This window comes from Onychostruthus taczanowskii, unplaced genomic scaffold (assembly GCF_017590055.1).
Source record: "Onychostruthus taczanowskii isolate IOZ18803 unplaced genomic scaffold, ASM1759005v1 scaffold20, whole genome shotgun sequence".
NCBI lineage: Eukaryota > Metazoa > Chordata > Aves > Passeriformes > Passeridae > Onychostruthus > Onychostruthus taczanowskii.
Window position 1 is genome coordinate 8,778,100 of NW_024499240.1, and position 50,896 is coordinate 8,828,995.

The window sequence follows — 50,896 nt, forward strand, 5'->3', positions numbered from 1 at the left end:
CTGAAATTACTGTAGAGAGTCTTATCACTTTGATATTTTTTTCTTTCACTAGAGAATTTTGGTAGGTATGAATGTTGAGGTAACTTTTTGTCTGCCTCACAGTCTGCCTCACAATGAAGCATACTGACTGGTAGGAAGATCAGGAGTATCAGAACTTAGACTGTCAAGGATTATGTCTGAATTTTGTTTCTGATAACTTGAAACCATTATCTTATTAGCAGAAATCCCTTTATTTACATAGTTACATACTCAGTGAGCACGGCAGCATCTGCAAGCAATGTAATTTGGTGTCCGTGTGGAGTTTAAATAGGGATCTTGTTACATAGGAGCATATGATACCATCTCTGGAAATCTACTTATCAAGTTAAAAGATGGATTTCATGCTAAATACAACTTACAATTTCAAGTTAAAATTTATTGTTATATTTCCACAGGGGAACTTTAGATTTTTATGTAAGTATTCTAGAGATTTTACTATTGCTGTGAGTCATTGAAGTTTTCATTTCTTGAAAGTTTTCAGGGTAAACTGAAAACTGATTGTTTTATAATGCTGCCACTAATTATTTTTTGTTCTTTTGAAATGGATTGATAGTAGTAGGTTCAAATAGTCATTTTAATTTCAACAGATTCTTCACAGGAAGAAGGTTCAAACTTCAGTTTTCCTGTGCCAAATGTGAGTGGAGTTTCCCTCAGAGAATTTTGGGTTCTGTAAAAAGGCCTGTAGAGCAAGTCACAGTTGTGATCAGCTAAATACATTAATTAGACATGTCAATCAAATGGGGTTTTGTGCTAATAACAGTTCCAAATAGTCTATAGTATTGTTTTATGAGATCTTTAATGCGTTTTGCATTTGAAAAGTCAGTTCCTTGTTGGTTGGAGCTGTGGGTGACTTTAATTTAGCTGGCAGGTTACATCCCTGGAAGGACTAGCTCTGAACATGGATTAATATTTGTGCTTCTTTGAGCAGAAAAGCCATAGCAGAGGCTCATAATATTTAAAATTACAGGTAGTTTTCCTTTTGTTCTCAAACACTTAGCCTGTTAATGAAAAAATACTGTGTTTGCTGGATTATACTCAGCTCCTCTGGAGATACAGTATACTAATGGAAATCAGCATTTTCTGCTTCTGTAAATAGATTGGCAACAGCTGCAGATCCAAACAGGCGAGCTTCTGGTCATTTTTATTATTGCCATTGAGAAATGGTTTGAATGGCTGGGGAGTGTGCAGGCTGAGCTGGGATATGAGCAGGGAAAGGGAAAGAAAGAGTGTATTTACAAGCCAGCAATGGGAGAATAGAGGTGAAGAGCTTGATGTATCTTCATTTGGGAGTCCTTGAGCTGAGTTTCAAGCTCTTTTATGTGCAAGACGTACTACTCAGCTGGTTGAAAGTCATGAGTTCTTACATGAGATCTTGGGATACCATTTTGCTAACTTCTTTATTGTTGAATATGTGCTCTGTTGGAGAATATCCTCATGCTGTGCCATGAGAAGCTCCTAAATTTTTCAGTTCCTTCTTCTTTGGTCTTTTATCTTCTGCATGGGAGAGAAACATGGTGAGAATGCTCACTCCTGCAGCACTCCTCCTTCCTGCCCCATCGAGGCAGCTCTTGGATGAACAGCAGCTGCTGCTCTGCTCCTTCCTAGCAGATGAGGAACTGGTACCAGTGTAGCCTGCTAACTGGCCAGCTAAGATACCGGTGTTGTTTATGGACACAGGAAGTTGCCAGGAAAGAAAAAGCATTGAGTATCTTTCATCTGAGCATTTAATTGAAGTCTTGTGCCTGTGTTTACATGTGTGAGATTTTTTTCCCCCATGAAAGCTAGCAATCATCTTTTAAGAATCTTACTACAAGGTCTTGGGAAACATAGTGAGCTGTAGGAATTGGTTTTCTGAAATACAGGTATGCTTACTTTCTGTGCTTCTCAACGTACATATCATACAATGGATGCTAGATTCAGCTTGTGCTGAAAGATGTGAAATGGCTTTATGTTCCCTCTTTAATAACAGCACATTTCTTGGATCTTGATACCCAACCTATGTGGATAATATAAAGAGCCAAGGAAATAATGAAATACAGTGTAATAATGACAGGTGGGAGTAGAGAACATTTATCAACCGTTGCTTTAGAAACAGCACCATCAGCCTGTGAAATGGTTAAAGATCACCTAAAAGTGAAGTTCACTGTATACTGAAGCCTTGAAAACTGGAAAGTTTCTTAGCATCTTAGTTGTATGGTTTACCAGTGCTTTAATCTGTATTCTTTGTACTGGATTATGTCTTAGTGATATTAACTATTTTTCAAGGAGAAAGACAGAACCGTAGCAATTAGATTCTTAGTTTATTGTTTTTAATGCTGTTTGAAATGTATGTCTGTTTTTAAATTTCTAATGGATATCTTGTCTGTTGATAGTCTAAACACTTTGAGGTGCTCTGCTACTAGAAAAATGGATCATATTAATTTTTCATAGAAGAAAGTATTCACAATACTTTGTACTTTGTACAATACTTGTACTGTGAAAAAGTACAAAACATGTTTAAGAAGGAAACATGGACTTACTCTTTTTAAAAAGGATTCCTCTCACATTGTATTCAGCTACCATCTTGTGGGAATAATTATAGTTCATTCACTATGAATGACTATTTGTAACAACAATGAAGTCTAAATGATTAGGAGAGATGAGGAATATGGTATTTAGCAGCTCCTTGTAGGCTGTTAGGAGTTATAAATGAAGTACCAAGTTTAGAAAAATGAAACAGTTCTAAATTGTATAAAATCTAAGATAGGTGTCCCAGTGTGATTTTCAAGTAAATTGCTAAAATACTGAATAAGAAATTGGACTTTTTTTCAAGAAAAATCCCAGTATATTTCAAGAAGAAAAGGAGCTTAATTCTTCTTAGAAGGTGTAGAAACACTTAAAATACAAAGGTAGTATCTTTTGTGGAACAGTAGTAACTTTTATTTAGAATTGTTTGACATGTATAATTCGTTGTCTGTTAAGACAGGCAAAAAGGGTTTATTCCAAGAATCTTTGTGTAAAAGACTTTATACTAAATAAACCTTTTCTTTGTGTTTTTCAGTCAGCAGATAAGCAGCGAGCCCTGGAAGAAACCAAAGCCTACACAACGCAGTCGTTAGCGAGCGTAGCCTATCTGATCAACACTTTGGCCAACAATGTTCTCCAAATGCTGGATATCCAGGCATCCCAGCTCCGGCGCATGGAATCTTCAATCAACCACATTTCACAAGTGAGACTTTTTTCTTTTTGCCTTTGATATTTCATAGCAAGTAAAACTCTGAAGTGACATCTCGTGAGCGAGAAGAATTTAAAACAGAAGGATGCATTTCTTCCCATACTCACTCTGGGATTGGGTCTCATCATGTGATTCCATACCAGTGTTAGTATGAACATTTTACATACCAAAGCAGGTTAAATGCATTCTCAGCCAGATTATTGTTTGGAGAGGGGGTCATTCTGCATAAGTGAAAAGCACAGAAAAATGGCTAATGGTAAAATGAGAATATTATGTTAAATAAGAAATGGATGGTGGAAAACAGTACTCATCATCTTTTTACTTTTTTCTGGTGCTGTAATACAGGCATCTGATGACAGCAGCACAGATGACAAAAATAGTTTGCTTCCGGCTTTTCTTGATAAAATGTACTTTGCAGTGACATGAACAAAAGCCAGAATTAATGTTTCAATTCGTGTATGGCTGCAGAACTCGTGCCATTGTTTGCTGTTCTTCTGAGCAGCAGTAAACTAAGCTACTATAATCAGGAGCCCAGGTTCAATCACCACATTGATGAGAGAATTTGACAGACAGAATGGGCTGAGAATGAATGATATATAAAAATGGAGATTTCCCAGCCACTGATGGATTAAAGGAGAAATTAAAAGCAGTGATTTAACAGGTTCTGGTTTTTGTGTCTGTTCACTGAATATTTTGTATCTTAGTAGACCAATACATTTTGGCTGCTAGGGTTTCCTGATCTCCCTACAATAATATAAATTAAAATAAAGAATACTGTGTTATTTGGAAAAACATTTGAAAGTAGGGCTGTGTAAGGTAGGAAATAAGTGGATGGATTGGATCTATTTGAACCAGCAAAATAAATGAATAATTTTATGCTGGCTTAGTGGGCTGAATTGCCTCTGATTGGGTCGGAGGAATCCCAGGGCAAGTACAAAGAAAGAGGTGGGGAGGATTTCCTCTTTTAATAATGCTGTTAGATTGCTTTAGTTGTCTCATGGATCTGCATCAAAAATAAGATGGAAGTTTGATTGCTTTTGCTAGATGCTCCATCATTACGTGGACAAGTAAATTAATTTTTTTCCCCAGAAAATGTTATGAATTATCCTGTGTATGCCTGTGTGCTATATCTATATGCCCTGTGTGTGTATGTGCTTCCTCACAGGCTGGTGCCAGCTCACATGTGTTCCAGCTGTTTGACAGCCTGATGCAAAAGGCAGTATATTTGCATTTCATGGATGTGGAAAATTCATTTTGTCATACAGCTTCTGCAAAGTAGCTTTTGTGGAAAGAGTCATAGCTTTTTAAATTTTTTCCTCCTGAGAAGGTGACATTTATGCGGATTGAGAGCTAGGTCAGATTGTCTTTGACCTTTATACAATACTGCTAGTTATTTAAAATAGAGCACTAAATTAGCAGTATCCCATCACTTAATGAAGATGTATCTGCAAAATTTCATAGGTTGAGCTTGAACAACTAAAAAAAAATCTATGATTTATTTTTTAATACTGCTGTAAAATTGAAAATCTAGTTTGTTTGGGGGGATTTTTTGTGTGGCTTGTTTTGGGTTTTTTGAGCCTGCATCATCTGTATGTAGCATGCTCTCCAAATCCTTATGGAAGAAATAATATCAGAGGAGCTGACAGTATTTAAATTTTGGGTATTTCATACATGAAGTGTATTGATCCAAGTAACTTTATTAAGTTGAGTTAATGTGTTTGGAAATGGCTTCCTCCCATAATATCAGTGTTGTAGATTAGTGTGTTATCTGTCTTAATTTCCAGGGTTATTTTTCTTAAAAAATTATTTTATACCATTTCTCTATAAATAAATAATTTATTTTCAAGAAATTTGGTTATACTACTCATAAAATTATCCTAATCTGCAGAAGGTTTCTTTGGTGTTTATGTTGGGTGTAAAGTTTGGTGAACTTTTTCTAACAGTACTGAAAATGTGTTGTGGTGTGATACCGCACTGTCAAATTAGGATTTCAGCCAGACTGACTTGAAATGAAGTCAGTAACATAGAAGAGAAAACAGGTTGATAATTACAGATGGTAAATTAATTTTTGCATTAATGCTTTGGTCAATAGGTCTTGGTATTTAAATTTAGAAAACATTATGTGCAAATTTGATATCTGGATGGAATCCTGCTTTTAATTCTCATGTGGGATTCCACATATGCTCCAAAGAAGGGAGCAGAATCATTTGGTGCTTGGTGTGCAAATTTTTCCCAGAGTGCTTGTTATGTACAAGTAGCTCAGACTGGGAGAGGTGTGATGAACTTTGTAAGATAAAATGCTCTGGTTCTCTGTTCATTGGTAGAACGCCAGTTTAATCCCTTTCTGTGTTTCCTTCTAAATGCCAACCTAATCAAAGAGCTGAAAAGGAAGCTGATAATAATTTGTGCTTTTTCAAGTTGTGTATAGGTTGTGAATAAGGAAATTGTTACTATTGAAACTATTTTTATGCAAGTGATTAAATCCTATTGGTTTAAAAATTGGAATTACTTTGGTTTGGTCTGAAAGCTGATGAATCTATTCTTACTTGCCTTCTTGAACCTTGTCCAGAACTAGATGATACACAGTGTTTCATATTTGACTACGAATTTAAATCTTAAATACAGATCATATGTACAAATATTTATACTTGCTAAAAAAATTATCTTGCAGCTTTCAGGTTAACAGTCACTGTGAAATATTACTAACGTCCAAATTCTTTAAATTAATCTGGCAGATTTTCAGGTTTTATTATTTGTATGATGAGAAATGTGTTTTTAGTTTTAGCAAGGTCATTTTAAAAACTCTGCCGCTAATTATATGAACAAGCACGTTATCACAAAGATGAGTAGGAGTGATGAGTTTTCTCCAGTGGCACTGTGTTGGGGGGAGGTCTGCTACATCCTCCCCTGACAGAACTGACTGCCACGCTCTTGGCTGAGAGAGCAGGCATTGGATAGACTGCAGCCTTGCATTCCCTGCAGGCAGCAGCTGCTGCGAAGCTGGGCTGTAGCAACATCTGCGAGCTGCTCAGTCTCCGCAGGGAAGTTCACTTGGACTTTCCACTGAAAAGTCAGTCAGGGTTTGTGACCTTTCTCAGTCGTCTTATTCTTGCAAGGCACAAGAACAGCAAAACACTTTAAAAATGGTCATGCAAGGCCAGTTTTGCACAGGGCATGTTACCTGTTTATGGAACAAGTGGTTCTTCAGCATTTTTATAGTATTATGATCTCTTTTTCTTGGTGTATAAATTACATGCAACTTGAGACAATTAATGGCACATTTCCAACATGTCAATATTAGGCAGTTGCTAATTTTAAAGTAATAATCCAGTTTTCAAGGTAATTTGCAATTACTTTGAATTGCCTCAAATTAATAAGATTAATAAAAATAAAAGTCCAGCAATACTATATTTAAGCAACATTTTCTTCTAAGATTTTTGAAACAGAATTTTAAAAGTGTAGACTACCAGACTGACAGTTAATTTATAAATTTAAATTAGAATGGTTTGAGAAGAGGAAGAAATTAAGGCTTCTGGAGACTGTTATCTCTGAAATTTCACTCTAATTCAGACTTTCAGCATGCGTGTGGTTATGGTTTAACCTCAGCTGCCAACTAAGCACCATATGGCTGCTCATTCACTTCCCCCTACCAGGCTATGGGTAGAAAATCAGAAGGGTAAAAGTGAGAAAACTTGTGGGTTGAGATATGTACATCTCTTTAATGATGATGGCGATAATAATAATAATAATATAGAAAAATAATATTGAAGAGAGAAAGCAAACCCAAGAAGAAAGGCTGCAAATGAAAGCAGTTGCTCAGCAGCAGCAGCTGAGTGCTGCCCAGGCAGTCCCCAGGCAGCAGTGCCCAGCCAGGCTCCCCAGCCCGGGGCTGCTGACCGTGAGGCCGTGTGGAGCATCATCCCCTGGCTCAGCAGGGCCAGCTGTCCCAGCTGTGTCCCTTCCCACCTTCTTGTGCACCCCAGGCTACCCAGTGGTGGGTGGGATGGGGAGCACAAAAGGCCTTGACTCTGTGCAGACGCTGCTCAGCAGTAACTAAAACATCCTGGAGTTATCAGCTCCGTTTGCAGCACAGATCCAAAATACCGCCCCATACTGTGAAGAAAATTAATTCTGTCCCAGCCAAAACTAACTTAAGTTAGTTAAATGCTAACTTAATACTTTGAGAAATTTTGTTCACTGGTAGAAGAGACTATTTCTCAAAACTCATGAGTTCAGTGGCTTTTAAGTGAACTTGTAAGTAGTGTTAACTTTCCCAGAAATTATTTCATGGTTTTTTTTTTTTATTTTTAATATTTGCAGTGCTTGAGACTGGCTTTTTTGAATTCAGTGTGAAAACCTGATGTTTCAAAATGGCCAGAAAATTCCTAACAGAAAAAAATGTGGTGGTTCATACTTACTTTTCCCCTTAAGCTCTCCCTTGGCTATTGCAGGGGTCTTGGAAAGCATATGAAAAGATGATAGTAATGAGCCTAACCTCTAACAAAGTGCCACATAAAAGCTTTTGCCAAAGCTAATGGAGATATGTGAAACAAATTTTTAAAAACATAATAATGCTGTCAGGCGTCCAAAATTTTTTTTAGAAAGTAGGGTTTTAAGTTGTAGAAGGGCACAGTGTATCCCATCTGCTTTTCCTAACAGAGTTGTCAAGCCAGGTGTTTTGTTAGTCCAGCTCTAACCCCAAAAACTTCTCATTAGAACTTTCTAAACTGATGAATAAACATTTTGGTGCATTCTCCTGTCTTGATAAGGGATTTATATTAGTGCTGGAGGTAATAATTACCTGCGTGTTGAGGATAATGTTTTCATTTTCTTCAGTAGCAGGTTAATCTTTGTTACCTCCTCTACTAATGGAATACTGCAGTGTTCCTTTCTGCTATTTTATGGGTGTATTAGGATCTCATGACTTCCATAGTCTGCTAAACAAGAAAATGAAATGTTTGGAAAACTGCCAGCATAATGCTTTTCAATACCATTTTAGGTGTGTGGACCAGAATTAGGTGCAGTTTGTATACATTTAGTCATTCTGTAGCTATTCAAGTTAAAAGAGATGTTCTGAATCATAATGCAAGGGAAATCCCACCAGATGAGCTTCAGGTTTTAATTAGGTTTTATGCACTTCATTGTTTGTTACTGTAGTCATGACTCATGATCACCATAGAACTTAAGAAAGCTGGTTGTACCCATGGCTCCTATTGAAAACCCACTCTTCATTCACAGAAACAGCTTTGCACAGTGCCAGGATACCATTGCTACAGTAACACGAGCATTAAATATCTGTACTTGCATTATATTAGTAGATAATTACAGCAGAAAGTACTGAAAGAACATATTCAAATTTGCAAAGTTCTAGCACTTGAAATAGAAAGTGAGAAATCATCTTGCCAATCCTGCCCTAATAAATTTCTTTTTGATTTCTGGATTGAAATTAAGGCTCTGAGTGCAATATCCAAGGCATGAAAATGTTTTTGAAGCACCAGATTCAGACCCATAAAATTTTGATGTGCCAGTACATCCTGAAGTGCAGCTGCTATTGCAGCTGAATCTAACATTCTAGCAAATGGTGTCAGGGGCCTGTGAGTCAAAGAACACATAGAAAAGTCATGTCTCTGCAGTTCTCCAGTGACATATCTAGACCACAGATAAAGTCTGCGGTAGAGATTGAATTCTTCACTGGTGTATCAGTCATGACTGTCCCCCCAAGTTGTTGCCATCACATATCTTCAGCTTCTTAAGACAGAGAATGTGCCCTCTGAGTGGTGAGATGAGGAGTCTGTAGACCATCTTTCCAGAATGTGTGCTCCTATTCCCTGTGCTGCACAGGCACAGGTCTAGCACAGAGAAGGGATAAAAACCTGAGATGGAAGATGAAATCTTACATCTTACCCTGATGCAGAATGCTGTACTTTAGGTACTCTGGCCTGGAAAACATTGTTGTGCTCTGTTTGCACTTGTGCTTGTACCAAAAGTATAGCACTGTAAGATCTGTGAAGGTCTGACCTGCACTGCTGAATTGGGGGTTGGTGTATAGTCCTGGTCATCGTGGGGCGCTTCAGAAATGACCTTGGCAAAATTAATTGGAGAGTGGTTTAGTTGTTAAGTAGCTGCAGAAATACATGTGTTTCTGTAACACTGTGTGAACTGTGAATTTCTGCAGAATTCATATATTGGCCAAATCTGGGTGGGTTTTTTTGCGGGTGTCCCAGGGTGGTTTAACCACCCCTATTAATTAAATTCATTGCTCAACAAACTTGAGCTTTCTAAAGAGAGATTTGCCAATACATTTTGACCTTAAAATCTATTTTTCTGTATCTTTATTTTAAGAAATAACTACGCAACTTTAGTAGAAACCTTACAGTTCTAGGCAGGTGGAGCTAGAGTGGCAGAATGCACATGACAAAGCTGTAGTCAGTGCCTAATTTTAGCAAAGTTACAAAATCTTGAAAATATGTTGCTGGGAAATAGTATTGTAAGCTCACATATAATAATATAATCAATATAATAATTGATAGTACTGTAAGCTCACATATAATGCCCCAGGCATTTGGGGAAATACTTGCCTGGAAATAATGCAAAGAAACAACTTCTTGGAAATAGTTTGGGGGTTGGTTGGGGTTTCTAAATTTTTTTTTGTAATGTTAAAGGTTGTGATGGTTGTTCAAGGTAGCATAGGTTCCATTAGCTTGTTTTGGTATCATCAGTAGCACAAACAGCAGGGTAAAAGAGTGTAGCCAACCCCACTGCCCCAGTGCCTACCCACAGAAAAATAAAATAGACAAAAATGTGTGTTATGAAAATGAGTTCTCATTTGTAACTGTTCCCCAGTTACTACAAAGCCTGGTTCAAAACTGTGAAAAGTGTTTCTGGTGCCATTCATGATCACTGAAGTGGTAACAAGAAATCTCTCACTGTTTAGAAATCCTTATGGTGATGGTTCTGGCTGTTTTTACTTTTGTTTTTTTATCCTGTAGCTGAAACTTTTGTCCACAGTTTAGATAATTTCGTATAGTGAAAGCTGTTTTGAGAACAAGCAGTTATTTTTGTTTTAAATAAGGCAAAGAACTCCATGGCCCGTGATTTAAGATGTTATATTTTCTTGGAAGAGATAAATGGACTTTTTGGCAGCATTTTCTTACTCTTGTTACCTAAAAAGATTCACATACATGTTTTTAGGCAATGAATTTTCAGCAGGACTCTGTCTTACAGCAAAGATTCTCCTGTGGTGCTGATTTTAGTATACAAAGTTGGCCCTGGGTATCCAAAGGGAAGGCAATGGGCTTCACTTCTGGCTTTATTGTGGATAAATTAGTATGGAATGTATTCTAAAATTTAATCATTGCTTTGTGATGAGTGAGTTGTAGCAACCAAAATACTTTCTTGATTTGTCTAAGTGAAATTTTATTCTATCATAAGATTACCTGTCCTAATTTAGCAAACTTTTGCAGTGCAAGAAAACCTGCTCATGGCTTGTTTTTCACGTCTTAATTTTAAGGTTTGGGAAGGCATCCTTACACTTTATCTAGTTGAAGCCTATGTCAAAGACAAGCTTAGAGAGCAGTTGTAAAATAAAAAAGGATAAGTGAAGGCATCTTATAAAACAGTGTCAGTAAATTGATGCAAACTACTAAGAATGGAAAGGAGAAGGGATTTTTTGAAACTGAAAGAGTGAGGGTAACAGAAAACCCAAAGAACCCTCAGCTGTTAGTGTGGCTTTAGAGGTGGCAAATTCAGCAGTAAGTTGAAGAAAGAGGTTGTAATCAAGTATATGTAGTGATATGTTTAGTACAGTGTAGAGATCGTCAGAACATTCGAACTGATTTAATATTTTTTGATACTGACTCTGTATTCCAATGCATACCACTGTTAGTAAATACACTGCGTCTTTTGTAGACGGTGGACATTCACAAAGAGAAAGTTGCTAGAAGAGAAATTGGTATCTTGACTACAAACAAAAACACCTCAAGAACTCACAAAATCATTGCACCAGCTAACTTGGAGCGACCAGTTCGCTACATCAGGAAACCTATTGATTATACAATTCTAGATGATATTGGACATGGAGTGAAGGTAGGTGATATTGTTAAAACAGCCAAACTGCAAATTCATTGTCTTTGTATATTTTCAAAATAACCTGATGCTTTTCATGGTAATATACCAGTTTCTCCTTGCCTGGACAATGTGTCTAAAAACACGAGAGGAGTCCTGTCTGATTTCCAGTTGTCCCTTTCCCTTCTATTGTCCCAGTGTTTCTAAATGTTGCAAACTCACCGAATCTGATTGGGACTGTGAGTCTCGCCTTCAAAAATGGTTCTGAATATCAACTTGTGTGATGCTGCTCTTATTGCCAGGGATATACATGGGGGCTGAAGGGCTGATGACCATCACTTCTCTGCATGAATTAGCACCACAGAGTGTGATCCAGCTGTAATTGCCACTGGTTTACTTTGACCCTCATGTAAAGGAAGGGTTTGCATGAGAAATGTTATGGGCTCCCTTTTCTTCTTTCTGCCAGGGTCAGTTATACACAAACCCACTGATGTGCTTTGTTAAAGGGAGCTCTCTGCAACTTTTGTGCCATATGTGGTTTTGGGATGGGAGTGTTACTGCCAAGTTCAAAGCCAGCTGGTTTTCCCTTGCCAAGATAAGGAAAAAATAAGGAGAGATCAGAGACACAACTAGTTGAGACACAACTAGTGGCTGTAGATCAATGTATACAGCAGCAGTAATATAATGTGTGAGGTTAGGTATGTGTTTTTAAAAGCGTATCCTGAATATAAACACAGTCTTAGCAGGTGTGAGCTCATTGTTAACTTGTGCTGCCAGGAAAACAAGTACGGAAAGGAGAACACTGACAGTATTAAAGTTCCAGGAAATGAAAGGTAAATAGCACAAAGTGACGTCATTTTTACAAGACAAACTAACAAATCTGTAAACCTGCTAAGTAGCAGTAAGGTAAGATGCTTCTTCCAGTCAAAGTACACCAGAATTTCTTTTGCTTGACTTGTAACTGGATATCTCTGTTGTCCTATTTGATTTGTCTGCTTGGTTGGCCATTTGAATGGCAATAGGTTGTTTAACCTAACTTTTAAAATTCAAATTCTGAGCAGTTTGATTTAAGTATCTTTCTCCAATTTTACTTAAGGTCTTTTCAACATCCTGTTTGTTAACTGGAATGTCTCCTTCCTCCCATCTCTTACCCAAAGAATCAACCTCTGAACAGATTTTAAAATAGACAAATAAAAAAGCATACCAAACTTTAATAACTACAGTTTTGACCAGGAAATTATTATCAGTTGTGTGTTAAAATCTGCTACCAATTTTGAATTTATGCAGGTCAGCAGATCTCCTTGTGGATATGGATGGAGCATATGAACCTGTAGGATTGCTGTTGCTAATATTTTAATCATCACTTTTTGTTTTAGCGAGATAATTTTAAAACTCATTAAAGAGTAGTTTTTAATTGCTCTGCAGCACAGTTGTATTTAGCACTGGCTCTAAATCATTATAATTGGTATCCCACTTACCTCAATGTAGCAGTCATACTAAGATGCAATGAATTATGTTCTTCTAAAAGAACATAGTTCATCAAATGGATGATGATTCAAGTGTATTTTACATCCATTTGTTATGCTTGTGATAGACTTAAATTGTATTTACCATGTACTGTGTTTCTCTAGAAAATGAAGAAATATTGTGAAATACTTGTGAAACAATGGTCAGAGAACTTGAAGTCATGCTGTCCTTAAGATTGTAAATGTGTTCCAGTTAGGTTAATCCTGTGTTTAGGACAGAAGAAAGAAGTGCTTTCTTGCTGATGAGGGAAAAGGTGGCCAGTTGTGCTTATGAACCTCTTTTTGTTCTGCTTGAGTAACTCCAGATTAGTTTATTTGTTCTCTGGCTCTAGAACAGAGAGAAAAAAATGAAATACATAGAAGCTTTAAATTTTGTATATATAGCCCTTTATTGTTTGAGCTGTGATTCCTCTCCCTTCAAGTGAGCATTCAGAAACTGTTGCAGCATCAACAGCACTGAAGTTCCAGTTAGCATCAGGGTTCCTCAGTCTGCATTCTTTGTCCTTCTTCTGCTGAAGGGCTTCTGCTCCTGTACTTGGACCTGGAATTATGTATTTTCAGGCCAGGCAAAATGCTGATGCAGCAGACATTCATTGTAATCCCTGAGAAAGATGGCAAGCTGGACAGAATAATGCAGGAATAAAAGGGAGGCTTCTTGGCTGAGAAATTCAGTATGTCATGCTAAGAGAAGTGGTGCAGGCCCTTAAGCATCTTCTTCCTTCCATTCAGAAATTTGAAGCATAGTGGAGACAATGTTCAGGAAGGGTTGCTCTATAGTATAGTTTCTAAATAGCTGTGATAGAAGTCAAGTGCTTCTATATCATCCCAGCAGTTCTTCCTCATTTTCCCTCCCTGAAGCTACAATGCTGCAAAAGTCTAAAGAATCTTTTGTGTCAAAGAGACTTGCTTTCAATTTTTTTCCAAATGTTTCCCAAGTTACAAAGTCTTCCAACCTATTATTCCCTCCAAAGAGTTCTTTAGTCAAGAAAATGGGAAAAAAGTAAGTGTTCCCTTCAGAGAGGTGTGCATTAAGGCATTGTAGTTATCAGGCAGCGCTGCTGAGGTCTCTGCAGCTGAACCTCCCAGTGTAACTGACCTCTGGGGCCAGTACAGGGGGACCTGGTTTTCCAGTATAGCTGTACGAGGCAGAGACCATATTGGTAAATTGATCCACAGAACTTTAAACTTTTTGACAGGCGATTTCCTAGTAAATCAGATTGTTTCTTTTTAGTAGAGAAGGGTTTCTCTTAAATTGATGGAACAAATCAGTCACTCTGCATGCTCTACCATTTATCCAAATATTTAAATAATTATTTATTTGAATATTTAAATATTTACCTGAATATTTGCTGTTCAGTACTGGAAAAAGCAGAAAGTTTAACAAATATAATTACACATTTAGATGAATTGAACTAAAAACAGATCATTCAAAGGGAAAGACAAGTAATTTTGAAAGAAATTGCTGTGGAGAAAGATGTATGATATTGTGCCAGTAAGATGCAGAACTTAGTGTCAAAAAGCTAGCATTTAGGCTTTAAAGTAAGATTTTGCTGTTGATTAATGTCTTACTTCAGGAAATGTGGATATGTGATACAGTATCCATAAAGAGTGCTCTACTTCTTACAAGATGGAATTATTTGCTTTTGATCTTTGTTCAAGAGAGATCTCGTGGCATCAGGTTAACTAACAGCATTCTCTATCAAAGAACATGCATTAGCTTAATATGCTAGAAGCTTCCATTTCAGCTACTTGTAAATGTGCAAATGCATGTAAACAATTTCAGTGAGCTCAGGCTCATTGATAAAGCTCAAATAAAGCTTTGACAGCTCAAATAAATTAATCTCTGAAGTTAATCCATCTAGATCTCATTATACATTTTGAAAGAAGCTGCCTTTTTGTTAACACTGTAAGAACTTGAGTAAACAGTGTACAAGCATTTGAATGCTAATTTTAAAGTAATAATTTAAAGGCATTGTAGTCAATGTATATTAAAATTTTCAGCTTGAAGACCTTTTGTTCATGACATTCTGCTTTAACCACTCTTTCTATGATCTACTGATACATTATTTTGTTAATGCTGAATGCTTAACTTTTTTCTTTCTTTTTCCTTCCTCTTCATATCCTGAAGTTCCAACTAACCTTTCAATGCTTTTTTTCCTTACCTCTTTTATTTGCTCCATTTATGCATTAAGTGGTTGCTTAGATTTAAGGTAAGAAACCCCAGGGCTGGATTTCCATTCTTCTTCTGAGATTATTACACACGGGGAGATGATTGACATCAATGCTACAGATTGTTTAAAACAACACCCGCTCTCCCTTCTGTGTCACAGAACTTCTGTTGAGCAACTCATTGTGGATAAGGATTTTGTGATATAAATTGATGTGTACATGAATGGAAGTGAACACAGTTCATTTTAAAAGCTTTATGGTAAAATATTAGCTGCCCTCAGCACATCTAGCAGATCATTTATGAGGGAGGAATGTTGTGCTAGCCTTGAGTAGACAAAAATATACATGGACTAGATAGCAGCTGAATATGAGCCTCCCCCTGTGTAATATTCTTTTTATCCTATATACGGTGTAAGTTACGGTTTGATTTGGATTGATGTTTCAGTGTGAGATTGCTCAGATAATGGGCTCCAAAGGTGTGTAACAAATTCAAATCTGTATATTATTTTTTAAAGTTGCAGTATTCTTATTTTTTCAGAAACTGATAGCAGTGCTTAAATACTCAGAGGTACTCATCTATGGGAACTTACAGAAATTTCACAATTGTGTAAAATAATAACTGTTAAACAGCAAGATTATTTATTTAGTTGAATATTAAATGAATAGTTCATCAAGAACTCAGGCTGAAGTATGTAAAATTCTTTAAATGTTAGTAGTCTTAGTGGCTGCAGAAGCAGCAATAAAAAGCATCAAATTAATTAGACAAGCAGTTAAATTAAGTTACATGATATTATGGTGGAGTTCATAGTACATTAATTAATAGATAGGTTATAGCCTTTATTGAGTATGATGATATCCTCCTCCTGAAGTGCAGCTGGTTTGGGGAAAGAGGGACTGGAAGGTTTTTAGTAGCAGGTGCCACCATTGTAATGAAGGAACTGTGTTTTAGAACATCGAAGGCCAGTATATGGAATGAGTATATTAATTCAAGGAAGTTCCAAGCTGACGTGAAATATTTTACAGTATTTTCTATGCTTGGAAAAAGCTAAAAGAAAATCCTGCAAATTCCTGAGATCGCCTATAAAACCAAGTGTTTCTCTAATATCTCCATGATGTCCCTGTGAAATAGGACAGATGGTACTTTGAGTCAGGTATTTAAGTATATGTAGGTAGCATCTCTGATAACAATGGAAAACTTGTCATTTATGAGAGAATTCTCACATGTCATTTGAAATTTATTCTTACAAAGGTGTGTGAGGTGTACAGTATTTCAACTCACTCAGTGTTTACACGCTTTTAATTTGAGAATGGCAAAATATGTCTCCTCCCTGTTTTTTACAGTCTGTTTACATAACATGGGTACTTCTGATGCTGAATATGTCTTATTCTGGACACACTTAATATTGGGTGATGGTTTTCTCATTGTTCTTAAAAAAACAATTTGCAAACTCAATTTTCTTTGTTGATCTCTGCAGTTGCAGTTTATAAACAAGTAATAACTATACTAAGAAAAGTTTTTAAATTGTGTAATTATAAATTATATGTGAACTGACATACCTGTGCATTATCTGCAGTGGCAACAAGAGTTTTGTACAGCTTTTCAGAGTAAATATTTTTTTCTGTTTATAGGTTTGGAATGAAACAATTTTTTGCTATAACACCATTTCTTTATTTACTAGAGTGAACCCAGTCAGGAATTTGATTTGAGGAATCAAACATGTCAGTCAACTTCTCACTGGCAAAACGTGAGGGTTTAAAAGAGAAAACGAAAAAGGCAAAAAGCTGTGCATCATCTCTCAGTAGACCTGAGTTATTTTTGGTCTCACTGTAGTCCCTGTGCATCAGGCTGAAAGAAGAGTGAAAAGCAGTTAGTAACCCCAGTTCTGTGTGAATGGTTATTTTACTTCACTTAAAAGTGAATGGATATGAAGTGTTTAGCCTGTATTCCTTTTTTGTGGCTGCAAAAATCCCTTAGCCTTACCTAACAGCTATAATATTAAACTGACTGACTGTGGCATTGGATTTGTGTCTGAGTAACTTAAATTTTAAACAGATTTTGAAGAAAATTTCAGTTACAAGGCAGAGGAAAATCAATTGAAAATTACATTGTTTAAGTCTTTTTGTATTTACCAGACTTGGTTCTTCAATTATTTCGCATGGGTGGATGTGGTAAAAACAAGTAAGCTCACTTGCTTGAAGCTTCTACTTGTGGTCATTTGCCAAAACAGGGCTGAAATTTATACATTTCATTTCCAGATAAACTGGTTAATGAGCTGACAAGCAAATGGTTTTGATTAGACATGCACAGTAAGTATTTGAGTGGCTGAGCACAGGCTGAAAATAAACTTACTTTGAGGTAGCAGATGATGGGCCAAAAATCTGTTCATCATCTCTGTAGCATTAACAAGATGAAGCAAGGCATGGAAGGGAGTTTTCATTCAGCCTTGGGGCGTTTTTTCCCGTAATTGGATATAAAATGGCTCAAGAAGGTTGAGGAACAGCCTGAAGGTTCTGAATATAATCCGTGAAACATCACTGACGGGACACTTTTTCCTACTAGATTTTGGGCAAAAATTATTCTTTTGACATCCTGAAAGTTCTAGAAAATAGTGTGAATTTAAAGCACCACTTCGAAATTTGTGGCTGTGTCCAGCTTTAGAAGTAGCCCCTCCTGAGGTTTTATAATGTTGAACATCTGGTATTCAGGATTTTGGCGGGGGGGGGGAGAATCAACCAACCAAAAATAAGCCAACCCCCAAAAAGCCCACCTTGCTTGCTTTCTTGAGGTAAGTGCCTAATGTCTGTATAAATGCAGGACATTGATGCAAATAGTTTTGCAGTCTTGACCAGCTCCCATATCTCACCCAATATGTATTTCTGCACTTCCTGATTTTTTTTTTTTTGCTTGTGAAAATATTCCCCAGAATTAAACTGAATGAACAGCATAATTTATCTGTTTTAGCTGATTTATTTCAATACAAATTCTTTATACAGTGTAGTGCTAAAGAAATTCAATATGTTAAATGCTGATAAGTATGAAGGAAACTCAGTCATATATAGGACCATAAGATGGTGTTTTAATAATTGAAATCTATGAAAAACTAGTTGCCAAAAATAGAAATTGGCCATTTAAGTCTTAATTATTAAAAAAATTAAGGGGGTAGTGCTCTAGTCAGTGTCATATTGTTTCTTGAAGTCATCAGATGGTACCTTTCTAAAACTGTAGCTCGACAGTAGAAAATGTTGGATGAAGTACTATTGCACCCTTTTGAAACAGAATGGCCCATAGGGATCCATTTCTTTACAGATCTGCTTATTAGGTAGTTTCTGTAGTTCCTCAGCAAAACTTCCAATTCTTGCTCCAGTGCTGACAAAGTTACAGCTTTGGTAGAAGATATTTTTCTGTGGTGAGTGAGCTTGCTAATTCATCTATAAAAACTTCTGCAAGGTATCTAGTTAAAAAAAAGAAACTTAACCAAGATCTCTTGGTGTTCCATTACTTGTGTTGGTAATTTTGGGTTTTGTTGGTTTTTTTTTTTTTTTTTTTTTTTGCTGTGAAATAGGAAGAAAAAATCATTTGAAAAAATCCCTGTATGCATTAGGCACAGACCCTGTGCCCTATTGTCTGTTTACAGGGTTGTCTTCCTGCTTTTATATCAGTCAGCTGTATTTTTTTCCTGAGCTTTATGCCCATGTCATTACTGCCTCACTTATTTTTTTTTCTGTGCTAAGCACAATGGTTGGCTGGTTAACTGTGCAGTTGTGAGCAAAGGCACAGACAGATACTCCTTTATGTTTCTTGTTGCAGGCTCTCTTTTGCTATGCATTTTCTTAAAATGATTTCCAAGATTTAAACTAGAAATCAGACCCAGCCTGTGGGGCTGAAACAAACCACCATCAGACAGATGCATTCCTCTGCTTTCACCCTCTCATTAAATCAGCTGCATCTGGGTAGTTCCAGCTGTGCAGAACCCGGGGAAATGATGTCTGAAACAGTGCAACTTCTGGCAAATACCAGCTTACTCCAGAAAAACGATTTTTTAAACTTGACAGCAAATGCAAATGTGACCTTGAGTTCTCGTGATTGCTTCAGATTTTAGATGTTTGTAAGAGGGATGTGTGTGGGTGAGGATTTGTCTATGGAAACTGTATTTACAACCATATGTACAAAATAGAAAAGGCAATACAGTAAAGTTTGGAAGAGAGGAGGCATTACTGGCCTTCCTTCCCCCCCAGTAGAAATTGTTATAGAAGGAGACAGCTGTGTATATTGCTTTAATCTCAGTTGTAGTTGGTGCAGTTTTAGATTTTTTTAGCATCTTGCATGCTCTTATTTCCAAGGGCCTGTCCATTTTGATCAGAACTGTTGAAATAATTGTATCTTTTTAATTTCTCTTCTGTGATTATTTGGCAATAAGTCAAAGAGGAAGTTACTAGCACAGGGTTGTTTAACTTAGAGTAGCTATCTTAAAGCTATCAGTCCTGTCAGATTTGAAGACAACCTTGTAAATTCTGATTACTTGCTCTCTGAACAGTTCAATTTCAGTGTTGAAAAGTCATTTCCAAGACCCTGAAACTAAACCTACTGTCAGTAAATTTCCTCATCTTTCAGGTTGGGGTTTTTTAAGGATAGTTTCTTTTTACTAAGTTCCTGGGCTGTAAAGGGGTCATTTTTTGTTTGGCCACATTTTCTAAAGCTTTCTTCCCATGCTTTTCAGGGATCTGTGTATTTGCAGTGTTAATGAAAATATCAAGCAGTCATCGGAGCTCTGTGTTGGTGAGGCGAGTGTGAGCTCCACTTTTGGCTGTACCCAGTGTGATGTTCCAGCATCCTCCACCTCAGCCATCCTTTCTTTTCATGTAGCCATAGCTCTGGGGATGCCTAGAAGTTCATTTATGTTCTTGCACTCGTTGTATATAAAATAATAACATTATTTGTATTAAATATATGTAATTTTATATTAACTGTAAAGTGATAGCCAGTGATTGCATCATCTAATCAGAAACAGTAGTGTAGCCAGTTAAACCCCTAAATGGACTATTCAGGGCACACAGATTGATCTGTCATCTGAAGACGTCCAAAAGCAGAGGCTGAGTGAAATACAGCAAGTGACAATTCAGTGAGCATTTAATTAAGGTGGAGTTTGTTTGTTTATGGGTTGTTTTTTTTAAACTCTGATAAGTAGGTGGCTGAGACAGTCATGTTTAATGAAAGAGGAAATACAGGGGGTGCTGCAACTTTAAAAAAAAAATTCAGATTTTGCTATTTCTTAAATGTTCCGTGTATAGAATAAAATGTATTTCATTTTACACTTTCCCTTTTCCCTTTAAGTAGTTGTAGTTCAGTGCTTACCTCATCCCTCACTTGAATTAACTTTAGATTTCTTGTTGCTTAGAGTTGGCTTAAAGGACTTTATAATGCTATGCAACATAATTTTGTCTTAAATTGACATTACAGAGTACTCTTGCACAACTAAATCCAAACATCTCTTTTTGAATCTGACAAAATACCTCTTCCACTGCTTTGGTTTTCTTTTCCTCCCTGCAGACTGAAAATGTGATAGCACTGGGATTATTTAGAGACAGAGAATCAAGTTTCAGTGGATTAGAATACTGAACGTATTACTCTTTACTCTCTTGTCAATATTTATCAATTCACAAATCTCAACATTGCCAAGGTTTTAAGTGAGTTGTTAGAGTCAAATTTTGAAGGAGTAATCTACCTTCAATGATGTTTGCAAATACTCTTGAGTGCCTTGATCACTGTTTCATTTTTCTGTGGGAGATGGGGGCAGTAGCCAGGACTTACATTTTAGAAAGAAGAAATTCTGTAAGGTAGAGCATGACAGGAAGAACAGAGAGAGGGATGTAAGCACACCTGTTCAGGTTTGCTGAGTGTCTCTGTGCCTAAGCAATGGCTCAGGCAGTTGTAAATCTGAGCTGTTTTGTAAGCAGACCATGTACTGATTCCTGTAAGGATGTGTGCATTGGGGGAATTTTGCTTGGCTGGCAGACTACAGGAAGTAAAATGCACATTGGTAACAATTGTTTACAATTCCTAGATTAATCAATCAGTCAGGAATGCAAATGAGTTTTTGAAATAAAATTAGAGTAAATTATTTTATGTCAAATTTACTTCATTAGTATTTTAACTTGACAGAGGGGAAGTGGACAACCACAGTTATATCACATCACTGCTAAATCTTTTTCTCCCTGTCCATTTATTTATAAATTCTCAAGAGATGAAATTGCTGCAGATTTAACGGGGGGGGGGAAAAATACACTGTTGTCTGTTTCTCAAAATAGCTTTCTCTGTGTATTTATATGTACGTAACTAATATTTAAAGTAAATACCTTTAAAAGTTTTATAATCTGTGAAAACATTAAAACATTAATAGGTGATATTTATAGATCACTTTGACTTCTCCATATGTGTATAAATCACATTAGATTGTGGCCTATTAGATAAGCCATAGTATTTTTAAACAGTATTCAAAAATATTTGTGCAAATTTACCGTTCAGTAGTGCCATGTGAAATAACTGCCTATTTCTCAAAAGATGACTGGGAGGTTCAGCTAAGTTAGGTACAGTATCTGTATTCTCAGAGATTTAACATTTATGTGATAGCCTGAAGGCAAATTCACTTTTTTGTACAATTTCTAAAAACTATGTAATAAAGAGTCCTTTGAGCACAACTCTTGACTTCTAGCAGAGTGGAAATTGCATATAAAACGCATGGCCTCTCAATTTTTTTTGTTTGTTAAACCTTCCCCTACTTAGAGTTGATTGCTAAAGGCATCTCCGTGTCTCTCCCCTCGACCCTGAGCTCAGTGAAGGCCGTTTTTCTCCCCGTTCTTTCATGCAGGTCAGCACCCAGAATATGAAGATGGGTGGGCTGCCTCGCACTACACCACCCACCCAGAAGCCACCAAGTCCACCGATGTCAGGAAAAGGAACTATTGGGTAAGTGCAGTTACTGGGTGGGCAACAGAAGAGAAAAGAGGGCAGATTGTTCCTTCTTCTGTGGTGGGAGAGATTTAATGGTTTTATTTAACCATTCACAAAGGTCACGAGGTGTTATAACTGCATCCTCTTATACTGATGCTTCTTTGTATGTTAGTGTGATAGTGGGCATCATCAGCCTTTCCCAACAGGAACATTTTTATCAGTGCAGAACACTTAAAATTACATACTGTAGAGTAAAATGTCGTTAGCTGTGGTTTTCACAGATGGTGCTAAACAACTGAAAAATGAGTATGCGGCACTGTTCATTATTTGTGTTGTGCTTGATGAAAGTAATTTTGTGCGAAGTTTATGAACCTGATTTTGACCTTACGGAAATGTGTTATAAGTGAGATGAATGCTGTTTGCTGGTGTGTTTTAATGTATATACATACCGAACATGTTGCTTATTTTAATGCAAGATAATGGCTTACCTTTAAAACAAGAATGGGATGTGAAACTGAGTTTACTGATAGGAGGACTGAAGTATCCGAAGAACATCCTTAATTCTTTTTTCCCCCTCATCCTACAAAATAAGTACTGCAGAGTTGCAGATAAAGCCCATTTTTTAAGCTCACGTTGCTGATTAGTATGTAGCTGTGTTTCGTAGAGTGAGAAATCTGTGGTTTTGTGTGCGTTGCCCTAACGGGCCCGTGGCGTGTCTTGTGCCGTGCAGGCGGCACTCCCCGTACCGCACGCTGGAGCCGGTGCGGCCCCCGGTGGTGCCCAACGATTACGTGCCGAGCCCGACGCGCACCATGGCCCCGGCCCAGCAGAGCCCCGTCAGAACGGCCTCGGTGAACCAGCGCAACCGCACCTACAGGTACCGGCCCGGCCTGCCCGGGGCAGAAACTGCTCCCGGCCTCCCTCTGCCGGGAAGCTCCCTCATTCACCCTGGGGACTGGCAATCTCACTGGCGTGATGAGAATGAGCACTAGTAAAACCAGAATAGGGAATCACTTTAAGATTGTTCACTTAATCCCCTGTTCACCTCAGTTTTAGTGATCTCACTTAAGAGTCCTTAATGAATTACTAGGATTGTGAAGTCTTTCAAGGAGGTAGGTCATGATGCTACTTTACTAAAGGATTACCAAACTGGGGGAAGACTTCGTACACAGCTTGTCTCCTACATGTTGAAGGGCTACTTAGATGCTTATACTTGAACAGTCTTTGATGTTTATGGATTGAATAGGTGAAATTGTAGCATAGTGTTTTGGGGATACTGATAGCTTCAAACATAGAATAAAGCTAAACTGCATTACCAGGGGCTCTGCAGAGACTAGTTTTTTTTTCTAGGATAATTAGTTTCATGATATGATTAGATCTAAATACTTTCCTTGAAATCTTTACTTTTTAAACATAATAATTACTTGAGGATGCCTAAACAAGTGGGCTTAAAAAGATAAGAAAACTGAGTTTTATTATCTTACAACTTTCAGGCTTTAGTAGTTTCATATGAAAGCATACGAATCACAGTCTAAGTACTCCATGAGTTTTAAAGTTATAGGAAAAAGGTCTGTATTTGCTCTGTAGGGGCTTAACAACCCTGGAATGACGTGCTTTGAACAAGGTTCTGGAAGTGTTTAATTTTTGGCAAAGTTCACTCAGGCTAACTTACTGAAAAAAAACCTCTTGGGTTGTAGTCCAAGTGGAGAGTTCAGGAAAGCTCAGCTTTGTATAGGTTTATATTATCCTTCTTTTCTCTTGTTCCCTGTTACTTCTCTGATTTTGTAAGATGCTCTGTGAGGGTGTGAGGGATCTTATGTTCCAGCATGAGCAGCATCATATTCATACCCTGATACTTTGGATTCTTACAGCAGCAGTGGCAGTAGTGGAGGAAGCCACCCAAGTAGTCGGAGCAGCAGTCGAGAGAACAGTGGAAGTGGAAGTGTAGGTGTTCCCATTGCTGTTCCCACACCATCTCCTCCTAGTGTCTATCCAGGTAAATGGAAACTTCGTGTTCCTCTTTCTGCCTCATTTTAACCTTGAGCATTTGCAGTTTCCTAAACTCGAAGGGAAGCCCAGAGTCATTGCTATTGATAATATGAGTTTGAATCAAGTAGTATCTTCTCTGAGAGTGTCTGATGTGCTGTAATGTTCCTTTTGTGTATTAATTTGTTTATCAGAATTTTTTGCCTGGCTGCCTGCATGTGACAAGGTAGGACTGCACCTTTTTTAGCGGGCTGAGGGACACTTCTCCCTTGTCCTTTTAAGCAAATAAATGTTTTTTCATTGGCTGTTTCATAGAAGCATGTTTTTAGAAAATTAGATTGAATGAGAGGCAGGCACAGAGTAAATCTTGAGTACATCAGTGCAAGCCTGAATTGTCACAACGAGATACTTGCTCAGTGTAATGGCCCCAGACTTCCCAGAAGCAGGAAGTGTTATTAGTATTTCTTTTTCCTTTGCTCAGCCTTTTCAGTGAAGAAGAGCCTGTAGTTAGCTTGCAGCGAAGTACATGATGCTTCTGAAACAAAGAGCTGGACATTTTTTGGTTTTCTCTTTATATTTTTCTAATTTATACAAAGCTAAAGATGCTAGAGATTGGAGCATAAATAACAGTGCAAAGACATCTTTCAAAAGTAATACTTTTCACTGAAAAGTTTTGGGTTGTGTTCCCTTCAGACCTGGAAAGAAGTGGATTTGCTTGACCCCCATTTACCATATACACAGGAATGAGCCTTTCTTTAACAGCTCCATTGTTTTCTCATCTCGTGCATTCTGAAATACTGTGCAGCTAATAAATAGCTAACACTGAATAGTCAGAGGCTTTCTCTAATCCTTGCTAACATATCTCCTTATTAACTCCACCTCTTCCTCCTCTCTTCACTTAGCCCCTGCTGGCTCAGCTGGCACTTCTCCCCTTCCTGCTACCTCTGCTCCTGCCCCCACTCCTCCTGCTCCTCCTGCCCCTTCCTCCGCTGCCCCAGATGCTGCTGCTGCTGCTGCAGGAGCTCAGCCCCTTGCTGATGGCTTCACCTCTCCAACTCCCCCTGCTGTTTCTTCCACACCCTCTGCAGGTGAGTGTCTGCTCCAGCTGCTGGGCAGATGAACCCAGATGTGATCATGATCCAAAGCTTTGCAAAGTTAGTTCAGCAGCAGTGATTTATAATTAAAAAAAAAGGTTTAATTATAACTAGAAAATATCTGCTAATACCCAACTATAAGGTCATGGTTACAGTAGACAATTGAAGGTGTGCTGATTTTATTAACAGCAATAATTTTATTATTTTATTATTTTTACATTTATTTAATTCACTAAATCATAATTTTATTTCTGTTTGGATTCTGAGAACCTCATAATTATGTTTGGCAGGAACCAGCACTGATAGTTTTGGGTCTTATGATTCTCTTTCATAAATGCAATTTAAAAAAAGAAAAGTGCATCTAGCAAAGTGTAATTTATATAACTGGCTTCTTCAATGCTGTCAAATGACAAGTCTCCCTTTAATGAACTGATGAGAAGGGCAGGGTTTTTGTGTCCGGTATTAGGTAAAATACAAATTATTATGCAGACTACTATTAAAGCATTTTGTTTTCATATGTGGTACTTAGGGTGTATATTGCAACTTCCTTTTTTTAGTGCTAAACTTCTCATTTTGTCATGTGCTGAAGTTGCAGAGTGTAGTAGCACTTACCAACCATAACACTGTCCTGTATCACCTTTTGATGAGGAGATTGCAGTGTAAAGATCTCCTTCAGACAGCCAAATTCACGTGTAGCTACCTGCTTGCTTTGCTGCTTTACGTTATGGTGGGGGCTGCTTACAGGGGAGGGAGTTGGTTTGTGTGTTTATTAGTGGTCATCTCTTAGTGAAAATTGCACCAGGTTCCAGAAGCATTCTTGAAATTGCATGTAGCTTAAAGGGCTGTGGCTCATATAAAATTAGAAGATCTTTCCACTAGAATCATAACTATGACCGGAAGTTTCTAAAGTGTGTTGAATTTTGATCTGAGATGATCCTGATGTCTAAACTACTTTTATGAAGATGAGCTGTGGCATATGGAGCCTCAATCAGTTTTCCATTTTTGATGCACTGTCAGTATCTCAGTTCTTAAGCCATGTTGTTTCTATATTTTTAAAAGTCAAAATCAAGCAAAGATTAATATTTTAATGACTGTAAATTCACATTCACAATTTCTTAAGAGAAATTTCACATTAGTTACTATTTCTAAGATCTTTTGTTTCCCTGTTTTATTAGTGAGGTTGCTTGTATGGTTTGCCTGAAATAAAGTATTTTAGGAGTGACAGGTCACCACTTATGAAGTCACAGCTTTTGGTCCTTAAAAACCTCTTGGCCCTCTCCCCTCCCGTCTCTCCAATCACCACCAATTTCTGCAAGTGTATTAAGTAACAGAGAGAGCGACACACACACATTGAAAAGAGACATCAGGAAAAATGGGAAAGAATCCGTTCTATAAGGGCTTTTTCTTAGCTATTTCTTATCAGTAAAAAGTGCATTTTTTTATGGTGCACTACATTATTGGTACAAAACAGAGGGAATGTGACGCTGTAGTTCATGCATTTGCTCTTATGCTCAAAAAAAAAAAACTTGTATTTTTATTTACTGACCTAGTAAGAAGTTGTGCAAAGCAAGCACAGCATAATGAAGAACAGTATGGGTTTTTTAAAATTTGTGCATTCTTTTGTTCTGTTTCTCTGTTTACTTCTCTCCTCAACCACAGTGACTATCCCTTCTTCCCTTGTTTTCTTGCAAACTCTGAAATTTGCTTCTAGGACAAATGGTGGAAGCAGAATAGTTTGTGGCGTGTAATAATGCATATGGGAATAACAAATTCAGTTTACTGTTATGTGCAGTATAAAATCCAGATAATTTTATGTGAGCACAGAAGATACCTTGCTTCATTTATTTCTTGCTGGGATGCACAATCAATATCTTGAATACAGAAAGTAATGAAAATGCAGAGCAAGTTTTTGAGTTGTTTTAATTGACATCTCCCTCGAAGAGAGTCTTCTAGTTTGACTTCATTTATTCCATCCTTCAAGCTGTTTCTAACATTCATTTCTCCCCAGATGATTCTCTGAATATCTTCTAAGTGGCAGTAAGATAGGTAGTACTGTGTTTTTCAGTTACAGAGGGTTAACAGCTTTGAATCCTGGAAATGGCCTGCAGTTATTTTTTACATGTATGTTCCTTTGTTGCAGAACTGTAACGTTTTGGGAGTTTTTTGCAGCTTCAGAAATAACTAAATTCACAAGAAGTTATTGTAATACATTATTTAACATAAACAACCAGAGATTATTTTCTTTCATTTTGAGGATTTGTAGCTTAAACACCTTTGTATTTTCCCACTGGCTTTTGTAGGCAGTGCTGAGTGCAGGCAGTTGGTTGAGTTACGTTTTGCATTGCTCTTGAGACATTCGGTGTCCTGCCAGTCTGGCAGCTGAAGTGCTTGACTTTTAGGTTGCAGACTGTCTTAAAATAAAGCACCAGAAACCTTTCCAAACCTTTGAAATTAAATGCAGGTAGAGAGAAGGCAGGCATCATTCTTCTCTTTGCTAATGCATTTCTCTGTCTACCCTAGGTCACCCGGTTCAGTTCTACAGCATGAACAGGCCTGCAGCTCGGCACACGCCCCCAACCATCGGGGGCTCTTTGCCGTACCGGCGGCCGCCTTCCATCACATCGCAGACGAGCCTTCAGAACCAGATGAACGGGGGCCCCTTCTACAACCAGAACCCTGGTAAGAAAGTTTGGCTGCTCCACTGAACTCAGCGGTGATGAGCACAGTGACCTTCAGCTCTCTGAAATTTTATGTTCTGTCTCCATTGCAGATCTTGCACTTTCAGTACGTTGCTGGTAGCCGTGCCAAAGCTGCAGTGCAAGTGCACAGTGTTCAGCTTTTATTATGGCAAGCATCTTAAAAAATGCTGGCTTTGTTGCCAAATAATTTATGTTTGATGTCACAGTCCCTATCAGACAAGCTTTAGTCCTTGACTACACCATGTGCCAGGGACCTGCTTTGGTGTGGGATGGGTATTTTGCACCAGAATGCTGATTCTTCATTAATCAGTCTTTATCTTTTGTGCTTTTTCCTTCTGGGTAATGTACAGTTCAAGCAGTTGTACTCGTTACACTGGGATAGGCATTAGACACCTGGGAGACACCAGTGGTGTTTGGGTGCTGTGTCATCTGCTAAGCCCACCAGTGATGTTATTTTATGGGTGATCTGCCTTACAAAGCAAGAGGAGACCTTACCAGGGAGTGAGTGTCCTGTGTGACAGCATGACACAGTAGCCTTTAACTAAGGAGTCCTCCTTCCTGTGCTTCTGATGGGACCAGGGGGGTTTTATACCAGACAGGGGAGAGTTTCTCTTATAAAACAGCTGCAGAAAGATGCAGGAGAGACACTGAAGGTTTCTTGTCAGTAAATGTCCTATTACCAGCAAAATTGAGTGTTGACTTGCAAGTACAACACTATGTTGGTATTTTGTGGGGGTAGAATTTGCTTTTGGTTTTCTTTTGTTGTTTTTTTTGGTTGGTTGGTTGGTTTTTGGTTGGTTTGTTTGTTTTTGGTTTTTTTTTTTTTCAATTGAGCACTGATCTTGGAATTAGGTCAAATGCTGCAATCTGCATTTAAAGGGTTTGATCAGGTTTGACTGTTACTGTTTGTGAGCTACCCCTGCAGGGTGAGCTGAGCTTGAGATGGAAATGAATAGTCCTGCTGGGCACAGGGAAGTGGAGGAAGTTGTAAGGCTAAATTGTAGCCTAGTTGAAATAGGTCATATTTTCTAAGACCATTATGTGCATATTGAAGGCTGAAGGGGGGAATAAGCAAGCAAGAAAGAAAGGGTAATAGCAACAAAAGAAACCTTTCAGGATTACAATAAAGCAATTTTTGCAATAAAGACATTTTTCAGTATATCCAGAGAGATTTTGATGACTGCTGTGTGTTTTTTGCTTTAGCAAAGGGATAATTCTCTGCAAGTTGCCATTGCATTGTTAATAGGTAAACATAGAAGATGCCAAATAGACTTAAAATAAATTGCGTAACCACAGTTGTCTGTGTATCCAGAAAGAAGGTAATGATTATGGTGATTAGTCTTTGAACTGTAAATCACAAACAAAATACTTCAGTTATACTGGCATATCTGAGACAATATAAATAAGCAAGTTGTAGTAGGAGACTTTTATATATATATATATATATATATATATATATATATATATATATATATATATATATATATAAATGTATATACCAGCAGAATACAGAATTTATTAGCTTTGCAGTTACACTAAACCAAGGTTTGTTTGGAGTTCACCTTGAAAGGAGAGGATGTTCAAGCATGCATAATTGATGAAAGCCCTAAGAACAGAGGCACTGATGTGTCTGGAAGGAGCAGGTTCAGCAGTGGCAGGACAAAGGCCACGATTTTTTCTCAGCATTCCTGAAGAGATGTAGAAAACAAGAGGGGAAAGAGACCTTATAAGAGGCAGAAGAGGGGGCCAGCTATGGCTTTTCTGTTGATTGTAGGCTGTTTGGCAATAAGCCAGTACTGTTACTTATTAAAATGATGGCCTGGTCATGTTTGTTTATTCACTTGACAGGAGGATGAAAGGTACTTGCATTGCCCTGTTCTGTTAAAAGCTATTTCAAGATAATACAATTCTTTTGCTTTGTGGTGAGACCTTTTTAACAACTGAAAAGGAAATATTAAGAAATGCAGACTTTGAATGATCTCAGCATATGTCTGTCCCAAAGCCACTCTTGCCAGCCAAGCCACCTAACAAGTGCTGTAACATTGCAACTTTGGATATCATTATCTAAGCAATGTAGAGCTCAGCACAGGATAAAAAAACGTGTGGGAGACTCTGGGCAAGTATTGAGATGGTGGTTGCACCCCACCCCATCTGTACAGCTGAATTCTTACCAATCTGAAGCAGCCTAGTGGAAGGTGCTCTTGAGCCTTTCTGAATTAATTTACAGCAACTGTGTATTAAATCTGTCAGTGGTCAGTATGGAAGGAAGATGGGAGAGAACGTTTAGGATGATGTTTATACAGCAGAGGTAAAGTTCTTCTGATGCATTTAATTTTAAAAAAATAGTAATAAAATATTTATTTTTATTGCCTCTTAGAGGTCAAACCTAGAGTCATTATATAGCATATAGAGACAATATTGTGAAAGTCCCTGCCCAGTGCAAAGACTGAAGCACAAACTGACGGGTTAAGATACTCAAGGAATGATGTCAGCTAGCGTTAGCATCACCATTGTGATTAAACTACACAACCCAAACTGAACCTGGGAATTTTTTTGTATTTGCTTGGCATGCTTGTCTGGAGTGATTTATTTTTATCCATGGAAAGCCTTCCTATTTCTTTCAAAGAAATATATATAGCTCATGAACAAAGTGCACTGAAGAGACCAAGGAAACTGGAGCTACTCTCCTATGATAGGTATGGATTGTATGAATCCATATGATGTTGAATAGATGAATCATTTTGAAATTAAACACTTTTTTAGTGTATATAATTGAAAAAGCAGGGACAAGGATGCTGAATTGGTGACTATTACTGCTTCTCAGTAGGACTATAAATTTGAGTTCCCTTTTTCTGCTTTGAAAAAGTGCAAGACCAAATCTTTTCACAGCAATCATGGTTACACTTGAAGGAATAAATACTCTGAGGTCATGTCATTTGAGTCAAAGAAACTGTAATAAGAAATATATTTCCATTTTTTCTCAAGAGAAATCAATTAAATGGTGAGATAATGGAACTTACTTCATATGGAGGTACTTTTGCAACAAAAAGGATGGTTGCTGTTATAGTCTTTTCATTCATGGTGTGTGGTTCTGAAAGAAATGTGAATGTGAGTGACAGAAGAAATTCAAAGCACTTAAGATGTTACTGGAATGAGCAAACAGAAGAAATTTTGAGACACAAGTTGTAAATGCTGTAGAACTCTTTTCTCTTGCTATGATAATGTGAATTAATTCTGAAAAATGCTGCATCATACCTGTCAGTTTTCTTACTACCTCTGGAATTAGCCTGAAGTTTATTTTGTTCTGTCTGGTAGCTAAATAAATATACTGGTACATGAAGTATAGACTTTTTTCCCCTTAATCCCTTTGGACATGATTAAATGTTTTTTGTATGCCACATACTAACAAGAAATTTATTATTTGTGCTTCTCCTAAGGTGTGTCTGAAAAATCATCTTGCAACTTGCCTAAAGAATTTTGCAGCATTATTCAAAGTGATACTAAACTCTCATCAAACTAGTTAGCTGATGTTTTAACTAGATAACTGAAACTCACATTCCAGGCTTAAACCACAGTTCAACGTTACAGCATTTGCAATTGGCTGAAAGCATCTCCTTTAACTGGGAACTCACATATATTGTACAAAGGCAGCTCTTATTGTACAAAGAGAGCTCTTCTGGTACCAGTGAAAGGGCTGTTCAGAGATCAGTGCAGAGAAGTCAGGTGGGGAGGAAACCAGGCAGCACATCTGGAATAGGCTCTGTGGTTTGGCAGCAGCACAGACTGCTCTGTTTTGTCAATAAGATCAGAAGTGTTGCATCTTTCAGATCTGCGCAGTTCACAAAAGGCATATTTTTCTGTTTTCTCTGAAATAGCTGCCTCATTCAGTGGGGGTTTTGGCCTACATCTTGGAAAAAAAGAGGTATATCCATTTTCATTGCTAGGGATTCATGGATGCTGTTAGTCACCTCTATAAATATCAGTTAGATTTGAAAGGGGGAGGATTATAGGCAGAGAGTCCTCTTGATATATTTGTTAGTTAGATCTGTCCATAAAGTGCTATATTCTGTAGTAAGAAACTTCATCTTAAGGGAATCTCATAGTCAAATTAGAAAAATGCTTCAGCATGGATGCTTAATGTTATGAAAAAGAGCTGGGTTGGAAATTTTAAAAATAGATAAATATCCTTGAAAAGAGGATTAGGAATATGCTTAAACCACCTGAGCCATTTTTCTTTAAATGTCAGTCTTTTTTATCTCAGCTTCTTGGCAGCCTGCTGCACTGTCTGAGTGGTGATGTTGTCTACTTTCCTGTTTGCTGCTTTGTTGTGTTTCTAACTGGATGCCTCTCTTTTTAATTTCTGTGGCAGCATCCCTTGCTCCTCCTCCCCCCTCCATCCTACAGGTAACTCCACAGTTACCACTAATGGGATTTGTGGCCAGAGTTCAAGAAAACAGTAAGTTTTCTGCTTCCTTGTGCAATGTTTTATTACTGGATGTGGCTTTTGGATTGAGTTGATGAAAGATTTGTCTGTATATAGCCAGAATTCTGCATTCCCTACTGCCTCTGCAAGTTTGTCTGAAATTGTGAAGGGTGGGGAAAAGAAATAATCTTATTGGAGGTACCTGGTCATTCCTTCTCTGAATTTTCCTGTCTCTAGTGTATTTTCACAAGTTATAACTGTTGGTCCCACTTCCATTAATTGGGATAGAGTATTACTTGAAGCAGCTGCCATGGTTGTAGAGACATCTTCATGGCTGTACTGTTACTTATGCTCAGTTTCAGATACTCCTCCCCCCCCACCGCCTGTGGACGAGCAGGTGTTTGATGAGTCTCCACCTCCACCCCCACCTCCAGAGGATTATGAGGAGGAGGAAGCAGCAGTGGTGGAGTACAGCGATCCCTATGCTGAGGAGGACCCTCCTTGGGCACCGAGGACATACTTAGAAAAGGGTAGGTTTGGAGTAACAACTTTTTGTATGTGTTCCTGCCATCCTGCTTTCGCACATGGAGTCTGCCCAGACTCCTTCATACCAGTCTTCGGTATTACAGCGTTTCAGTCAGCAGCAGAAGAGGTCCTGGTGTGTGTTTATAGTGTCTCCATACTGCAGGGGGTGCGGTGTGTGCACGTGCCTTGAGAAACAACTTTCTGTTTGAGGAAATAATAATGTTTGAATGATAGTTCTGTTCTGCTTTCCTGTGGGGCTTCATGAGCTTGGGAACTAAAATAGTTTATGTAGGTGCATATACACACAGATCTGTTCCATCTCACATGGGATAGCAAAACTGTGAAGGAGAGTCTTTAAAGATAAGCTGGAGAAAGTCAGGCTTTTAGTCAGAAAATGTTTCCTGTGGAGAACAAAAGTATAAGAAGCCAAACATTGTCTCTGATGTAGAGACGCATGCAAAAACATAATTTTGATCTGTATTTTCAAAACTAGATGACCAAAACATCGAAAAGGTTGGTCTGTTTTTAGAAACACTTTTAAAAGTAGTAGAAAATAGAACTGCTTTCATCATATGAAGAATGATTAAATAGTAGTTTTAGGATACCAGAAAAAATGAGCTATTGTCATAGATGTGGATTCTGTTGTAGTTACATGAATGTCTCTACTTAGCCCATGCCTTGAGATTTGACCGCTTTGTTGGAATTGGGAGAGAAGTGCTTGGCTGTGAGTTTTTTGTAGCAAGCTTTGAAGCTTTAAAATTAATGGGAAACCTTATACTAAAAGAGGACTTTAATACTCAAATAATTTGTATACTTATACTGTTGGGAATTAAAATACTTTATTCAGCAAAATAATTTATCCTGTGGCAACTCTGTAAGTTCCTATAAATAGTATTCTGCTCCACATGATTCAAAGTGGACAAAATAGATGAAAGTAAGTAGTTCTTCCAACACATTTACCCCCAATTCTTATGATTTAGAATTCCCAATTCTTGTTCTTAGAATTCCCAATTCTTAGGATTTGTACTTGTACTTTTGATATGACCATTTAAGTTCATATGAGAGCACTTTTATGGGGTTAGGGTAGATGACCTTTGCAATAGAAGCTGGGACACCAAAGATGTGCCAAATACAAGAGAGCTACTGTGTATTGGAATGGGATTCAGTATGACCCCGTTCTGGAGAGGGTCAAGCAGTGTGAGAGGCTTAACATTGAACCTTTACGAGCTGAGGATGGAGCCTGCAGCTGAGGATGGAAGTGAATAGCAGATCCATTTGGAACAGATGGAGAAATTGTTAAGTAGGATATAGTTACTGGGGCTGCTGAACTTGAGGACACTGCCATGTGACTGTAACAGGAACAGCCAGCCTGCAGAGTCCAGGGATGTGCACTGCAATTTTCCATTGAGCTCAGTGCTGGACGTGTGGCAGGAAAAGATAAGAAAATGACCTGGCTCTGCAAATCAGATGAATTGAAATGGGTATCCAGAAGGAAAAATTGAACTTTCACCACTTAGAGAAAGTGTGTGTTCACAGATTCCAGCTGGATAATCAGCCTAGCCTACATTTGTGGTCAGTTGGATATAACAAAGTTCAGCCAAACTCTGTAATTGTTGAAGAACCAAAGGTCACTGATTGGAAGAACATCAACCTAAATGAGTAATTCTCTTTTTTATAACTGCATTGAAACACATTCAGACAGAAACTAAAAGAAGCCCCGGCTTAGGCTGACAGGGCAGGATGCCACCTCCTGAGTCAGTATTGCTGCTTCCTGGCTCATCTGGAGCCTTTCTTGCGATGCTGGCCTGGACTCCTCGTAACTTGGGGCATGTGACAAGCTCACAGCTTGACCTGGTGGGACTACAGACTGAAGGATTAAACAGCCTTTTAGAGAGGGGACTGCTGACAGTACACAAATAGCATGCTGGAGGAAGCAGTGGTGATGTAAAAAAAAAAAAAAAACCAAAAACCAGGCTTCAGGTAAATTGGTTCAGGCTTAACAAGAAGCAAATTTTCTTCACAAATTTAAGGATGAGTTTCTTTCTTGTGATCATGAAATAGTGAATCCATTCAGTATCCAAAGGGACTAGAGAACACTCAAAAGTTAGAAAGAAAGGAATTGGAAGTTACCATGGTCCTTGGATGATGATGATGATTATTGTCATCAAGAGAATGAAGAAAAATAGCACAGTGGCTCTAGGAAGACATTTCATAAACCCTTAGAAAGGAATTTTGAAGGACTTAAATTGAATGCATCACATGTTCATACACTTGTTTTTCAAGCTAAAATCATACTTGTTTCTCCATAGGTGTTTTGTTTGCTTAGAATTATATGTCTAAAACTGTACAGAATAAGTTACTTAACAATTGTTGGCACAATTGTGGAACTAACAATATGTGTTTTCAAAGTATGCACATGATAAAAGAAATTCTTTGCATACTCTGATTTTCCACTGGGATTGATCTGTATATTTTATAATCTCTTCTGGATCCAGGTTTCCCTAGTGTTGGTTTGTGTTGATTCCTTTGCTCCCTCAAAAGGGAAATGACCTCTTTTCTTTTGAAAAGAATGATGAGTTTAGTAGGATTCTTGGACAGTGGTTTTATGAGCACATGCTGTTAATTTTTAATCCTTGCTTTAGTTTAGAGTATCTTTCTATCTATCCTCAGCACAAGATTTTAGGATCCCTGTCCAACATACTTTTTTTTCCCCTTAGTGGCAGCACTGCATGTTTCATTGCCAAGTTCTCAAAGCTGTGATTGATGCTATTTGGTAAAGTGCTCAGAGTCTGGCATAGCTAACTTTCTCTATGAAACACATAATGATAGCACCGAGATTGGAAAAATGTATCAATTTTATGTCTATTTTTTGGCATTTCAGGGCTGTTCTATTTATTATTTCCAAGTGCTTTGTCCAATTTCTTTGCCTTTCCTAACAACTTTGGTGCCATCACTAAAGTATTCTGCAGCTGTAAGAAAAATGTCCTGATACAGTATGTGTACATTTCCACCTTCCTTCTTTGTGGCTTCTAACAGGGATTTGCCCCCTTGGTGCTGTGTGCCCTGGGAGTGGCTGCTGGATATTGAGATGCAGGTGACCTTTAGAGATTTAAATGTGGGAGTAGTTAAGGTAGATGGAAGTCTGGGATATTAGCCTTGGCTCACTTGTACTGTGGCCTGAAGGGAATTCTTGCTACACTACCTCTTCCATATTTTCCTGCTCTTTCCTGTGCTGAGACCTGGTTTAGCACATGTAGGAGTAGTTCTGAGTGGTCATAGCCATGGGGATTCATAACCACCTCATTGTATCATTCCACACCAAAAGTTTATCATACACTTGGACACTTCCTCTGATGGGTCTGGAAATAGTAAGAATAGAAGAGTTAAAGGACTCCTGGGTCATGTGCTTCAAAGTGTGAGCTCATACAAAAGGGGATGGAAGCAACTGTTTCTCTCAGCAGGTCTTTCGGTGCACACCTCACACAGGTGAGGCAGTGCCTGTGTGAGGATGATTGGATTTTCCTCCTCCTCCCCTACCTCTCCTAACACTCACATTCTGTTCTTTCCTAGTGGTGGCAATCTATGACTACACCAAGGACAAGGAAGATGAGCTCTCATTTCAGGAAGGTGCCATCATTTATGTCATCAAGAAAAATGATGATGGCTGGTATGAGGGGGTCATGAATGGCGTGACGGGGCTGTTCCCGGGGAACTATGTGGAGTCGATCATGCATTACTCAGAGTGAAGACCCGAGGACAGAACACTGCATCTCCTGCTGCAGGAGCTGTCAGGGCTTCCCAGATCTCCACCAGCCTCTGGGGCCCCATCCAGTATAACTGAATGAAGGATAATTGTAACAACCACTCTTTTGGGTTTGGTTTGGTTTTTTTTTCTTTTCCCCTCTCATGATAAGACAATAGTGATTTGTTTGAACAAATGGCTCTTCAGCTGCCAGCAGAGCTATCCTGAGCTATCTGACTTTGAATTAAGCTGACCCATTCAGATGTAACAAACTTGTTGATTAGCTCATACTTCATTCGAATTCAGACTTCTGACAGGCCTTGGGATCTGTCTCGGGAGTCCCGTGTGCCCTCATGGTACTACCATTGGAAGCAGTGCCTGGCACCGAGGATGTCCTGGATGCTTGTGGTGAAGGTTACTGGCCAGTGGACATCCCTCCTATTTCTACACTACACTCCTGTGCAGCTGGAAGAACAGTCATGTGCTAGCAAACACTGGGATTTCTACACAGAGACGTTCCTGTAACTGACTTCCAGATAGCTAGATGCTTCTTTAGCATAAACACTTCTGCAGCTGCTCTGCACACGTAGGCTGACACAGGGCACGCAGAGCCGGTTTTCATTCACTCACCTTTCAGTTTAGACAATTCAGATGGCTGCAGCCCAGAGGATCCCCACCCCCATTTCTCATCTTCTGATTGCCACATATTTGTTTTGTGTTCTGCACTGATGTAACTGTGCTCCTCTCCACAGCGAGCTCCTTGCCACGGTTGCTGCCGGTTCAAACAGAACTCACAGATGCCGTTGATGGTGAAGGCGAAACAAAGTTTACAGGTCCTCCTGGGGTCTGAGGATTAACTCTAGGGGGTGTGATCTAAGGTTCAAATCTATTCATGCCTGCTTGCACTAGAGAAACTTGCCCCCAACTTCAGTTTTATGCACAATATAATCTTAAAAATCCAATCAGGTATTGTAAATTGGCTATTTTGTACTCGACGACTAGATTTGCATAAGTACTGTGAGAGCCCTGTGCAGAGGCAGGACAAACGGCAATTGTCGTCTTCATGTCTGTTGCCAAAATCTCTTCAGTGGAAGCAAAAAGGGCTGTTGTGTGTACTGGTTTCCCATGGAAATCCAAGCAGTAACTAGTAGTAGTCCTAGCTCTTCCCCTAGCCCTCTCCATTGTTTATTATAATAGGTATTTTGAGCTGTACTGGTGGCTTGGGGTGGAGTAATACCAGGTAAAGGCTCTGTAGCCCCTTGTGATACTTTGCTTTCTAATCTAGTCTCAGTTAACAGTTCTGCTCAGTGATTGTACACAGCAGATCACTGTAAGTGATGGTTATACTCATCTGCCCTTAGGAACATCTAAATGTTACCTGTGGGTAAATATCATACATTAACTAATTAAATTTCCTGTTAAGTCTTGTTAGCCTGCAAATTGAGAGCCTCCTGGGCAAGGGCATCTTTAGAATGTCACCTGGCCAAGTTCTAGCTGGTACCAAGAGTAGCGTGTCCAAGGTGAGACAATGCTGCAGCTGGAGGGGCCAGTGTTAAACAGAGCAGTGCACAGGAGAGCGGGGCTGGATGTGCGATGGCATTGGAACCACTACAGGTAACTGACCCAGCCCTTTGCTTGGTAGTTAGTGCAGTATTAGCATGGAGGTGCAGATTTGGTGCCAGCCTGGGCAGGGAGGTGCCATAGCTGCTCAGAGGGCAAGAGGAACAAACAAATAGGTGTGTTTGTAGGCCATGGAGGAACGTGATCGCCTGCTGTGAGTTTGTGAAACTGCTGTGACAGCACACAAGAAACTGGCTTGGTTAAAGTCTGAAGGAAGGATAACTTTGAACAAACTCATGTGCAGATAGAAGTCACTTTCTCCCTTGTTAATCCACATGTTGTCTTCTTTCTGGAAGCTGACAGCATTGTTTGGGATGAGTGCCAGAACAGATACCCTTTAAGCCTTTTACTCTCTGAAAAGTTTTCTTGCAGCAAGACTTAGAGAAGCAGCCATGTTCAGTTCCCTCAGCCCATCATTTCTGTGGAAGCAAGTCCAGAACCACTGGTTGTGCAGTCACTGGAATAACTGTCTAGTATCATTGGGCAGGTCTAAGCTTTTGGCACAGGGAGGTGGTGCTTCTAGCAAAGGTGATTGAACAGCAGCATTCACAAGCCTTTGGTGCTTACAGGACAGCTGTGTTTTCCAGGGATATTAGAGCTTTCCTGGCTTCTCTCACCTTGGATATGTTTGTGGCAAAAACTGAGCCCACAGTGCTCAAATGCATCATTAGGGCAGCTTAATGATTTCTTAAGTGAGAGCTGAACCTCTGCCTGTGCACCCAAGCTGCAGCTGGCAGGTCACACTTTAGTGAAACATGTCTTAACCCAGTCTGAGCAAGAGCTTGTGCTTGAACACTTCTGGCAGGTGGGTGGCGTAGTGCGTTCTCCCACTGTGTGTGATACTTTATCTTCAGTCAGCTGGTTTTTCATCTTGCAAGCTTTCTGTGTTGTGAGAGCGGAGCAGTGTGAGATGAACGCTTGCAGAGACCAGCACAGAAGATGAGGCTACAAAACCCTTAGTGGTTCCACTTTCAGGACAGCTGTGTAACAGCTCCTGAAGCACTGGCTTTGGTCTGATGGGCCAGGGGTTAGTTTGGTCCCTGCTGATAGAACACAGAATTGTTTATCCTGCAAGAACTGCTGTGGATGGAATTTCTGGGTCACCTCCTGCTGGTTTTATGCTTTATTATGCAGTACTAATGTAAAGAAATTTGTTGAGTTTTATGCATCTTTTTATTTTGTACAGATTTTAATTCTATTGCTTATTTGGGGATGATGTGATGTAATGGTCATAGACCAGGCCAAGGTAAACAGGCTTTGTATATTAATGTTACATAGATTGCATGCTAGTAAAGTCAGTGAGGGTTGTGTTTCCAGTTTTGTCCCTTGTACTTCTCCTTGTCCAAAACCTTCTCTTCCCCGCCCCTTTTTAATTTACAGGTTTACTTTAAAAGGGGGTGGCAAATGGGGGGGTGGGGCAGAAACACCTCAGTATTTTAAATAAGGTGCACAACAATCTCTTTACTGCTGAGTTTTGCTGCTGCAGCTCATGGTGTTCTGCATCACAGGCTGTTGAAGCGGGAGTGTGTACGCATGAGAGGTGGGGGAAGGAGACACTTCATCATAGCCCAAAGAGTGCTGAATGGCCAAAATGTATATGTTTCTCCCTTTGTGAGAACTGCCTTAGCCCAGCCAGCTGTTTTCATTGTGCACAGAAATTGTTCAGCATCTTCTAGCGGTGTATTTTGCCTTGGTTTGCTGTGTATCAAAGGTTTCTTCCTTCCTCTTGGCGCCAGGGACAAAGCTATTAACTACAGCTGCCTCTCCGTCACGTGCCTGCATGAGAGGAGGTGTGACTGAGTCTGTCCACATCTAGTGCTGAAGCGGGTTCATTTTGGTGCCTTCATTCCAGCTGAAGAGAGATAGCTGAGGTCGCATGTGTCTGACCCATTCTTTCCCCTCCTTTTCCCCTTCCCTTCAGCTGTTGCAGCAGAGGGCTGAGAGGGGCAGGAGAGGTGACCAGCAAATTCTATGCCTGAGTGTCCTGAGGGCGTGCCAATGTGCAGTGGCTGGAGTAGGCACCAGAGAGCTGAAGCAATGCTGGATCGCTTGATGGTCTGAGTGGCTAGATGCAGACACTCACTGAGGCACCAAAGAGCCATGGCTCTCACTGGAGAACAAGAGGTGTGGCTTGGCCCTGAGGTAGATGACAGCTTCGTGTGTGTTATCAGGAGGCTGACCATATTCCTGGAATTCAGCTTATCCTTGCAGATAGTTGAGTTGGATGTCATGTGTGTGTCGGAGATGTCTGCTGGTGTGAACCACAGGTCCCACAGGTCCTGTGGTGTGTGGCTGGGTGGCTTACCCGTGGGTGCCAGAAAGGCTTAGACCCAGCTAGTTCTTGCTAGAGCAGTTTGTTCTCCTTTCACAGCTGCTGGGCATTTTCTTTTCTTGCTGCTGAGGGTTCTTGGTGACAGCCAAAGTTGACAGTGGCAGTAATGCAGCTTCTGAAAAGTGCCACTTTTACCTGGGGTGTTTCAGTTGATCATGAAAAGAAAGCGAGGAAGCAGCAGGACTGAGGAGCCTTTTCCAGCAGAGATGGTATGTGAGCTGCCTGCCTGCTTCAGGTGTGCACATGTTGACTAGAGGTGGAAGAGGACTCTGCACTGATCCTGTTGCGCTTCTCTGGTGTCTCCCATGTGTGCCTGATGGTGACTTAATACTGTCCTCTTCCTAGCAACTTCCACCACTTCCTAGCGGATGCTGTGGATGCACCTCTCTGCTGGAAACGAGCCTGCTTTTTTATTAGTTATGTCTGTGGGCTCCAGACATAGAGCAAAATTTCCACACTTTCTTTGCTGGAAAGGATGGAACTTTATGTGGTTTAGTAAACTGGGAGCATTTACAGAGCTTCTCCTCCCAGAGGTGCAATAGGACATTTTGTAAAACAGGTGACATCTGTATTCTCTGCAGGTCCCTTTTGGAAGCTGCTTAGAGGATGCTGTTGGACAGACTGTGGTGCTGTGGCTTTACTAGGAGCAGTAGTTGTATTCAGAGAATCAAGAGTCACTGGTGAAGGCACTGCAGCATTTCAGGCAGTATTACAAACCCCGTGCAGAGACTTCAGTGTGGATGTTGGCAACCATGACAGTAGAAAAGGTACAACACTGTTGCATTCACTAAGGCAAGTATTTACAACACTAACCTCTAGGGAAGGTGGTGGTGGAAACTGAGTACCAGCAGGATCCTGGGCTACAGCTTCTGGGGTGCCAGTTACAAGAATTTACTGTGCTTACAGGTGTGTTCACCTTCTCCAGCTTCTGGCATCTCCCAATATTTGGCATGGCTGCATTTTGTGGATAAAATGGTTATTACACAGAGGTCAGACCAGTACAAGAAGGGAACAAGAAGGGAATGTGTGGTTTGTTTGGGGGATTTTCCCCCACAGTAGCTGAAGTCAACATGTAGTAACAGCCCAATTTACCTACTTCTGATGTTAAAATTTCAAGCATAGTGGGACCCCCACCTCACGTCCACGGAGACATTCTGAAAGCTTGATGCAGCCACGGTTTGACAACTGCTGTTAAAAAGAATAGTTCACAGATCCTGGTGTTCTGCTGCTTTCATTCTTAAAAAACCCCACCCATGTGTTTTGTGTAATCTCCAGCCAATGGAGGAAGAGGTTTGGGGATTTTTTTGGTACTCCAACTGTACTAACTTTATTAGCACCTGTGCTTATTACAAGACATATTGCAAGACAGTGATGGCAGCAGGGGCCTGCTGTCCAGAGGTAAGCCTACACCCAGGACCCTGCTGAACACTGACATGGGGACCCTGCTGAAATGGGTGCAGTACATTTATTCCAGTTTCTCTTTACACCTCTGAAGAATCCTACCACTATTGACTAATAGGAAGAGCTATGTACAAATTTATTTCCATTGCAGCGCCTCGGTAAGTGCTGACATGTCCAAGATTTTTTTGTAAAGAACAAGTGCTTCTTTTCACATTTGAAAAAGTGTCTTTTGCAACTTGCATGGACAAGTAGTTTCTATGAATTCTCTGGAGATGTCAGTGTCTAACATGGATTTTGTCCATGCACTTTTTTCTGAAAGCAGATTACCCCCCCCCCCCCCCCCCCCCCTCCCCCCCCCCGCCCTTTGGTTTGCAGTTGGAGTAGCACGCTCTGCTTTTGCTTTTGGCACTGCTGATGCAGTGGATGGAGGCAGAGCCCACTGTAAATGACCAAGCCCACAGGACTCTGGGGAGCTGTATGCCGCCAGTAACGTTTTAGTGTGTGTGCCATTTGAACCACCTTCCAGTGAGTGCAAAACCCAATTTTTAAATTTTTTTAATTGTACTTGGAATTAATTGTTGCTGTGTACTAAACCCTCTTGTTATGAGCCCTAAATAAAAAGAACAAAGCACACCGCATGTGTTCTGTGAGCGTGCCACAGCCGTGTCCCATTTCTTGTCTTTGGCTACAGACTTCAACGCACTAGGGCCAGGGCTCGTGTCCCTGAGGCTCTCTGAGCACAGCACTTGCCACAGCAAAGGTACAAACCTTGGCATCTGGCCTGCTGCCGCCAGCAGCTCCTTGCCTGCACTCACTTATGTCATTCTCAAATCTGGGCTGCTGAGGGCCGCAGGGTGAGGCTGAGAGCATTTCCCAGCCAGGCTCCCTACAGCCCCCAGAGTGGGGCCACAGCAGCACTTACCAGCCAGAAGCTGCTCTGTGTGAGCAGAGCTGGCCAGGAATCTGCAAGCCTGAGCAAGGAGCAGCTGGGAAAGGTGAGCCTTCACACAGGGTCCTCTTTAGACCATGTAACTGGTGTGCAGCACCTGGCTGGTACAGCCAGCTCTGACCCAGCAGAAAAACTGTGCAAAGGAATAGTGGCAGTTTCCTTGGGAGTGAGCACAGGAATGGCATACAGCTGTAGGCCATCAGCTACCTGACCCCTACCGAGAGGAACCACTGATCTCCTGAAAACACACTATGGGTCTGAGCTTATGAAAAAGGAAAATTGCAAGACAGGATTAAAACAGAGTATTAAATTTAACTACATCTTTATTGAATTGTGCATATTCCATTGTATAATGAGCTATATTGGGTACTCTATAACGTAGTATTTCTTTTGTCCTCTCTCATGCTTAAAAAAGTATATTTATACATATATTTATATATATTTATAATATGGCAAAGCTCCCCACAACCTGATGCTATCAGTCTAAAAGAGCTTTGATTTTTTAAATTTTTTTTTTCTGTTTGGAAAGGGAAGAAGAGGGGAGGCAATCCCATTGAAAGATAAAATGTGCAATTTTCTTTTTAAAGCAGTAAACATGAATGTATTTACAGCACTCAGCACAAGTTTGCCGCACAGACAAATCATCATTGCAATGACACTTCTTACACTTGCATCTCCAGTATTATACAGAATATTCCCAGTGACTGGTAACAATTAGTGTAAGCCATAAACCAAACTGCTCCTCCAGTTCATTTCTGGTCCACTGCAGTCCACTAGGAGGCCTAAGATTTGCAATTAAAACTTATGACAAAACATTTAGTTTTTCTTTTAGAAGTACAAGCGTTATTGTGCTGCACCAAATCAGCCAGCAGGGTGCCATGGGCACAGCTTTGTTTGTTAAACTGTCCTTTGCAAGTGCATACCCAGTTCCCGGTGTTGGTTAAAGGCAAGGGACAGACAACATCTGAGAGTGGCACCCTGTTCTCTCACTAGACAGTGTGCTAGAGGATCAGCAGTATGAGACCCCTGGCAACAGGAGACAGGTGTACACACATCTGCATACCTGGAATTTAGCTCAGAATGCATCTTTGGCATCTTGGGAAAGCTGGAAGGAAATTATTTTCCACTGCAGCAAACGGTTGAGTTCCAAAAGCTCCTAAAAGACAAGTTGCCTTCAAGCATTTAAATAAGTGTCCACAATCTGTTACTGAAGGTCCTTCTCATTCATTTCCACAGCACTAGTTTGTGTTCCTCCAAGTCTTCTACCTTCTCTAACTCCCCTTTACCCAAGATCCATCTGCTGACAGAGAGCTCTCTGAGTCCTTGCCCTACCGAGTGCCTCAGAGCACCAAATGATCATTACCCAAGTCACTATTTCCCCTGTGGCTGGTTAGCAGCAATTAATTAGAGTAATTTACGTGGTGCTGTCTTAGCGTGTGTTTTTCATCTCATTTGCAGTTTAGTGTCTTAAACTTCTCACAACTAGACCAAGCCTGTGTCACAGTATTAGTGAGTGCTGCCCCTGCAACAAAACCCTGGTTTGGTTTTCTTTTTTTGCCCCTTCACAGGAATTTGTTATATGAAGGAAAGAAAATTCAGAAAGGAAAATTACTCAGCTTAGACAAACTCAGAATTCCAAAATAAAGCTTAAAACCCCACCAGCATGTGGCAAAAAAAATCCACATGAAACTATCCCTTGTAGTGTTAAATGCTCTCTGGTTCGGAGTCCGCCCCAGTGGTGCAAGGGAATGACCACAGAGCTCAACACCAGGTGCCACAAATGGGCCCCAAAGTAGTAAGACTCACCTGCAACTGAGGAGCGCTGTGACTCAGTATGTAATCTACACCTTAGTAATGCTACAAGGAAAATAAAAACCCAGTAACCAACCAAACTCGCATGTTCTGGCTTCATCCTCACTACCTTCTGCCAGGAATTCATACTGCTTTTCTGGAGTGCAACATGACACTAGTTGAAATAATACTCATATTATGACCCACTTATAATCTTATTTTGAATAAGAAACAAATATTCCTGTGATAGTACCACTGTAGCAAAACAAATTTGGTTCTATGCTGTTTTCTGTAAAAAGCAGAAAATTTCTTTTTGCCCTTCTGCTGTTGAAATGGCACTTTTGGTTCCTTAAACTGTGGAAAAAAAGAAATTTAACTGAGAGGAAGACTGGCCACACTTTATCTCCGAGCTGATATAATTTATCTGGTTGCCTAAGGGCACAGAAAGAAGGAATTAGAAAACCTTTAAATGGGCAAGCCCAGAACAGTTCATGTTAAAATGCACTTGTTGAAAAAACTGCATCCTCTCCCCTCAGACCTGAAACCAAACAATCCAGGTACCAGCACTTTGTGTCCCTGATGTGTCCCTCACTGTTGCCCTGCAGACAAGGGCAGAGTAAGCTCAGGAGAGGAGCTCTTTGGCTTTGAGGTCATTACCAAGTCAGAGCACTCGGAGGTGGTTTGCCGCAGGAGGAAACCACCGTGCAGGGTGAAGCAGGAAACTTCCTCTTCTGTAGAAAATAAGAGAATGATTCAGGCACTTGTGCCTAACTTCCTCTCCCAGCTACAGGTGTTAAAAGACTAAACAGGGACCCCTAGCATAGCCACCTGAATCATGGTTACCTATGGAAACCTGTGGGTTTTTTTTAGTTTTAAAAGTAATTTCTCATCTAAGTTTAGTGCTGCTAGAAGAGCCTAGTTTTTCCTTTCAAAGTAACTCCCCAGCACCTGAAAGGTGATGTAAGCATCTGAGAGCAGCTCCCTGCTTTCTCCACCTGGGCTGGGGGCACAGACACCTGGCTGAACAGGGCTCTGGTACTCAGAGGTGGATGCTATGCTGCATAGCAGAGAGGAAATGAAGAACAAATGTGGAAAAGATTAATGAACACAGCTGAGCCCTCTCAAGTGCCCCTGCAGCAGCAGAGTCCCCTGACACCCACCTTAACAAGTGGCCAGCCTGTGCCTCATGGAATGCAACTCCAGCCGTACACTCTGTGTAGTTTGGGATCAAAGCATTTTTGTGTCTGGAGTATGAACACTCAGCCTTCACATGCCCATTTTAAAACTGCCAAAAGTATTCCTGCCCATAGTTGTAGCAGGAAGCCTCTTCCTGGTGTCTGAAATCCAGACCCTTAATTTTCTAATAAATATTATGGTGCAATTATGAGATGACTGCACATGGAGAAAACATCTTGCAAAATAAGGTGCAAATACTCACTGTCATAAAATGTATGTACATATATACTGGAAAAGCAAGTTACAGTGGGGGGTGTATCTCATAACCTGAAAAGACAACCAGGTTGTCTGAACCACACTATAGCCAAATTTCCATGCTCAGCTGACAGAAAGAAAGCCAGAGCCTCTCACTGGATCACTACTGCCTGAAGAAGTAAACTGTAAGTAGAAGGAATACAGGGTGCCACCTTTGCTGACATTCATTCTTTTTGCTGCAGACTTTTGAGTTCTATAGCTGTCTCCCAGCAAGCTGTGGGTAGCCTGCAGTAGTAAGCATGGATTAATTGTCTAGGGAGAGATAATGGGGAAATAAATGTGGACACAGGAAAACGAGAACAAAGCTGAAATGCCTCTGAAGAAATTGCACTGAAAACATTGATGTGCTGAATCCAAAGCCCAGAGGTACCCACACTGAGTGAACTAAAGTAAAAGGGCTGGAACTGACACACACCAGTGAGGCTGTCCTGGTGAAAAGAAAGGCAGGTGGGGCAAGCAGAATTCCCTGACTGCTCTCACCTGGGAGCACATGCTGCAGCAGCCCAGGTGCATCGTGCCAGGAGCAGGAGAATGTGCCCACTTCCCTTTCATGGCTAAGGGCCCAGCAGTTCCAGCTGCAGCGAGCACCTTTTGCCCTCTGGTGTGCCTGAGCTCCAGGAGCTGCGCACAGGACACAGCAGCAGGAGGACCAACGTGAAAATTACAGCACCCATGAACTGCAGTATAGCTCAGCAACCCTCCTGGGAAGTTAGTCACCAGCTACACTGAGCATGCTTAAAATCAACAATGCAAATGCTTTTAAGGACACTTTGTAAGCACAAAAATAGTAGAAACAGAACTTGGTGAACAATTTGAAAGATACAAAAAAGTGCCTTTCCATAGCAGTGCTTTAAAAATGCACATAATGGTATATACTTTTATTGCTCAAAAAATCTAGTCTGAAATATTAAAACAATTTCCAGAGGTGCTGAAACAGATTTTTAAAAAATCATATGAAACAGTTCAGCAGAGACAGCACCACTAATTTTTCTCTTTTCATGATGCACTTATTTAAAACTATATAGTTATAGATGTGTAATTTTCCACCTCAAATTAGCAAAACTTTTTTTCCTATTCATAAAATATTCACAAAGACATTTATTTCATGATTTGGACTTTAAAAAAAAAACTTTATAAAAAAGGAATGGGGGATACTGTCACAATATTTCTTAAATATCATCCTAAATTACTTTAAGGAGAGATTAGTTTATATTGGTTTTACACATGTGCAGATACTGCCAGGTCAAGCTGCTGTCTTTGTTTCATTCTTTGGGAAAAAGAAAGCGTTTAAAGTTTGCTTTTGGAGAAAAAGTAGGCAAACAGTGTAATTATTTGCCCTATGAGCCTATTGACACTATATATCAACAATATCCCCATGCTGAACAAGGGAAGCTGTAACAGCTGAAGATGGGGTAGTTACAGTCCAAGTATTTTAGCTGTTTTACAAAGGCTGTCTCCCACCACCCTGCAAGGAATGTGCAGTGACACATAAGACCACTTACACTACCTTATCACAAGGACTGTCATGCTTGATGTGGTGACCAATTGTAAATTTGTGACTAACAAAAAACCAAGCAAACCAACAGTCTATTTTCTACTTATATGGGCCCTTAGATGAAATTCTTAGCAAATGTTATTGCCTCTTTAAGGTTGTTTTATTTCCAGTCTTCTTCCTTGACTGCTAGAAGTGCAACTTCGTAATAAACAGGTTAATGCACTGGTCACAGTCTCTGGCAAGTCACAGAAAACAGAGAATTCCTACTCTGCTTGTCCTGAAATTGCTGCTCCCTTCTCTCTTTCCAGAAGGGAAAGTTTCCTGGCCATTTCCAATCCATTACAAACAATACTTTTTTCACGAATTTCCAGACGCTTGTTTTTGTAAGACACTACATCTTACCAGGCCCAGACCAGGTGAGACTGGATGCTGTGCATGCCTGTGTGAGCACACACCACTTTCCACAGAAACCTACCTGTTCATTCAGGGTAAGAGTTACACGGACAGCTCACCGATCGGCGTGGGTCAGCCTTGGGGGTTGACAGGATTTTCGATTGCAGGAGTCCTGGCAGCTTTCGGAAGGGGTTAACACAAATATATTCATCTTGAGCCACAGAAACAAATGATTGAGCCTATTATCAGTTAGAATGCATAATGGTTTGGAATAATATACATTTATCCTACTTAACTGCATGGACAAATAAGTTTGAAATAATTTCTATCAGTGTACATTTTTAAACTATTTGAAAGGAGGGGGAGGCTCTTTATAGTATAAATATATTTCACTCCAGCCCACTATATATAAAATCTATTTCCTTCCTCTGAACATACTCATTTTCAGTAGTATTATGACCAGAATGTTTTGGTATGTTGCATCTGTACTTTTCAATCAATGGACAACGTACAGTTACCAGCCGAACACCTCAGCTTTGCAGAATTTACCCACCACAAACTGCTGAGAAGTTTGTGGGTTTGGGTTTTTTATTTCCTTTCTTTAAAGTGCCCCCTACATCTCCATCTTTATAAGATTTGACCAGTTAGAGTCCGATTCCAGATAATATACTGACTGAAACAATAAATACGGTTCTACAAAAACATTCTGGTTATCTTCTATAATTGCGACGAAATATATCACAATATATTATATACCTACACTTATTATACATGCACAAACATGTCTCACATGGACAGACACTACAAAAAATTATCTCCCTCCCCCTCCCCTAAATGCAGAAAAAGTAAGAAAATGGGGGTTTGGTCCAATCCCTAAGAAGGGTAAAAGAAACTGAAAGAATGAAGCCAACACCTCTCTATCCACTTTTCCCAATGCAGTATCAACACCCCTAAGCCCCCATCTTTCTTAACCTAGACATGAAAGGGGAATGTCTTTACATTTAGCCATAGCTGCAGTTTGAGATCACCTCTTTTAACGGGGCTATCATCCACAACCCCACATCCTCTCCACGTGCACGGGATCACGGGCTGGGCGATCACAGAGCAGCCCACAAGTCATGGAGAGCACTGGCCCTGGGGACTGACTACCAGTCCCGTGACAGCTTGGTGTTCTGATCCCTTTTGGGGGGTGCAGGGGGCGGCCCCCTCCGTAACGTTGCATAGCCAGATATATGACTGCCCCCAAAGCTGCTGGTCTTCTGCTGGTCAGCCAGCAGCTCTGGCGGGGGTGGAGGCAGGGCCATGTCGTCCATGGTGGCCGTGGGCTCCGTTCTGGACATCCGCGCGGAGGAGAGCGAGCCGTGCCGGGTGATGGATTTCCGCTGCAGCGTCCGGTTGAGGTCTGCCAGGAATCCCGGCTGAACGCTAAGGCTGGACTTGGGTGAGGTGGGCACTTGTGGGCCAGCTGACCCTGGGGGCTCTGCAACTTCTGCCTGCGTCAGTCGGGTGCTGTCGTTCCGCTTGGGGCGTGTGGGTGGCGGGGCTTTTTTCACAGATGGTTTTGACCATGCCTGTGGCTGGGGATTTACAACAGCAACTTTAGGGGAGGTGCTGCCTGAAAACACAGATGGAATTTCTACTGGAGGGGGAGGAAGATCTATTTCAGGTGGTGGTGGTGGGAAGTCTGAATCGGATGGCGGTGAAGGGAATTCAACCACAGGTTCCTTTCCAGACACACTCGGAACAGAAGCCTTGGCTGGGATCCCACCTTGTGGAAGGACAATGGGCAGACTCACACCAGAAAGGTTGAGCTTTCCTGGCTTTGGAGGGGCTGGAGGAGGCGATGACTCCTTGGAAGGAGATCCTGACGGCTCTGGGGAGTGTGCAAATTTGCTGACAAGGCGGTCCACCGAAGGCCTCTTGGACTCATGGTACTCAGCAGAGCTTGTGGACTTGATGCTGGAATTGCGTTGAGGCGTTGGAGGTGGTTTCTTCCCTCCAGGGCTTGATGTCTTGCCGGCCTTTTTTACTGGAGACCCTGATTTGTCAGGCGGGGGAGAACCTGCAGAGGAAGCTGGGGAAGGAGGTGGAGGAGGAAACACTAAACTGCTCTCTGGTGGAGGAGGGGGGAAATCTGGTGAAGGAGCAGCAGCAGGCTGCCATTTGGGCTTTGCCTTCACTGCTGGAGGTGACTGTGGAGCCACACTCAGTGGAAGGGGTTTCAGAGGCTGGGTCTCAGTGGCAGGTGGCGTGGGAGGCGGGGGGAACTGGCTGACTATCTGCTTCACCACCGACGGCACTGGGGACTGAGGGGATGGAGGAGGCTTTACTGAGAAACTCTGCTGCTTTGGGAATGTTGCAGGGGGAGTGGGGCCAGGAGGGGCTGGGGGCAGAGGAGGCACCTGGGGAGAAGTGACACTTGGTTGTTTCTTTATTGCAAGGGGCAAGGCTGCAGTCACAGGGGGAGTGACATGTGTGACCCCTGGTGACGCTGCCTTCCCACTAGACTGAGGGGGCAAAGCTGCCATGACAGGCTTTGGGGGTGCCTGTGGTGGTGGTGGGGCAGGCACAGGAGGAGGCGGTGGTGGCAACGAGGAGGCAACAGCGGCCTGGCTTATATTTGGTTGAACCTGATGTATCTTGGGGGGCGGTGGCGGTGGCGTGAACTGTGGCACAGAGGGGGCACAAGGTGCCGGCTTCAGCTGCGCCATGGCCGAGCCCGGTGTGGGGGGCGGCGGTGGGGGCGGAATGCCGTGTAGGGCGTCACCGCTTTCGTCTGTGGGGACACGGGAGTTGCGACAGACACGAAGGGCCGACCTGCAGGCTCCACTCGGGCCTATGGGGAAGGGATTTTTAGTGAAAGTGGAAAGGGAGAAAAAGACGAGAGAGGGAAGGAGGGAGAGAGAGAAAGAGACAAAGAGATTATGAAGTGAAGGTCTAAATGTGCCCAACATTAAAAATTAAGTGGCAGATTACAGCATGCAAGAATTATTA

General features: G+C 40.4%; 2 protein-coding genes across 12 annotated transcripts; one reads left to right on the top strand and one right to left on the bottom strand.

Annotated features, from left to right (window-relative positions):
• Positions 1 to 3,080: 3,080 nt before the first annotated feature.
• ABI2 (abl interactor 2) lies at positions 3,081 to 36,603 on the top strand. 11 transcript variants are annotated; one of them, XM_041403197.1, is made up of 10 exons: positions 3,081 to 3,247; positions 11,162 to 11,338; positions 15,036 to 15,053; positions 21,879 to 21,976; positions 22,692 to 22,838; positions 23,833 to 23,957; positions 27,562 to 27,720; positions 32,110 to 32,196; positions 32,520 to 32,693; positions 36,259 to 36,603. In XM_041403197.1, exons 1-10 carry the CDS (start codon positions 3,185 to 3,187, stop codon positions 36,432 to 36,434), a joined length of 1,224 nt encoding a protein of 407 aa, XP_041259131.1. In that variant the 5' UTR covers positions 3,081 to 3,184; the 3' UTR covers positions 36,435 to 36,603. The 11 variants fall into 11 exon arrangements, with proteins under 11 accessions (XP_041259131.1, XP_041259132.1, XP_041259135.1 ...); XM_041403198.1 differs by having other exon boundaries at positions 23,836 to 23,957; XM_041403201.1 differs by lacking the exon at positions 32,110 to 32,196.
• Positions 36,604 to 43,037: 6,434 nt separating this feature from the next.
• LOC121335303 (ras-associated and pleckstrin homology domains-containing protein 1-like) lies at positions 43,038 to 50,644 on the bottom strand. Its single transcript, XM_041403282.1, has one exon. It carries the CDS (start codon positions 50,611 to 50,613, stop codon positions 49,048 to 49,050), a length of 1,566 nt encoding a protein of 521 aa, XP_041259216.1. The 5' UTR covers positions 50,614 to 50,644; the 3' UTR covers positions 43,038 to 49,047.
• Positions 50,645 to 50,896: the final 252 nt, after the last annotated feature.

Coding starts and splice junctions, on each gene's coding strand:
- ABI2 (XM_041403197.1), top strand. CDS start 3,185: ATGCTGGATATCCAGGCATCCCAGCTCCGGCGCATGGAATCTTCAATC. Junction 22,839..23,832: donor CAGCGCAACCGCACCTACAG/GTACCGGCCCGG, acceptor GGATTCTTACAG/CAGCAGTGGCAGTAGTGGAG. Junction 23,958..27,561: donor TCCTCCTAGTGTCTATCCAG/GTAAATGGAAAC, acceptor TGTCTACCCTAG/GTCACCCGGTTCAGTTCTAC.
- LOC121335303 (XM_041403282.1), bottom strand. CDS start 50,613: ATGGCGCAGCTGAAGCCGGCACCTTGTGCCCCCTCTGTGCCACAGTTC.